Below are 72089 nucleotides of genomic sequence, written 5' to 3'. Positions count from 1 at the left end.
TGAAATTATCGAAGTTTCTTGACATATATTTTTTGTGATAAAGTTGGTGCTATTGCATGTTGCCTAGTGATAGTTCCTAAGGTTATTATATTCGACATTTAATACTTTTACTGGCACCTTCAATTACGTCGCAAAAGCATTGGCTTTAATGGCACTAAATATTGACTTCAAAACATCGCAAAAGATCTTTGTAATGGCCACAGATTAACCTTTAGAAACAACATTATTTGTAACTGTAAAACATCATCTTCAGTGGCAAGTGCACTACGTCACTATAAAAAATAAATAGTGACAAAACATATGTTACTAAAAGTAAGCATTTAATAACATACAAATGTCACTAAAAGTACACCTTTTGCAGCGTGCATTTGTTGCATTGTTGAAACTTTTAGCTACACGGATACTGCAACAGTCCTAGTGACAAATGACACTGTGTCGCTAATACTTTTAGCGATGTTTTTTACGTTTTAGTAACGTTTTTTGTGCCATTAAAAACTCAATTTCTTGTAGTGAATAGAGGAGCTGAAAAAATTTAGAATAAAAATAAAAATAGAAGAAGAAAGAGATCAATAAATTGCAGAGAAGATGAATAAGAAGCAAGAAAAGTGACAAATCCTCTGATTATCAAGGGCAAATCTAAAATTTTATAAAAAATTTGTACCAGTTTCATGGGCTTTTTCATTTTGTTACATAGACCGTAAATATTTTGGTGTTTTGTTATATTTATGTAAATTAACTTAAGAAAAATGTCTTTCAACACATATAGGTATTGGAATATGAGAATTAAGAGGGATATGATGAAATTAAATAATCTTTTACATTTAAAGATCTTGACATCAAAAATAGTATTCAACTGACATAAAATACGTACATGTGACCACCAAATTTGAATCACACACCTTATATTTTGGTCAAGTTAGAAAAAGAAATCTTTTGCTCCAAATTTGTTTATTAAAGTCGGTTTTTTCGTTACAATAGATCCTTTTCATAACTTTCTTGATTCTTTTTTCAAAAAATTTATATAAGATTGGTGATTCTGTATCATTTAAAACTCTTAACATAGTAATTGTTTAAGGCGAATCAATTTAGAACCATAATTTTTTTCATTAATTTTCAATTTAGATTAACTCAAAATTACCTATAGAACATAGTTCAAATCTCAAAATCCTTACCAAGTAGCAAGAAAAAATAATCACTCAATTTTTTCTATATATAAATATTACAAGTAGAGAGAAAAGAAGATAAGAAATCACGCATATTAACAAAAATCAATATGGTTTAAAACGCAAAGTTAGAAACTCATTAATTCTTTTTTTTTTTTTTATGTTGTTTGATTAGAAACTTATGAGATGTAAATCCAACTATCAATATTTAAGATAATAAGAGAGATTATTATTATCATTATTATTTATAATGTGTATGTGAGGTGGAAGAATAAATCTCTGATTTTAAAATTGATAACAATACTTTTTTTAATATAAAAGTGGAGTGAAATCTTAAAATAAGACAAACCAAAGAGAAGTGGACAGTGGAGGATAGTTTTGAAGCTCCAGAGTCAAAAACTAAGGTTGGTAGTACTAACACGTACTATATCACTCTATACCCACTGTGACTTATTAAATTATTTTCTAGACGACTGTGAAGTGTGTAAAAGTGATATTCATATGATATGATATATAATTTGTTTGTGCATTAGTTTAAAACATGGTTGCTTGGCGTATTTGCTAAGTGCTTCTTTGACGTAACGCAATGGCATACAAATAGCCTAAACCTCCACTCCAAGATTTTCCTTTTCTTCCAAAACAAAAATATTTGAGGTAGTTCAAATCCATGCCCCAAAGTAGATTAGAAAAAATAAACGTTCCTGATAAACGTTTTTAGTCTTATTTAGTGCTTACTAAACTGTCATCAATGCTCCCCTTCCTTCATGTTATAATTAGTTGTATAAAAAAAAAGTAGTATATAAAGAAAAAAATAGCATAATTACTTGATTTTCTTTAATTAGTTTCTTTTTTGTCTGAGGTACTTTAATTAGTTTTAAATAGGTGTTGAATTACTCAATATAATTATCCTCTATCTTCCAATTTTTGTGTGTTTTATTTATATAATTATGGTTATCACTAGTAAAAAATTTCATCTGATGCACGAGTTTATAATTTTATTATAAATGTAGAAAATTCAATTTGTTTTTTTACTTCGCGGTTCATGCTAGTTTATTTTATCAAAGTTTTTTTTATTAACCACAAATTTAACTAAAGCAAACCAATTTTTATATTTATTTAGTTGAAAAGATATAATTATCGGAGAAATTATCATAGATAAAAAAATTGAAAATATTTACTAAGTGAGATAAAGTTTTAGATTTTGTTATATTTTATAAATAATTTTAATATTTTATTATTTTTTAAAACGTCTCTTTATTATTTTTAAACCATATATTTTTGTATTATTTGTCACTAATAATGAAACATTAATTATAAAATAACATGATAGTTTGTTCATGAATAAAAAAAAGTCTTTTAAGAAATTTTAAAATCCAATGATATCAATTACTCTAACCTTGCTATTTACGATATACAATAAACTCTATCAATTTCTCTATAGTTAATGTATATTTTCTATCTCTATTTTGTTTTTGTCAACCAAGAGAATTCTTCTATTTGTTTTTACAAATTTTTCTCAATAAATTTTTGTAGGTCCGTTAAAATCACACCTAAAAAATATTTTTTTTAAATACTTGTAATTATAAAAAATAAAAATTAAACAACTTTGATATTATTATATATATTTAAATCGTAAAATATAAGGAAGTTAAAATATTTAGAATAAAACATCAAACATATTTTTCATTTCAAAAACATTCCATAATTAATTTAATTATGTATATCTCCCTAATGTTCTAACTAATTCTAATTTTCTCTTGTTAGATGTATCAATTAAATGAATTTTATTAGAGTGGATCACCATAACTAAATATATTGCAATTGAATAAAAAATAATTAAAAGAATATACATTCATTATAGTTAATTAGATACAAATAGATTAAAATAAGGGGTTTTCTTTTTTAAAAAATAAAATAAAATGTGAAAATATTTACATCGTATAGAACAATTTTTGAAAAAAGAAAAAGCTCACATGCCCACACCATAAAATAACAAAAATATCACCGATTAATTGGTCACACGAGTGTGAAAAACAATTTTATACCTAGTTTAAACGATCTTGTACTTAGTCTAAGCGATCTTGTACCTTTATACCAAGTCCAAACGATCTTATACCCTTTTACTTAGTCTAAATGATATTGTACCAAGTCTACACAATCTTGTACCACTGTACCAAGTCTAAACGATATAGTACCCTTGTACCTAGTCTAAACGAACTTGTACCAAATCTAAACAATCTACCAAATCTAAACAATCTACCAAATCTAAATGATGTTGTACTAAATCTAAACGATCTATTAGTGATAATGGTCTATCTCTATCTATTTGGGATAGATAACTGATCATTTAGATATTGGTACACAATCGTTTAGATCATGTACCAATATCATTTAGATCTTGTACCAAGCAGAAAAAAAAAAAGAAGATGATAGATGAAGAGGATGGAATAAATTTTGAAAGGAGAAATGAAGAAATCACGAACAAGAAGAAGTGAGAATATGAAAAAAAAAAGTAGTAATATGAAGAAATTAATAAATAATATGAAAATAAGAAGAATAAATCACAAAAAAGAAGAAAAAGAAGTGAAGTGAAGAATGGTCCCGCTGTTGGGTTTTAGGTCCTAAAACTCATAAATAATAAATGTAATCGGTTGACCATTATTAATAAACTGTTATTGTTATAATTTCAATAAGTGTTATTGATTATATTTTAGTTTTATCTTAGGGGCCTTTTCAAAAATACACTGTATAGAACAATTCTGAAAATGGAAAAAGCCTAGAGGCCCAACGTATAAATACCAAAAATGCCCCGTCAACAACGTAATATATTTGGTAACGCGATTTGGTACACGTCGTTTGGATTTGACTAATTTGTTACACGATCGTTTAATTAATTAAGTTACACGATCGTTTAGATTTGGTTGCACGATCGTTTAGATTTGGCGATTTGGCTAACCCAAATCTAAACCTTTTTTTTTTCAAAATTTGGTATACAATCGTTTAGATTTGGCTATACGTTCATTTAGATTTACGGTTCCAAATCTAAATAATTTTGTTTTTTAAAATTTGGTATAGGATCGTTTAGATTTGACTACACGATCTTTTAGATTTGGGGTTTCAAATCTAAACGATTTTTTTTTCTTCAAAATTTGGTATACAATCATTTAGAGCTAGCTATACGATTGTATAGATTTGGCTACACGATCGTTTAGATTTGGCTACATGATCGTTATAGATTTGTGGTTCCAAATCTAAACGATTTTTTTTTCAAAATTTGGTATACGATCGTTTAGATTTGACTACACGATCGTTTAGATTTGACTACACGATCGTTTAGATTTGGACTCCAAATCTAAACGATATTTTTTTCAAAATTTGGTATACGATCGTTTAGATTTGGCTACCTCAAATCTAAATGGTTTTTTTTTTTTTTAATTTTGTATACGATCGTTTAGATTTGTCTACATGATCGTCCCAAATCTAAACGATTTTTTTTTCAAAATTTGGTATAAACGATTTTTTTTAATATTCTTTATACACAATCTTTTAGTTTTGGTTACCCTAATTTAAATGCCTAACCAATTTTTTCAAGATTCTTGTACACCATTAGATTTGGTTACCTGATCTAAACGTAAAAGAAAAGAAAAGAAGAAAGACGATACAATGCATGTAGTGAATGAAAAAAAAAGGAAAAAGAAGAAAAAGGAAGAAAGACATGCATGCATCTAGAAAAAAGAGAAAAACAAGAAAGAAATATATTTGGTTACCCAAATCTAAAAACAAAAAAAAGGGAAGAAATCGAAGCTAAAAAAGAAGAGTACAAGACGATTAGTACGGAGGAAGACGATTAAAAAATTGCAAGGAGGAGAAAAAGATGGAAGGGCAAACCGGAATATTTAAAAAATGACTAATTTTATAGGCTTTGTTACACGGGCCGTAAATATTTCAATAGTTTGTTATATTTAGGAAAGTTTCCCTTTATCTTAATAACCTAAATCTAATAAACTAACATCTTAAGCTGTTTAATGAGTTTTGAACAGTATGTAGAGACTTCCCGAAATTAATGTTCAAAATATAACTTAAAGGGTCTACAGTATAAGAATAAGGCTGGTACCTTATTCTGGTAATACACTATGGATATGGCTCACTTTGTATTTGATTCAAACGCAACGATCCAAGACGTTCATATAGGTGACATGCAAGTGAAGGTATCATATGCAATTAGTTTGCATAAGCTTGGACCACGAAATAGTAACCACTAAATGTAACTCTATTAACTAGTTAGGTTTTTATTTAATTAGAAAGATCTAAGTAATTTAGTCTTAATCATAAGTGTATTATGAATTCCTATTCGCAAGGAATTATCCTTTGATTTGTATTGGTGAGAATGGCCAGATTGCAGACCCAACATACTTATCGTTTTGAGGACAAGACCGAATGAGAAGTTGGGAACATGATCAGATAAGATAGAATTCACTCATTCCCGACTTTAGGGCAAGTATATGAGTGTTCCCTTAAATGGTGTCTCTGAGACTTGAACAAAAGGCCCTACCCTCTTTATGGCACGAGAAGGGTTTCTATTTAGTGGTTGGACCATAAACAGATTGTTCATTAGAGGAGCATTGGTATTTAAGGACTAGAAGTAACCTAGAGGTAAAACGGTAATTTGACCCAGTTGGTGTCACAAACACTTGCGAAAGACTAACTTACTGTTATTGGTCTATATCCATGGACACAAAAATATATCTACAATGAGAAGAGTTCAACAATGAGACTTTAGTGGAGAGTACACATAGTTAACAACTATTGATTAATGTGGTTAATGCGTTTCTCCAATTAATCTTATATCATTGTAGCTTTTGATTTGTAGGCCCATTAAGTTCGCTTCCTAGCTCGTAAAGGGTAATGAGATTTATTTGTATTTTTTGTTTTCAAATGTTCAAATTTACTTTGGGAATTAATATAATGTATGGTGATACATTAAGTTTATATTTAAATTAAACTTTATTCTATTTTATTTTGGTTATGATTCAAAATTAATTTATGAGAGAATGAAATATTTGAATGAGTTCAAATATTAATTTAATGTGAATTAGATTCATATTAAAATCATAGATTAAAGATTAATGTGTATATGATTGGTGGGATTGAAACTTAATATTTAGTGTTTGTGTGTCTATATCTTATTCAATGCGATGAGGTATGGTCATTGTATGCTATATGCTCTCTATGTCTCTCGTTCTCGCATAGTTACTAAGTTCTCGTTGAGTACAAGTTTTTCTACTGCTTGTCCAAGTATAAGCGAAACAATATATATTTTCTAGGTAATCCAAGATCAAACACAGGGAATTGATATCAAAGCTTAGTTCTAGTGATTACTCTTTATTCAAATGGTATAAAAGAATCATTTATACGGTATGAAGAAGTGTAAGTTTAAACTATATCTACTTGCCTACACTAAAGAATCTGTAAAGGGAGAATAAGAATGGAGGCGAGATGCAAATGCAAACTAACATGCGACAACCTTGATGCGATGTATCTTAGATAACTAGCTTATGATTAAGGCGCACCTCTAGGTGTCTTAAAGGCCAAACTTGCTTTACCTCTCAGGATGCAAATGACTAAACTTGGTTAAGTGAGATATATCTAGAAGATCGCATTTACAAGACTTATAAAGCTTCTCTTTTAAGGGTGACAACCTCTTGGCGCCAAATACCCACACTTGTTTTCCTTTCGGGATACAAATAATGGAAGTTATCTCGCCAAGGTGGAGTTTGTCTCCAAACTCCTCTTTGCTCGCGTTAGCCTTATCCTTGCTATTTGTCCTCTCGGTAGTTGGCGATAAACATTGGTCAAGTAATGATTAATAGATGAATAGTGAAGATGTAATTGATTGAAAAGGTAGAAGCATGTAATATATTAAAGAATGTAAGCCTTAGGCCACTATACAATATAAACAAATACATTGCAAAGTAATACAAAAATGAAAAGTACAGAAATGAACATTACAAGTTAGGGGAAGTGGAAAATGACATCTTCTCTACTCGAACTCTGAGCCCTCACTTACAGAATGACTGGAGAAGAAGAGAAATACTTTTATAGATGACCGTGAAGGCTACTCCCTTCCGCCACTCTCTAAGGTTTGGCTCATTCAGGCCAGCCATGGCCGGTCCATTCATACATCTGACTTCTCTCGAAGCTGACCACTTTACTTGGTAGGGAAGGAGTCTTTTTATAGACAGTTTTTAGTGGAAACTTCTATTCTTCTAATCATGTCAGCACTGAATACGACCTTGTCAAGTCACATCAACTCCAACTACCATTTTTGTCTTCTAGTGAACCTTCCTCGCTTGATAACTTAGATTCTTACTCAGAACAGATGAGCTCTTCTCGCGTAGCTTTTGCGTGAGGTCCTCTGCGATTCACTAGTTTCTTCTTTTGTTCCTATTTCTGCATTAAGACACTAAAATTAAGGTAAAATAGGTATGAAGACTTCTGTACAATGTAGTTCCAAATACTTATGAATTTACAACAGAAGTTATGACTTTTTTTCTAGACGCTTTGGTTTCATTATTCTATCTAAAAGACTATAATAACTTGTATTTCTATAAGAATCAATGATACACATTAAAACTATAGGTTATGAGAGAAATTTATATTTAAATACGATTCAAATTTAGATTAGATTAAATATTAGATATTTAATTTAGCAATTAACTAATTTAAGAATTAATTGATAGTTTTGTTTAATTTTATTAAATTAAATTAATTAAATTAAAACTATAGGTTATGTGAGAGATATTCATTTAAATATGATTTAAACGAAATATTAATTAAATACGATTCAATTATTTATTTAATTTAATTAACTAATTAATTAATTTAATCTGATAAATTAATCAGGAACATGGGTGGTTCTTCCACATTCTCATATTCTTTCTAATTTCCCTCTTCTTACGTACGACAAAAGATATAGAGTTTTTTTTTTATACTTTGACTCTGCTTTTGCATATTCTCTTAGAAGAAAATTCTCTCTAAAAATTTTCCTTCTAGTTTTTGTCTCCACAAACTAAAATCTCAACTTAGAGAATAGGGAGATATAGAGTCGTTAATGAGAATAAGTACGTTCTATTGTTTGTTTGTTTGTTTTTTTGAAAGCATGCTTAGCATTGAAATTAATTCATGTACTTTTGCCAATGTAATGGTATTTTTAAAATCTCAATTAAGTTTGAGTTAAGTTCTATTTAAATATTCTGCTGCATAGGGCTTTCATCCCTTCAACTAATATCAGAGCCATCTCAATTTTTAATTAAAAATTTTAAAAATTTGCATTAGTTTGGTGGAATCTGTACATTGTGAATGTGATTTTGTAATTGGTGATTGGTAGATATAGAATCATCAACGAGAGTAAGTACGTTTTATTGTTTGTTTGTTTTTTTTTTTAAAAAAGCATTCTTAGCATAGAAATTAGTTTATGTACTTTTGCCGATGTAATGATATTTTTAAATTCTCAATTAAATTTGAGTTAAGTTCTATTTAATTCTTCCACTACGTAGAGCTCTCATCCCTTCAATTGGTATCAGAGTCATCTCCATTTTTAATTTGAAGTTTTAAAAATTTGCATTGGTTTGGTGGGATATGTATATTGTGAATGTGGTTTTGCAATTGGATGTTTACTGTAATGTAACATCCCAAAATAAGATAATTTTAATTTTAATTATTTTAAGTTTAATTTTGGCCATGTTGAAATTTTTAGATGTTACTTAAATTAATCGTTGAAATTATTTGATTTTGTAGAAATTAAAATTAATTAAATATTCTGGAAAAATATTTAATTAATTAGTTGAAATTTGAAACTCTTGGTGGATTTATATTTGGTGAAGTTTAATGAATTATAATTAATTAATTAATTAAATTGTGAAAAAGATAAGAATAATTATATTATTGGAATAATATGATTATTTGAGAAAAGATATAATTATTTTAGGAAGAAGAGAATAAAAGAAGATAAAGGTTATGATTTGATGGGAAAAGTTATTGAAGAGAGAATATTTGAGTTTAAAAAGGAGATTTGGTTGGTTTTAAATGAAGAGAGAGAAGAAGTTGGTTTATTTGGAAAAGGAAAAGGAAAAGGAAAAAGAAAGGAAAATAATAATAATAATAATTATTATTATTATGCTTTAAATAGGCCTCGAGAAGCGTGTATATTAATTCATCTTCTTCCTCACACAACAAAATTCTAGTAGCCTCCCTCTTTTCCGTCAACCCATCTCCATCGCGTCTGTGTTTCCGCCACCATCTTTACGCCATCGGTCTTCTCCGCTAGTCTTTCTGCCATGTAGCAACGCCGTCAGTCGAACCGGTTCTTCGTCTTGCAACCAAACGCCGCGTCGATCTGTGCATCTATCGCGTTAGCCGCCGTTCGCAAACCACTACGAGCGTCACCTCCTTGCAAGCCTCAAGCAGCGCCTTGGAGCTTCGTGTTTCGTCAGCCATCATCGATCAGCCGCATCTTCGCGTGAGTCGTTAACTGAGCCTAACTCGAGCCCCACGCGACTTCTTTAAAGTTGCGCGTTCGCGTACGCCGAGCCGTAGCACGAGCTGACCCTCTACTCGAGTCGAATCCCTCCTTCAGTCGAGCCACACGCATCTGCCTTCCCTCTAGCCAAACCGTTAAACCGCCAAGATTATTTTTGGGTCTTTTTCGCCTATTTTTGGTAAGTTTGATTGGGTTTGGTTAATGCCCAACAAAGATTAATTTTGGACCCTAGTTATTTAATGTTGGATTAATTTAGTTAGATTTAACTAGAAGCTTTGAGTTGTGGAATTTTTCCTAAATTAAGGTTGAATTAGAGTACAACATTAACTTTGGGTAAGTTGAACTAAATGATTTTTGGGCCTTCAAGCAACTGTTAATTAAGTTATTGAACTTAGTATTTTCCCTTACTGTTTAGGACTTGATTGATTGGGAAAGCTTGACTATTGTTGTTAGAACTTGGTTAAGCTAATTTCCAAGTAAGAGATTTTCCTACTAGACCTTCGTACTGAAGTAAGGGTTTGCATGTGATATTATGCATTGACTTAGCTAAAATGCATGATGAATGGTTAATGATGATGATTGATAGTTATATCTAAGTTTATGTTGATGATGATAACTGATAGTTATGACTGAGTTATGTTGATGATGATTGATGATGTTAATATTAATGCATGAAATATTAATCTCATGATTAAAAATACTATGATTAATATTCATGTCATGCTTATGATGTTATGTTATGCTACATGCTATGGATAGGGTGTTCAGTTAACTTTATCTATTAGAGTCGTACCCACATGGGTGTCCCTCGGGATCACCACCTTTTTATGATTGTGTAGTTCGACGGGATCACCAGTCCAGTATGAGATGATATGTATAGGAATGACTCGACGAAGTTACTCGCAGCTCGATTGTCTTAGTGTTTCCTTCGACTTCACCAAAGACCAGTTTGTCTTAGGTGTTCATTTATGTTCACCGAAAACCAGTTTTATCCTAGGTGTTCTTTTGGGATTACCGAAGACCAGAGATGTTCCTATGAGATCACAGTTTGTACGTATTCGAGAACGTGCCAATTAGGGGTACTACTTTATAAGACTCTAATAGGAAGTTAACAGACACCTAGCGAGACTAGTAGTAGGTCCTTTATTGAGTATATTTTTATACTCACACTTTAATGTTTAATTTTTTTCAAGCAAAGGTAGAGGTAGAAGAAAGTTGGCGAATGACAAAAAGTGACCGTGGCATGCCATAGGAAAACTTTTTGCTTCCGCCGTTATGTTATCAGTTTGATTTTAGTATTTTTCAGTATATTTTTTATTATTACTCTTTTAAAATTATATAAGGCCCGAGCAAAGATTTCTTTTTTTAGAGATTTATTTCTACATACATTAGTTATTTACAATTTTAATGAGTATTTGAGGTTTTAATTATGAAAATTAGTTATTTTCCATTTTGATTTAAGAAAGTTTTATTATCCTTTAAGTGGTAATGAACTTAGCTCAGTATAAAGAGTTGGTCGTTACATGTAATTTGGCAATTACTACTTTTGATATGATCAATTGGAAAGACCCCTACATATTTTGGCATTTATTGTTGTACATATTGTAATTTATAGTCGAAAATTGGTTTTTGGGTGTTTTTTTATAAAATCAACACCAAATTCGCTCACAACGGACCACCAAAAGGCCTCCAATGGTGTGTTTTTCGCCACTGTATAGAAATTGAGACTAGAAAAAAATACTTCGGGTAACGTCTAGAGGTTGAAGAAGGGCTGACATCAGGATGCACTTAGGAAGGAGCGGCTTAGTGCGACGCAACTTCTATTATGGCTTGCGTGGATAGTTGGCAGGCGGCTTGGTTCAACGTGGTCAGCTTCGGTTGGCTTGATTCAATGTCTAGGAGGCGCAGTTCAGCTCTAATGGGCCGATCCGACTTGGTTTTGGGTTGGTTCAAGCTTTTTTTTATCGGTTCAAGGTTTTTGGGTCTGGTTTAAAGCTTTTTGAAGGTTTTGAGACTGATTTTGGAGCTTTAGAAGCTGTTTTAGGATATTTGTAAAGCTTAATTATTGTAATTTTTTCTTTATTTTATCTTAGGGGCCAATTCTACATGTTCAATTGTTATTTAAATGCTTTATACATGTCATTTAGATAAACTCAGCTTAGATTAAGCATGTTCATGCATTTTTATATATTATAAGTGTTATAATGTATGATATTAATGCATGATTATCAATTTCATGAGTAATTTAAAGTATGTTGATATTTTAAATATATGAAATTGGATAAGCATGATGCATGACATTACTTAGTTAAATATAATTTGTTATATTTAAATTAAAGTCTTGTGTATGCTTGGTTGATTTTCATGAAATATTTTTAATATAAGTGTTATATTAATTAAGATGAAAATCAATTTGCATTTGACATATATATTACATCCATAGTTTAATATAATTTTTATATTAATGTAATGTTTTGCATGATTATAGGTCTAATTAACTAGTTTTATAATAGTTATAAAATTTGATAATTAGATACCGTCAACCTATAATAAAGAAGGATCTTAGGATAAATTTGATTTAAATTAAAATTGTTTAAAATTAAATAGTCTTAAGATCACATTAATTCTAATAGGATCAGAATAAAGTTTTATTTTAGTTTAATGAAACTAAGTAGGACAAATAGAATTTAAGATTATAAGGGAACTCCATTAGTAAAGTTCTATCTAAGGCTGAGGGTACTTAAGTTGGCGATTTACGGAACACCTCCTACCTAGGAACTGATCCAGAACCGACGTTGAATTAACTTTATTCCTATTAGCATAAGATGTCACTACACTACTACAAAACTGGGTTTACTTGACACTTTTTACCTGTCAAGTATTAGTTTACTTGACGCTTTTCAATGTGTCAAGTAATCCAGTGTCAAGAATAAGAGAAATCTCAGTTTTTAAGCGTCAAGTATAATTATACTTGACAAGTAAAGCATCAAATATATAATTATACTTGACAGTTTTTATGTGTCAAGTAATTCGATGTCAAGAATAAGGGGGTTTTATTTTTGACAGTTTTTACGCGTCAAGTGAAACTATGCTTGACAATTTATGGGTATCAAGTATATAAAGGTTTGTTGACATTTTCTACATATCAAGAATTTGTTTACTCTTGACACGCTTTGCATGTTAGGTTTTATTTTTATTTCAAATGAAAAATTATATATTTTTAAATATCCATATAATTTACCTATTTTGAAGCCCAACAACATTAAAATACACATTAATTGAACAATTGAAATCGACTCAAACTTTCATCAAAGAAATTGCATATATATAATATCAATAAACCATACATATATAAGTTGGTCATTACATACTTAATTACAACATATATATGTGCAGCCTAAACTTTTAACAATAACCTAAACTTTGTAGCCTAAAGGTGTACCATATCAAAACCTGTCTTTCACTTATATCCACTATCGACAAAATATCAACAAAACTAGTTCACATATATCCAATATCAACAAAATGTGTCTATCTAATCCAACAGAACTTAGCTACCACTATAAACACATATGGTCACCTAAAAAATCGACAAGCTTCATTCGCACTTCATCCAACTCGAGTTAACTGTATGAGGTCCTTGTATCAATCTGATATGAAACCCAAAATATTAAAGTTAATACTTTGATTACTTGATTTATATAAAATAATTCAAACAATCATTTAAACACAACATACTGAATTTGTGACTACTATGCTTCCGTTGGTGATTATATCTCTCATGTATCTCATCATATAGTACCTATCTTTAACTACTCCAACTTGCAAAGGACACGGTAAATACATAGTACCCAATATAATGCATATTGCCAAGAAACAATCATATAGTACCCAATATAATGCATATTGCCAAGCAACAACCACATAGTTCTCAATATGATGCATATTGCCGAGAAATAATCACATAGTACCCAATATAATGCATATTACCAAGAAACAACCACATAGTACCCAATACAATGCATATTGCCAAAAAAACAATCACATAGTATGCAATATAATGCATATTGCCAAGAAACAACCACATAGTACTCAATATAATACATATTGCCAAGAAACAATCACATAGTATTCAATATAATGCATATTACCAAGAAACAATCACATAGGACCCAATATAATGCATATTGCCAAAAAACAATTACACATTAATGAATAAATATGTGTACACTTACCTTCACTGTTTTCCATATTGATTGTTTACGACTTGTTTGAATATTTTCTAAGATCGAAAGATAGTAATAGTCTTATTGCCAAGAAACAATTACACGTTATAATGAAGTGAACTTTAAGATGGAAAACATCATATATGAAAGAAGCTTACTTATGTTTCAGTTACATATCTAATATCTACTCTTGATGTTGTTCGAAGTGAGTCAAGATAATGACTGTCTCATCATATGTGTTAATAGCCATAAGTGCCCAATGACCACTACATAGAAAGAATGCAGGTAGATTGTTTTCATATAACTTAATTTCATAAAACTTGTTTCTCTACCTAAATAGCCCAAATAACCAATATGCCTACAAACCAGATTCTGAAAATGTTTTAAGCTCCTTTTCACAATTAAATGACTTCTTTTGACGTCAGTATGGATGGTTGAGTGCTAGAAATCTTCGATGTCCAAGGTATGCCATTTGCTTTCCATATTTTAGTCTTATAGAGGATGTATTATCTCCACAAATTGGCATGCCTTATACCCTTTCACACTAAATCCACTAAGATTTCCATATGCAGGAAAATCATTTATTATCCATAACAAAGCAACCCATAAATTGAATATTTCTTCTTGATTAGCATCATAACATTCAACACCACTTTCCTATAAGAGTTTTAAATCCTTAATGAGTAGTGCTAAGTACGTGCCAGTGTCATTCCTTGGTTGCCTTGGACCCGATATCAATATTGATAACATCATGAACTTTCTTTTCATGTACAACCATGGTGGAAGATTGTAAATAACTATCACCACGGGTCAACAACTATATTTATAACTCATTTCAATGTGTGGGTTGACTCCATCCGCTGACAATGCTAAACGAATATTCTTAGGTTCAAAACCAAAGTTTGGCAACTTCAAATCTACTAATTTTCCAGCTGGAGAGTCTGTAGGATGTCCTGATTTTCCATTAACTACTTGTCATTAGCATGCCAAATCAAATTTTTAGCATTGTCAATGCTTCAAAACAATCTTTTGAAACATGAAATCAGCGGAAAATACCATACAACTTTTCTATGAATCTATTTTTTCCTTTGTTTGCATTATTAGCATACTTTCACCTTGATTCACCATATTCAGGACACTCACTTGCGTTAGCGTATTTTTTTTTTATACAAACAACAATCATTACGACATGCATGAATATTTTAATAATTCATTCCTAATGCACCTAAAGTTTTCTTCTCTTCATACATGGATGTTGGGATTTCATTGGTAGTAGGTAAAACTTCCTTTAAAGTTTTCAGTAGTTCTGAAAAGCTAATATCACTCTATCCATACGTAACTTTTAAATTATACACAACTGGACTAATATAGACAACTTGGTGAATTTTTTGCATCCTTCATATAGTGATTTTTCGGCATAATTAAGCAATTTTTCAAACTCATTTGGATCTTTTGAATACTCCTCACGAGCAATTTCAGTCATTTCATTTATACTTCTAACATCATTCTCTTCATATATATGGGTGTCAAACTTAGAAGATTCTCCGTATAAGGATGACTTAGGTAGTTGTTCACCATGCCAAAACTAAATTTTATAACTTTCATCAATTCTATTGACATATGAGTGATCTCTAATAGTAGTGCGACTTTGTTTTTTACAATTCCCATATTTCAAACAAGGACAACAAATAGAGGTATCTTTTGTATTAGAAAATCCAAAACTGATGAAGTTTTCTACACCCAATTCATAATCTTTGGATAACCTACTCTTGTGCATCCATGATCTATCCATAGGTGTAAATCCTAAGAGAATTTATTGAGTAATGGTTATCAATTTCAATTATATTATAAAAGAATACAAGAAATTCATAATATGAAAGAAGTTCATATGAAAGAATACAAGAAATACAAAATTTTAGCAACTTCTAGGACATTGCACTCTCTTATGAAGAAACATTATAAAATAAAATTGCATGTGGAACTCAAACAACAACTAAATTAAAAGTGACTTTCTTTAGATTAATTTAACAACTAGCTTGCTTAACCAAAACACAAATAGCGGTTTAAATTCTTACGCTATCATTTTTAATTCATCTGAGATCAATCTATTTGAGGACAACCATTTCAAATTTTTATCATTTTCGATTTTTAAGATATATACTTATTGGCATTAAAAATCTTGGGGAAAAATAAATTGACCTTAAAAGGAGAAAGAAAGAGTTGTGTACCAGAATTAAACAATAACTAAAGGGTTTGGTGGGAGGAATTATTACTATAGGCCATAACCAAATTTATAACATCATTGGTACCATTCATTGTATGGGAGGCGTTGTAGAACACTAGTTTGTTGGGAAAAAGTGGGCGAAAGGAAATTGTATAATTCAGGCGACGACGAAAAGCATTAAGGTATTTAGAGAGAATTTGAAAATTGTCTGCGATAAACAAAAGAGTAATGTTGACCATCATCGCAAGCCATTAGAATTTGAAGTTGGAGATAAGGTTTTCATGAAATTATCATTAGAGAAGTGTAATTACATTTGGACGAGTGGGACTAGTGGCTTATAAACTAAGATTGCCCATGAAGTTGTCTAGAATTCATAATGTCTTTCATGTTTCTATGTTAAGAAAGTATGTTCAAGATTCCTCACATATACTTCAAGAGCTACTTATAGAAATGGAGGAAGACTTTACTTATGAAGAAAAACCCTTGTGTGTGTTAGACAAATAAGAACAAGTGTGAGAACAAAGATTATTTCCATTGTTAAGGTATTATAAAATAATCATGGCATCGAGGAAGCCACCTGGAAAGTGAAGAGCTAATGAAAACTAAGTATCCTCAACTCTTCACATGAACTACTGAATTTCAAGGATAAAATTTCAATAAGGAGGTAGTAGTTGTGAGACCCTGATCGCGTTTTAACCTTAACATTAAGATAGTATGCAACAAAAGCTGGTAACGCATTGAGCTTGTGTGCAATGGAATTGGTGAATGAATAGTTTGCAAGTAATTTGCGTATCGCGTTCTAACTATGTAATGAAAAGGAGTTATGCAGTGAATTAGGAGGAGATGTAAGCTTCCTTCACCTAGAAGTAATTGACATCATAAAGTCGGTAAGTTGATTTGACCTTGTCGCCCAGCAGAGTTTCGGATAAAAGTGGCAGAAGCCACGTGACATTTTGATATTGGACAGTCTTCACCGCCAGACAGAAGCAATCATTCCAACGTAGGAAGCTTCACCGGAGAAGCTTATAAATAGGAGTTTGACAAATTAAGAGCTGTTTTCCCACCTTGTTTATTTAAAAAATAATAAAAGAATTTCAAGGATTTTCAGTAAGCTACCACGAGCTAAAATTTGGCAAGAGTTTGAGAGGAAGCGCCAAAATTTTGGGCTAAGAATTCCACGTGGAGAAGGTTACCAATTGTGAGTGGTTTCTTCATAAAATGTTTTCTAACTAAAAGAATTTTCACTATTTGAATCCTTATATATATTTATCTATTAAATTTTTTATTTCCATGATTTCTCTTATGTTCTCAACTTCTTGCAATGGAATTGATTTACAAATGAATTAAATTTGAAAATAAGTTGGAATATTGTGATGAAGTGATCTTTGCTAGCCTATGCGATGAGATACCTCACACTTGCTCTGTGTTCTTGTGTGAGATGCCTTATTCTTGCTATGTGATTTGGGATAGGATGATCTATTCTTTCTATGTGATCTAGAATAGGATGTCTCATACTTGCTGCGTGATTTAGTATGGGATGTCCTTTGCTTGTGCCTTGTTGTTTGTTCTGGCATTGGAAGACACAATGGAGAAATTGTTGGGTTAAGATTACTCTACACAGCAACAACTTAGCAAAAGAGTGTGGTAAATGCTTAAGTTGAGGAGGGTACAAAGACATAATTAAACTTGCATAATGTTTCTACGACATGATCTATAAAATGCTTATGTGAATTGCTTCCTCATGTGATACAGTTATGTTAAATAAATTGCAAGATAGTGGTTTCTAAATGATTTCTAAATACTTAATCAAGAGATTTGAATGTGCAAATTGCCTAGTAAATCGAAATGATATGATTTGAACTCATAATTTATTGAAACGCTTATGTATTTATTTATGTCGTCTGGTTTTGCAAAAAGAATTGCAACGCGTTATGACAGAAATTTATTTATTAAACGTTTTGGTGAAAAACCCCACTCACTAGACACTTTTTATGTTTTGTTTTATTCTCCCCTTGGATAACGAAGGACATCGACTGTTTTGCCAAAGTGAACGTAGTCGTGCCATAATTGCATCGTGTCAACTTGTTAGTATTCCCAGTCAATTTGCTTAACATGAGGAGTCCAAGGTGAGATGATCAAGTTATTGTTTTTGGGATTTATATATTTTTTAGTTTTAAAGAAGCCCTTGTATTGTTTTAAGTTGTACCATGTTATCTTATATCAATGAAGTTTTATTATTTCAAAATGAGTTCTCATCTCGTATTAAATTTGATGTTTGTATTTCGTTTACTAGGTGTTCTGCATGCTATCTCACGGAGAGATTCACGTTAAATGTCTAGACGTTCATGCCTTCACATAGTCGCATAAAGCGATCTTGAGACGGAGTGTGACATGGGTAAATAAAGCAATGTGACATTTCTATAAATAAGTTGATCTTTCTCAACTATATGGCCAAACAAAAGTGAAACACTTTAAGAGATGTTTGGGACAAAAAGTGAGTTATTATAGTCCTAAATTCTTATAGTTGGTTATAATAGTTTGTGTTCAGGGTTTAGATTATTTTAATTTTGGTTATAATAGTATATGTTTGTGATTTATATTTTTATAACAAATATATATTTTTCTTTTTTCAATTTATCCTTTAACAAAAATTCAAAATCTTTTATCATAAATTCAAATATTTTGTATATCATGTGTATATCAAGTGTATCAAATATGTACCAAGTGATTCAAACGTATATCACGTGTGTTAAGATCAAGTATATATCAAGTGTATCAAAGTGGATATCAATAGAGTATCCAATGTATATTAGTAATGTCTCGAGTGTATCTAATGTATTAAATGTATCACATGAATCAAGCTTGTTTGTTGTCATTTTTGCAAAAGTAAATAAGACTATACTATGGATCTAATTTTTTTTTTTTTTAACTTATTTTGGTAGACATGAAAGAATAAAATTAAAATGCAGAAAGTTCATAAAATGAATGTGTAAAAATATTAGTTTAATCAACCTACCATACCACCGCTTTGTGAATGAATGATATTAAAAAATAACAAAAGCAAAATAGAATTGAAATTAAAAGTTCAGGTTATGTAATTCAAAATAGATACAATGTTCAAACTTCAAGAATGAAATTTATGATTTAACCTATTTGTTATATTTGATTACTAAGTTTAAATTTGTAGAAAGATGATGTTTCAGATATGAAATTCAATTCACAATGCGGTAGTGGGCTAGAATGTTATGGATTGAGCCTTTGGAGTGTTTTAGGCCCAGCCCATTTTGTGTCCAGTGCCTCCAACGGGGAACCGCACTAAATACTTAGGGCCGAATTTTGCCAATATAGGCCCTTCAAGCTTTCTCTATTGGGGCATTAAATATACATTTAAAAAAGAAAAGGTTTGAGCTAAAATAAACTAAGTTGCTATATGATATTATAGGACATGGCTTTCTTTCTAATATATTATGTAAAAGTTTTAAATGGGATAACATTTTTTATAAAAGAATGCGCGAATTTACCTTATTATCTAAATTTCATTAATCATGGACAATATTTTCTTTAATTATCAACAACCATACTTATTTTATCAATTGTAACTTCCTTAATTATTAATACATATATATTTGTATTTATTAATGTAATATTTATTAACTTTAGAATCATTTAAATATGGTATAAATTATTATCTTATATGGTAATAATATTTTTAATTATCCTACAAAAATAAATGTTTTCAATTTCATGCCCAACCAAAAGTTAATTTCTTACCATCATCAATTCTGGCGCCGACATTTTTCGATTTCTATTACAAAAACAATTTGTTCTTTCTTCATCCCTTTCAATTTGCTTCTTATGATATAGTTAGTTTTTTTATATATATTATTTATTCTTCAGTTTCATAGCATATACATTTTTTCCTTCAAAAGTTTTTTTATATTCTTCTGTTTCGTAGCATGTATTTTTTGCCTTCAAAAGTTTGTTCTTTCTTCTTCCGTTTCGTAGCATATATTCCGGTAATGTTCCTCATATTTTGATTTTTCATATATGCTACTGAATAATACATTTATGTTTTGTGATTTGTTACTATATACTATTGCATATATTCATTAATATATACATATTTTTCGGTAAATGTATGTTAATTTATCTGTATTATTGTATATATGAAGGAGTATATATACACTAAATAACATAACCGATATATTATATTTTTTTAAAATTGTATGTCAACATATATTTATAAATTGTATATATCAAGTGGTATATATCTAAATGCAATATTACGAAATCGAAGTTTAAAACGTTTTAGGAAATCTATGATGTAATGGAGTAAGGAAAAATATGAGAAATTGAGGAAAACAACTAACCGAAGGTATGAGGATAACAAAAAAGCAAAATAAATCGAAAATCGGTGAAGAACGAAATCGAAACCAGTGATGGAGGAAATAAGATTACGTGAATAAGGAAACTAGATGTACCGGAATTGAAAGAATGTTGCGATTTTTCGGTGACAGAATCGGACTTACTTAAAGAAAACATAAAATGAGGTTGAACGGGACTACAATTGGAAATAACATTTGAAAACAAGTAGCCATGAAATGAGAAAAACTCATCGAGTATAGCATAACCTAACTATCTTCCATTGTTTTTAAAGCTACCAATTTCTCTACATTCTATTCAAAATGATTATAGTCGGTACCTAGCTAACTTAGATCATTAAAGCTTTACGAAGTTATTAGTTTGTTGCATAAGATTCTCAACAAAGATAGTCATTCTTACAAAGGTTTTTTTTCTTTGGAAAAGAAAATCAAACAAATTAAAGCTATATATCAAAAAAATTCGTGCATATAACAAACATAGCTTATCATACAGAGCAAATTTTGGGAAACAAACCAAAAATCAAACAATTCCCATACCTTTCTCCACCGGAAGATTTTGCCATCATCAAACTCGAGTGTGAGAACTCCAAGAGGGTCCAGCTGAATTGAGCTTCCTTAGAATTTGTGTGAGACCCGTACCTAAAATAGAGGGGTCAAAATTTGACTAAGTGTTTAGAGAAGACATTTTGAAAGGAAGGTTGCGATGAGAAGTTGGCATTTGAGTTAGTTCATGATAAAGTAAGATGACATGATAAGACATTCGGCATTTAAGTACCATTAAGTGTTTGGAGTTCTTCGCAAAATAAAGCTAGGTGAAGAAGATGTCTAATATTGATTTGACAGGGGTTATGTGTAAGGTTAAGAGCTAAACATGTTTAAGATAGACATGAAACTTACACGTGTACCACTAAGAGCAAGAGCTGGTGAGTTATAAAGAGATTAAGGATGACTAATTCAATTTGAGATTAGTATAAATAGAGGAAGAACTCAAATGATTAAGGGGTGTTACTCTAGAAATAGAAATATAAAAGAAAAAAAGTCAAGTGTTAAGTTGATCCCAGGTGAGAATAAGAGGTGTACAAGGTGTTTTGTGTGAAGGAAAAATCAAGTTGCTGTGAGTGATTTATTCTTAAAAGAGTTTGTTTATGTTAAAGGGTTTTCTTTAAAGCACTCATTTATTTGAAATGATGTTTTATATATAAATGTAAAACGAAATTATGTTCATACCATTAGTCTTCTTCCTATCAATGAGCTAATTGTTATGTGCGCATAAGGAGTGAAGGCAACCATGTAAAAAAGGATTGCATGGTGGAGAGAAGCTGGCCAATGCATAAAAGATGTGTATTGTGCTTAGCGGCTTAAGCAACAAGGAGTGAATCGGGATATTCCCTAATGTTGTTAATGACATCATAGTAGTCTAAACATGAGATGATGTGTCTTGGCGTAGAGAATGGTTCATGTTCTTAGTGAAAGGATTGTTTGAGACTAATGTGTGTTTATGTGATATGATATGAAATGATGTTGTTTATGGAAGGTATTCCAAGAGTTTTCTTCTTTTTTTTTTGTTTTTTTTAAATTTCCTCACTAAGTCTTTTGACTTACATTTTAAGTTTCACTCCCTAGGTGATCGGGTGTTAAGGCCAAAGTAAGAAAATGATGAAAAGCTGCTAAAAGAGAAGTGGATGTCAAACATTTAGTTTATTTTCTTGTATCATGTAAGGGGTTGTAAAATGCTTGGTTAAAAGTTAATACAAGAAACGGTTTTTTTTTCATTGTGTTAAGTCGTTACTCATCGCCTAAAGTGTAAGTTTAAGTTTGTGAAGTCACCAGGTGATTAAGCAAAGCTTAGGACCTAAGGGAGCGTTTTGGTGTTTCGCCTTAAAAGCATCAGGATTGCTCTAAGTTATGTCGCGTGCCACATTGCAAGTTAGGACATGTACAAGGCGGGGCATGATAATTTAAACTAAAGGTTGCTATCTCCTCAAAACTTCCCCCCGTCCCTTCACAATGGCATGCTATTAGAGTTGAATGGTGGCTTATCTATATATATACACATTTGTTTTCCAATTACTTTTACAATTATCTCATCACATACTCTAGTATAATTTCTCATCCTATTTACTCACCTTCTCAGAGAAGAACCGAATCTCTTTCTTTGGAAAATCGACTTCATAAGTTTCCCCCAACAAGGGATTGAATCGTTTGCAATGCCTGCCTTCAGACAAAGCATACCCTGAAACTGTGAATACTGCAACATTGAGAAGTCGTTTTTCACCTTTTAATGTGTGAGTATTTATTTTGTAACCGCATTTTAACAAGAATTGTCTCATTATCATCATAATGACAAATTTCAACCTTACTAACAACTTCATCATTGACAGAATTTTCAGAGAATCTTGGTGTCTAAAAGAACACTTCGTCTTCACCCAAAACCTCCTCCTCAAACTCTTGTTTCTCAATATCATTTGATTATGTGGTGTTGCATTCTACAAACCATGTGTTGAAATATTTAGAAAAGAGATTAAGAAAAAAATTTCTTGTTGTCCTAAGAATGTTCGTTCAAAAATTTTGAAAGAGGTACATCTTTACCCCAAGAAAGGACCAAAAGTAAGAGAGGGATATTGGGGAGGGTTAAAGAAAAAATAGAAGTTCTTTTATTCTTCTTCAAGATCCTTAACTAGTGCAATCTTACCCGAACAAATCTCAAAGATTGACATATTTGAGCACAAACGGACCTATGAAGATTCGCAGTGATCTGAGTATAACATATCTACAATGAATCTGGTTACGAATGCCACAAATTAGACACGAACACAACAAATTAGGCCACGAGCACAGCAGATCTAGGTACCAAATGAAATTGTGATGACTGGGCACCAAACGAAAACGCGATTGTTGTCCGAATGAAACGATGATTTAGGCGTGACGAACTTCTATTCGAATGATCTAGTCGTGTCCGAACTACTAAGACAATCTGGGCGTGAAGAACTACTGTCCGAACGAAACGACGACGAGATGTTCTTTCACGATGGTGGCGCGATGTGTTTCGATGGTGGTGGTGCGATGTGCTTCAGCAGTGGTAGTACGACTTGCTTCGACAGATCTTCAACGATGGTGGTTTGACAGTAGAAGAGTGAGTGATTGAGAAGAAAGGGTTTGGGGATTTCATGAGAAGAGAGGGACAGTGTGGGAGAGTGAGAGTAAAGTGAGAAAGATAATTAATTTTACAAAAATAAAGGATAACTTTAATATCGATTTTAAACCGACATTAATCCTTCCTTTTTTATGTCGGTTTAAAATCGATATTAAACATCTGTATTTTAAAAATTGACATTAAACATCTTGTTGAATAAGAAATTTTGGAACCAATCACAAATTGCCACGTCATTTACTAAAATAATTGAATTTGAGAATTAATTAAAAATTGACATGTGTCCTAAATTAAAATTAAAGACATAAATTGGCCAATTCTGATGATGCCACATGTCTTTATTATGACGGTTGGATCAAGTCAATTATTTTGGTCAAATTAAATACTATTTACTTATGCTAAAATTCAATTGATCCCAAAAATAGGCTTAATTTAGTCTGAAGGTTAAATATGATCTAAATGCATGTGATTGAGCCCGTGGTTCTAGTCCATGGACTAACTAGGCCAAAGAACATAAAAGCCTACGAGAGAACTCTATAAATAGAGGAGTTCTCTTCATTTGTAAAGGTTGGAATTTTTGAACTTTAGAAGGTCTAGAAAGAATTCTCCCAAGAGCCAGACGACTCCCTAACTTCTGAAGTCGACCGCCATCGAAGATTGAAGTTCCATGGAAGATACAAGCTTTCTTCCAAGACTCCAACTTCAAGAACATCACGTACTCTGCTTCCTCAAATCAAGCTTAAGCATCCAGCAGAGAGAGAATTAGAGGATCAAATTCTAGATATTGAACCACATCACATCAAATCAACACAAGTTCAACTCCACGAACCAAATTTCTCTAAAAATCTCGTGTGAACACATCCGCTTTTATGTTTTCCACCGACATCAAATGTCATATTTCTTCTATTGTATACATTTAAAAGGAAAAACTTGTTGAGTGTTCGTACGAAAAAAATAATATTTATAATTACAAATGATTGAGCAATAGCAGTAGGCAAATTGAGTCAAATCACATGAAAGCACGAATATAGTTTTAAAAAAATTTGGTTTTCTAGCTAAAACACTAAGTGAAGAGTTTTTGGTGGTTTGAAAATTAAAGCATAAAAATAAATATATAAATAAATAAAGTAAGAAATAGTAAAGTGCAATAAAGTATACGTGAAGAGCCGTAACTTAAGAATTATTAGGATCCACCTATGTTTGATTGATCATAGGACTGCCAAAAAATATTTTCTTATTCCTACTCAAGCTTAACTTACTTGTCACATACATTTATTTATTTTAACTGATAAATATTATAACCTATATGTGTGTGTGTGTGTATATATATATATGATGTTTGTTTGAAATTTGTAATAGATATCTTAGATTTTGATATTTATCATTTGAATTTTATGAAATTTTAAGTTATTCATATGTGTTTTAAACAAATTTAAGTATTTAAAGTTAATAAAAAAATTTAATTAAAAGTAATAATAATAACCCAACAATTCAATCCAACCCATGTTTTGGGTTGGGTTGGGTTAGGTTGTAGACCTTCTTCGAGTCATTCGAGTAGTCAACCCAACCAGTCTGATTTTTTAGTTGGTCCAAACAATCCCCCAACTTAACCTAACCCAACCCATGTACATAGATTCAAAGCATATAAATTAAAATACATTAGAAACCACAAACATTGATAATAAAACTAAAATTAAGTAGAGTCATCATAATCCAAACAATGAGTTTTTCCTACTTTTAACCTAGAAAACAAACCTTAACATCTTGTCGAGGCAATATTACCAAAGCCCATCACAATTTGGATTTATTAAAAAAAAAAGAAATATCAAAGAAAAGCTAAATATTAAGTAGATGAATAGAGGACAAAAAAGCAAAGAAAACAAGTGATCTCTTGTTAAAAATGACCACCTAATTCAAACGTCTTAACCTAATTATGAGCTCTTGTATTTATAATCGTGTGATAGCACCACAACCTAGAGAAAAACTTCTTATTATGCCTTCGAACATGGAATCCTAGTGTCCCATATAGTGTCATGACATTGAGCCTTAGAGGTAAATTTGTCCTTTTGCTCCTTTTTTACCTAGTTGCTCAACTACAACTCCAAACTAATTCATTATGGGTTCGTGTTCACCCTAACACTCAACTCTACCCTTTAATTGCTCTATACTTATAAGATAGTCAATTAAACACATTACATATCATAACAATCTTGAGTTAAGTTGAGTGAGATATAAACCCTATTAACCAAAAACTAGTAGGAGGTTCAATAAGAGTCCATGTTTGATTTTGAATGAAAACTTCAATATGGAAACCTTCCTTCATGACACAACAAGGCTAGTATATAGAAGGTGGGTTCAATGGATGTGAGGTAAAATAAAGTTTTTTTCATCCATAATTTAAGTTTGTAAATATCGAGCTTTGAATGCATGAGCATGGAATGAACACTGGAAGGAGAAAACCGACCATGGGATGAGCAGAGGTAGAGGGGATCAATATGATGTGGTGAAGGTGGCTATTGAGGGATGAGTAGGGATAAGAGCAGTGATAAAATTAGTGAAGTTTGAGGTGTTGCTATTTGTAGAATAATGAAAGAATTTATGTTGGAGATCTAGATAAAGATGGAGAAGAAAAGAGAAATTAGAGTTCGTGGTGTGGAGATTTTTGTGTGTCAAAGGTTGGAAAGTGAGATGAAATGCTAACTTAGAAGGTCGAGTTGGTGGGAACGGATGAGATGGGATAATGATTAATGTGATGAGATTAGGTTTAATTTGTATTAGTTGATAAAAGGTAGGTGGGTAAGGGTGGAGGTGACCATGGGTAAGGCTTCAAAATGAAATTTGGTTGAAAAATATGGTATAAATATTGGATTTTAAAGTTGAGGGGTGAGAGACATGATTTTTAAAAGGAAACTTGTTTTCATCGAAAATAATATGACATGAAATATATTGATGGCTAGTGCTCGTCTGGTTTGGAGTCATGTTTCGGACTTAGTTGGGTGTAAACTTTATACTTTTCTCTTCATGATGTGTGATTGATTCAAGATCATTGCATGCAAAATGCTCCTTTTAAATCTCTTCATTACAAACTCATAAGCCCTTTTGTCATATGCAAGTTTTCCTATTGCTTAACCAAGTGTTAGTGAAATAATAGGTTTATCTGAGTGATCCAAAGTCGAAAATAGGAATTGATGTCAAAACGTAGTTCTAAGGTTCACTAGTCGTTTAGGTGGTATAAAAGAATAGCTATACAGTGTAATGAGTGTAAATTTAAACTATATATACTTATCTACACTAGAGATTTTGTAAAAGGGACTAAGATGGATGCGAAATGGGAGAGTGAACTAACTTGCATAAAAGAAGAGGTGAAGGAAATATAAGCATTACCGGGCGATTAAGCAATAAACAACCCATGATGTGAGATAACTTAATTAACGTGCTTATGATAAAAACGCGCTCCTCTCTGAGTCATTAAACTCCATACATGGCCACCTTTCGGGGTCAAAATGACCAGGCCACTTTAAACAAGTTATATCTAGAATGTTGCACTCATACGACTTATAGATCTTTACGTTTAGGGTGGCAACCTCTCGGCACCTAATACCTTCACCTGTTTTCCTTTCGGGATACAAAGGATGGAATTTATCTTGTTAAGGTTCCATACTCCTCTTTGCGCACGTTAGCTATATCCTTGCCACTTGCCCTTTCGAGTAGTTGGCGATAAGCATTGGTCAAGTGATGGAAATAGCTTAGCTAACACGATAAGAAATATAAGCTAACTTTCTTATCGAGAACTTATCATAAGACTTAAACTACAAATAAGACAAAGATGGGTGAACAGTAAAGAGATGAATGGATTGAAGAGGTATAAATATACAATGTGTTAAAGAATATTGTCCTTCGGCCACTGTACAATAATATAAATAAATACAATGGAAAGAAATACAAAAATGGAAAGAATATGGATGCCATTACCAGTTAGGGGGAGATGAGAATGGGATCTTCTACACTCAACCTCAAGCTCTCACTCATAGATTGACCAAAAAAGAGGAAGAAAGATTTTATAGATGGTGGAAAGGTTATTCCTTCCCACCACTCTCTAGGGTTCAATCCCTTTAAACATGGACCGAACTAGACACTTTGCTTGATGGTGATGGAGTTCTTTATACAGGCAAATTTAGGTGGGAAACCTAATCTATTAAACATGTCAGCGCCAAAAGTTGCTTTTATATTAAGTCATATCAACTCCTTCTGCCACTTCGGTCTTCTAGGGAACCTCTTCCAACCTACTGATATGGTCTTCTTGCCTCTACGATTTGCTGACTTCTTCTTTTGTTCATAATCATGCATTTAAACACTAAAAACGGGGTGAAACAAGCATGAAGGCTTATGTAAAGTGTATTTCCAAATATTTATGAATTTACAACATAAGCTACGTGTTTTGACACATTTCTTACTCATTTTAGTCACTTTATTCTACCTAAAAGGCTAAAATAGTTTGTATTTTTACAAGTTATCAACTAGTATGATTAGGCACAAATAGCCTTTGTAGTTTGAGTTGTAGCTAAGAAACACACATTCAATGTAATGTAATCAAAGTTTATGGCGATTGTATGAATGGAGAAAAGGAAAGCAAGCACAACCAAATATCTTTGATAATTTGTAGTTGGGTGAATAATGAAAAAGAGTAAATCATAGAGAACTTTGAAATATGAAACACAATATGATATACCACGTAAGGTGAGATATGGAGAAAATGACCAAAATTCACTAACCCAATCAAATTGAAGAAATTTGATGTCAAGGTTAAATTGGCTTTAAATTGAAGAAACAATGGTAATACTTGATCTTTTGTTTTAAAGAGATAAAAGTCAAGTAATGACTAAAGTCATCAATAAATAACAAAAAAATGTTAAGCTCCATTAACCTAGGGATGGACCCTATTATTCAGAATGAACTAGTTTAAAAGGAAAGGACACATTTTTAAATTAACTGCTAATCTATGACTTATGGCTTTTGGTAAGAAGAACAAATAACAAACTGAATGTTGGATTTATAGCCCAACTTATATAGATCTAAACTTTGAACATAACCCAAAGCCTTGATATGTAGGTCCTTCACAATAAAGAAAGTAGATATAAACACCTAACAGAAGATATGTTATTGTTATAAAGTTTAGAGATGCTTAATGAGAAATCAAAGAACTATAAAGAGCATGGGATGGTCGAATGGGTATATGTGTGGATGAATGAAAAGAAATATAAGGAATATTAATAATGGTTAGGGTCATATTGTTACCATACAGTCACTTGCTCACCACCATTGAAGGGAGTGGGGTTAGACGAAACAATGAGTTATGAAGTTATAACGTGATGAGTGGGACTAGGGTCCATGTACCGTGCATCATTAGGAAAGGAGAAGGGGAGTAAGGTTGTGATGAAAGTTGTACGAAATTGTTTAGTATGTAAGTAGATGACAAAGAAAGCTTGTGGGTTAAAAAGAGGTGAGTATTGAAGATTAATTCGTTTAATAACAAAGTGAGACAATGTGACTAAACTTATTTGCATATTTAACACCGGATATGATTTTGGGGGATGGAGAGGGGAGGGGGGAGTAGAAGGCTTTTTTAGAATACTAGGCTATGTAGGGGCTTGATTTTAGTTGGGCTAAGGTTTAAAAGAATGAAGGTTAACATTTTGTTATTGATTAGGCTGGGAGATTTAATACCTACAAAGTTAGTTTGCACATTGTTAAGTTGATCCACTAAGTTTTGACACTTAAGACGATACTCATAACTCAATCGTGTGAACGCCTTCAATTGAAGGAAATTAAACCAAATGTTGGATTAATGTAACAAACATATTCTAATTGGATCTAAGGCCTTCAAGGAATCAAGAATATAGGAGTTGTGGTCTTTCAATAACGAGATCTGTTCACCATTAGAAGACAATTTGTCAACCACCTCCTTAATTTCTACAAATATCATGTTATAGAGTCCACCTTTCTTGATTCTTTGAATCTAAGATTTGAGGATGAGGGCATAAATTAATGATGTGGATTCATATGTCATGAGTAGTGGAGAAGGATATGATTGCACCTAGTTTTTCTTCTGTATCTATGACATAAAATCAAGGCATAAGAGTATAGTTGTATCATTCCTAAAAATATAACTCAAGATTTAGTTGATAAGAAGTTTATCAAGATATTGAGGTGGAGAAGGTGGGGCCCTATTTATAAAACCTTCAAATGCATAAGCATAAGCTAATCCTTCGATGAAAGACCCCAAGGTCGGTTGAACAGGGAATATGAGGCTACACCATTACTGAAGAGAAGAAAGTCTCATGCTCTAGTACCATAAAGAGTGATAAGAAAATTCCAAAAGAGAGAATCACACAAAGTGGATTGAAAATATATTTTTCCATATACCAAATATACTAAAGAGAAAGCTATCTTAATCACTTTACAAAGGATAAATGTCATGAAAAGAGATAAGGATAGGAAAACAAAGATTGATAAACAATACAAACATAAGTCACAAAGCAACAAAGCAAAACAATAATTAACATAAATTGGATTGCTCAACAAGAAGCAAAACTTTTCACCTTACACATCATATATTAAAAGATGGATTGTTGTCTTATAGAAATTTTGGAAAAAAACATTACAAATTTGTTGTTCAAATATAATAAAATATTGCTTAAACTACGAGTTCAAATAAGTTTCCGAACTTAAAGTTTTTTACATTTACAAAAGCTTCTAATTGTCTATGATCCCATCTTTGTGAATTTTGATTAAACATTCTTTTATATTTACAAACGCACAAATTTGATAATTCATAGATTTATTAAACACTTTGAAACAAATATACAAATTAGAGATTAAACTTGTAATTAATTTAAAATATCATAAAATATTTTTTTAATTAAAGTTCATAATATGGGATTTTGTGAGGCTGATCTGATTCGGAGAAAGGAAGCCCCCTTGAAGAAGAGCCCTGTTGAAAAGTCATTTTAGCTAAATATAAATAAGAGGCATTCTGCAAGGAAGAATGTGATTAAGGAAGATGACACGATGAGAAAATGCTTCCGTTAAGAGCTGAATGTGTCGAAGCAAGGCGACACGATCGGATTAGCTGGTGAAGAAGAAGCATGTAGTTGATCATGCTAAGAACTAGGCATTTGAGAAGTAACGCAAAGAGAAGTACCTACACCTGAGTGTGGTTCCGACGAGATAGACGTATAAGGTAATTAGATAACTCATCGAGGAAAAGTAAATGTTATGTTGTTCCCGAGGAGAGAGTTAAGTGATAAAGAGTTAAGCATTCCAAGGAGATAAGGTTAGCGTTTCAAGGGAAATTGTCTAATCGTGAGTGACAGCTGGCAACGTGTTGAACTTAGATTGGGTGCATGACCTGATGAAGGATAGCTTGACACGTATAAAGCATGGAGATAACCCACCAATGTGAAAGGTCACTATAAATAGGACCAACAAGGTCGAAAGAAAAAGTAGAGGATATGTTAAACATTCTGATGCTTTATTAAGAGAAAGTGTCGAGAGTTGAAAGGTCGATTGAGGGAATCACTAAGCAAGAAGGAAAAACTGAAAGAAAAAAGAGGAAGAGTTTAGGAGTATTTTTGTGAGTGATCATTTATAAATGAAAGAATGTTTTGTTTGTATTAAAAGTATTTCTTGAAATCTTATGTTCGATGCTTATTCTATGAGATTGTTACTAATGTGAGGTTATGTATTGAACGTAAAGCTTTTGAACTAAGACTTCTTATTCGTTGATTGCGATGAAAGTGTGATTTGCAGTGTTGTTTGATCTATGGCTAGACTCTAGTGGAAATCTCAAGTCTAACGTAAGACGCTGGTGGAAGTGAATCCTAAGTCTAGATGGGTAAATGCATGTGAAGTGAATCCTAGGTCGGAGAAGAGAAATGTGTTCTTGATAGCTAGATGCTGATGGAAGTGAATCTCAAATTTATGCGAGATCGAGTATAGTGAGACGCTGGTGAAAGTGAATCTCAAGTTTATCACGAGACGCTGGTGGAAGTGAATCTCAAGTTTATCGCGAGATGCTGGTGGAAGTGAATCTCAAGTTTATCGCGAGACGCTGGTGGAAGTGAATCCCAGGTTTAAGCGATAAGACACCGGTGAAAGCGAATCCCAAGTCTAAGAAAATAATGAATACTACGAGACGCTGGTAAAAATCCCAAGTCTATCGCGAGATGCTAGTGAAGTGAATCCCTGACCTAAGTAAATAGATGTGGATGTGAGAATCCCAGGTCTCGAAGATGAGTGGTGAAAGTCTTGACGAATTGAATTGCGTGGAATTTATTGTGATCTTTGTGGTTTGTAATTTGATACGACGAGAACTTATGATCGTAAAAATAAGATTCCTAGTATGGTTGAAACTGTTGTATTCCCCAAAAAGGTATTTCATAAACTCATCACTCACTAAGTCTTTGACTTACGTTTTAAGTTTCCCCTTCTCAAGTTGTCAGGTATTAAAACTAAGTAAAGAATGAATATCAGACGTAGAAGCCAAGTAAAGGAGGGAAAGATGAGTTTTTATGTAAACTTGTGCAGCGGGCAAGTCGTGTCATCCTATTTCGCGTTTGAGGAGTTTGTAGGCAATTCTTATACTTCTAAACGTCAAGGGTTGCAGCTCAATTTTGAAGAGAGGCCGAGCACTGCATCATAGTTTTATAAGGCCGAAGACAATGAGTGGAAGAGCTAAGCCAGACATGAAGAGCCTAAAAGCTTACGTTTTAAGTCTTGTTGTAGTCATAAAGTTTGCATTCCATTGTACTTGAATGTAAAGTGTTAAGTAATAAAGAGAAGAAGTTACACTTTTTTTGTTCTGTTGCATCACTATTTGTGTTTATCGCCTAGTAGTTGAAAAGTTAATTTGAACTAAGTATTGAGGACTATGCGACGAAGCTATGTCTGAAGTTGTCTTTCCACTGCTGTAAATGTCTTTAAAGTCCAAAGTAAAAGCTTTGTGATGAGACAAGTTTAAGAAGTTGTTCCACTTACTAAGCATTCAATGCGTCATCTCGCGGAGAGATATGTGATGGGTGTCTAGACGGCACGTCCCCATCTAATTGCAGGAAGTGGCAATTGAGGTGGGACATGACAAATTTTGATTCCATCAATAACAATAATTCAAACTATATATTTATACATAGAAAAAAAATTCATCATAAGACTTTAAACATGAGTCTAACTCAACTTACATAAAATTATACAATGAAAAACGATCTTATATATAAATTGTTAGAATTGGAAAACATGAAGCAAAGTCAAATTAGGTACTTGAATTTCAATTTTTACCATTGAGCTAAGTTTGTTTGGTTTTTTTTATATAATTTATTTTTAGTATAATGAAGGATAATGAAATTGAAATAATTAGTTATGATGACTTCAATTGAGGGATAGAGGATTATACCCAAAATCAATGAAAAATATGCCAATTATGGTTGAGCTATGGTAATTTGGTATTGCTTTAATATTTTTGACCATTTTTTCTTATAATTATTCATCTGAATTTTTTTAAAAATATATTATTATTTTGGATAAAAAAAGAATTAAAATTAATTAGGGCATCATAGGTGTAAGCAGCGATTTGTAGTTGCGGGTGTAAATAAAACTCTTGGAAAAAGAGAGAAAATTAAAAAATTAAAAGAAAATAAAAAAAAGAAAAGGAAGATATATTGTCCTCTTTTTTTTTTTTTTTTTGATTTTCGTGGGAGGTGTTGTCTTCGATCTCTGTTTCGTTTCTTCTTCCTCTTCCTCTTCCTCTTGTTCTTGTTCTTCTTCTTCTTTTAGGTTTTCTTCTTCTTCTTGCAGGAGATCTTTCTACCCAATTTCAACCTCCTCCTCACCTCACCTGAATTTCACCATCTTCTCCGGCGATCGTTACTTCTAAATTAATACAGCACCATCCCCTTTCCCCATTTCACTTTGTTTTCGGATTAATTCCCTCCTAATTTCTCCTTTTCCGATCCAAATGCCGCACAATTTCGGAGCATGACGTTTTCTCTTGTAAATGATGAGAGCTTCATTTGGGGCTTTTGACGAATCAAATTCTCCTTCTACATCAACCCCACCTCTCCCTCCTCACGTTTCTCACCCTCCTCTGCCCTACCCCACCAACAGGCAAAGGTGATGATGGGACTCAACCATTTTTTTTCATGCGATTTTTCTATTTCCACTATCTGGGTGATTGCCCTCTTTCTTGTGACGTGCGAAGATCTAAATTTTGCTTAAATCGTGGGTCTTGATTTCCGAGATTTTAATGCGTTTCTCCCTGTCCGATAGTTAACATTGAAAATGTTCGTCGAGCGTAAGAAGTTTGGATAAATGTGAACTTCTTCATTTCTCTTTTCTTTCCAAGTGCTGTTTTAGTTTCTTCTTTTACTGTACTGGTATTTTGGCTTGGAATTGTTGCCATTGCATTTGGGGGTGGGAGGGAGCAATCAGGGAATTGCTTAAACTGTTACTGTGGTTAATTGAATGCCCTAATTGGACATGGCGTGTGCATTTAGATGAAAGAGAGAACCTTTTGATTATTATGTAGATAATTCCTCATCTCCAATGATAGAAAATTGAGAGTACGATTGGAAGTTTTACAAATTTCTGCTTTGTCTTTCGTTATTGTGAGGATGGTTAGTGTTACCTATTATCATTATTGTGATATGGAGCATAAATACTTGTTCTGGCTAACGGGATTTTACTCTACCAGTACTGATGTGATATAGATTCAGATAACTCATTTAATATTTAGAGTTCTTGGTTCTTGTAAATCTGTTTCTTCCTACGAACTAAATTTTATCTCATTTTTTCAGAGTCAGTAATGTTTTTCAACTTTTAGCCCAGAGGGAGGTTTCACCCCAAACGAAGCGTGCATCAAGGAGGTTTTGGGGAGATTCTCATGACCGCCAATGTGATTCGGTTGGGCCAAGATGTGAAGCAGCTAGAGATGCTAAACGGGGTCTTATCTCGTGGTAGTGCTTTTGTTCTTATAATGCATCTGAATGTTTAATGCAATAAATGAAACAATGAAGATGTTTTGCCTATTTGTTTATCCTATCGTATGATGTTGTGATGTTTCCTCTCTGTTACTTTGCCCCTCACTTGGGATATGTTATTAAAATTGGAATCTTGCCAGGGTTGAGGCTGAATCACTACGGCATCTTTCAGCTAAATATTGTCCTCTTTTGCCTCCTCCAAGGTCGACGATTGCAGCAGCATTCAGCCCTGATGGGAGAACGCTTGCTTCTACGCAGTGAGTTGCTGATTAATGGATTCTTTTGCTACAATGATGTAATGAAGTTTCATATTCAATTTAAAGTTGTTTATGTACTCTTTTTGTTTTCATGTTCCCTGCAGTGGAGATCATACTGTAAAAATCATTGATTGCCAAACTGGTACCTGCTTAAAGGTGCTGAGTGGTCATCGTAGAACCCCTTGGGTGGTAAGTGAAAGCATTTTTTTCAGCTTATCATATTGGTGATAAACCATATGATACTCATCAATGTTACTATAAAATATACAGATATAAAAAATAGTTTGGTCAATTGCTTAGCCCTCTATTTGTTCTGTAAGTCAATTTCATTGGCTATATTTATTTCTTAACAACATATATTGAAACTGTGGCTTAATTACACTTCTGTCAAGGCTTCATTGATTATTAGTTATCTGTGTGACTCAAGTTTGCTCCAATCTACTGGGTGCATCTTCTTGTAATCTTTCAGGTCAGATTCCATCCACTGTACCCTGAAATTCTTGCTAGTGGCAGCTTGGATTATGATGTTCGACTATGGGATGCAAACACTGCAGAATGCATTGGCTCGCGTGATTTCTGTAATATCTTACTCCAACTTGTTTATATAGTCTTTTGAAGAGGGCTGGATAGTTTAAAATTTTGTATGGTTTGTATGAGCCATTGCTCAACCTTGTTCTCCTTTTATGCAGATCGTCCCATTGCGTCCATAGCTTTCCATGCCCAAGGAGAACTTCTTGCTGTGGCATCAGGTCATAAGGTGAGATTTTTAAATGGAGAATTAGATACATAAATCTGTCAGTGCATTCTTTATTATTATCATTATCATTATTTCTAATATAAAAACAACAAACTAAAGAATACAAGATAAAAAAAAAAGCCCTCAAATAGAGCCCATCTAAAGGGAGGACTTGGAGATCCAATCAAGTAAAATGAAACCTTACAAGTAGTTACTAAAAACTCTAACATTCAAGAAAAACTTTGACCCTAACAAGGGATCGTCTTTATATCACTTTCCAACCATCTAAAAGTTCAGCTATTTCTTCTTCCTACAAACCCCGTAACAACCTCGAATCCCTGATGCCTTGGCTGCCACCAAAACCCCCATCTTGTGAAAAAGCGGATGGAAAAGCAACTCTTCAATCATCTTCTTGAGCCCTCATGTGTCTGATAAGCTGAAAGCCAAATATGTTGAAAAACCTGAGCAAGTGAATTCTAATATACAGCTTTGACCTGCAGCTTTACATTTGGCACTACAATAAAAGAGGGGAGACACCCTCACCAACCATTGTTTTAAGGACACGGCGGTCATTGCGTGCTGTGCATTTTCATCCTCATGCAGCCCAATTCCTTTTAACTGCCGAGGTGAGTTATTTTTATTTCCAACAAAATTGCCTTCTTCTAATCACTTATCCTAATTTTTCTACTTAACATGTTCTGAAGGTCAATGATCTCGATACATCAGAATCTGCCATAACATTAGCAACATCTCCTGGTTATGTGCAATATCCACCTCCTACCGTATATTTTGCTGATGCACATTCTTCTGATCGTTCTAGTTTGATGGATGGCCTGCCTTTGATGTCCTTTCCTCTGTTGATATGGCCTTCATTTTCTAAAGAAAATAGGAGAATGTCCATGCAGCGAACGGAAGGAGATCATGGTGCAGGGAGATTACAAAGAGTTGATCCTTCTGCCTCAGTGCGGCTTTTAACATATTCAACACCATCAGGACAGTATGAACTTGTGTTGTCACCCATTGAACCTAATAGCTCATCACCAGTTCCAGAAGAAACTGGAACCAATCATTATTCAAGTGAAATGGAAACAGAAGTTTCAGAAACTGCTGGGGAAGCTTCAGAGAATATGGAAGTGCAGACCGAAGTGAGGAATAATCAAAATTTTCCTTTTAATGACCCTTGGGAACTACCTTTCTTGCAAGGGTGGTTAATTGGCCAAAGTCAAGCTAGTCAGCATGCTCTTCGGCCACACAGTGATGATGTCCGTGAAAATTCCTCTGCACCTTCTGATATAGGTGGAATTCATGCTTCACTTACTTCGTTAATTCCTACCAGTGCTAGCCAAAGCAGAGTTGGTAGGAGATCTAGTTCAAGACACCGTTCTATGCGTTCTCGTGTGCCTGTGCCTGTGAGTGGTTCAGATGAAGGTGGTAGTATGAGTAACTCAATTCCTGATGAAAGTGATCCACAGCCTATTGTCAGTAGAATTCAATCTGAGCTTGCTGCCTCTTTGGCAGCTGTAGCAGCTGCTGAGTTGCCTTGTACTGTGAAACTCAGGATATGGTCACATGATGTTAAAAATCCTTGTGCTCCACTGGATGATGAAAGATGTCGGTTAATAATTCCGCATGCTGTTCTTTGTAGGTATGTTCTGTTGCAGTCATGCAATATCATTCCGCTTCTTAACTCGATTATACACTCCCATACCTGTAACGTTGGAACCCAACCATTTGATGATTGTGTCTTTCCACTAGTTATAATACATATATACCTGGCCTTAGCCTTATATGGGAAATTTACAATATGCGATGGTTGCAGAGCATTTATTTTGGTCGACTCTTGGATTCTAGTCTCACTAACCATAGTTTTTCTACAAATTATGTTGTTGCAGTGAAATGGGTGCCCACTTTTCACCTTGTGGGAGATTTTTGGCAGCATGTGTGGCATGCATGTTGCCACATATGGAAGCTGATCCGGGATTCCAAAGCCATGCTAATAGTGATGCAACTGGTGCTGCAACATCACCTACACGACACCCAATTTCTGCTCAGCAAGTCATGTATGAGCTTCGGATATACTCTTTGGAGGAGGCAACGTAATATTTCTTTACAATTCACAATATTGTAGATAGCGATTAATATTTTTTCCTTTTTATAACCTAAATTTATCTCTCATCGTTCTTTTTTTTTTTTTTTTTTTAATTTAGGTTCGGCGTGGTACTAGCATCTCGAGCCATAAGAGCTGCCCATTGTCTAACATCTATACAGGTTTGTTAATGACAATGACTGTTATGTTCCTTTGAGTACCTTAAACGAGCATCAGTTTGTTTTTCTACACATAAATTCTCCAAGACCTTTTTCTAATTATGAAAAACATTTTCTACTACGCCTTTTGTTTGCAAATTCTATGTAGTGAAGTACAAGCTGTGCAAGATAATGTTTACTGTGAGAAGTTCTACTTTTGCACTTAATGTGGCTCAGAGAATGGAAGAATTGAGTTCAATGTTTAGTTAAGGTTTGAAAAATTCAGGTGTATTTTTCATGCATGGGTCAATCTCTATACTTTTACCAATTAATCAAATCCTTTTCATAAAAGGGACATCTATATAATTCTGGGCTTGGCAAGTTGCTTCATTTGGCAATACTTTGATAATGGTTAAATCAGAAACAAATAGGGGAATCTGGAAAGAGAGGTTGAGAGGTTTGCCTTCTTATAGGAGTTTGGCCAAATAAATTTTTAATTATCCTTTGTCAATTTATCTTATTCTCAACCATTGGAGTCTTTTCCTGTTTTGTGGTTGGCTGATTGTTCTCTGATTACACCGTGAATTCTTCTATTCATCTCACTGAAGGTTAAGCTTCTTATAAAAAAAAAAAGAAAAGAAAAAGAACTTACAAGGAAACTAGTTGTGCCAACAGATTGGCCTCTTTTTTTTTTTAAATTTATTTTCTCTGTTTTTGTTTCCTTTTCTAATCTTCATATTGGGTGGGCCTTGTTGCTTAGTGGCCTTTTTTTATTCTTTCATTCATTTCATCTTTGCTACAATTTTTTTTCATTATGAAAAGCCGAAATAAGTCATAGTGCCAGAGTTTTACAGAAGTTTCTTTTTGTAATAATTGCAGTTCTCTCCCACATCAGAACATCTATTACTTGCTTACGGCCGCCGACATAGTTCACTTCTTAAGAGTGTTGTTGTAGATGGAGAGACAACTGTGCCCATATACACTATACTTGAGGTAAATATTCTTACGTAAAAAAACACTATACTTGAGGCAATTATCATTTTTTTTTGTTAATTGTGGTAACCATGACCAAGAGGTTAGAAAGGTTTGAATTCTCTCACCCACATGTTTTTAAGTTAAGAAGATGTATATTTTTTAATCGTGTGTACTAAATGGAAAGATGTATTATATCTCTTCAGCTATGATGAAATGATGCACTGTTCCAAAGGGCATTTCCACCCTTTTCCATTGATTATAACTATTTGAAGTTTCTTATAAAAAAAAAGAAAAAACAATTTCAAGTTGTTTTGGAATACGAGATTATTTCGAGGGATTAATCTTTTAACAGCTATATTAATTGATTTATATGGCATATAGTGTACGCATGATTTTTTGGTGCATTATTTACAATTAGCTCTTATACGCATAATATAATTTTCTTTTTGTCGTGTAGAGACCCTTTGTTTGCAAAGTAATGCATTAAGTTTTAATTAATGAATATGCAGCCTTTACTGTGACGTTTGCTAGTTAAAGGGAAAAATTATCTTGTATTTCTTCTTTTGAAGGCAATACAAGTGTGAATTTTGATTGTTGGATATCACTTCTTTTAGCAACCTTTTATTTGTTGAAAAGGAAACAATTATTCTCTTTTTCTAGGATAATACATGGCTGATGGTCTTTTTTTGCAGTTTGAATGCTATTAAGTCCTAGCCATTTCTCTTTTTAAATAGACCTAATTCATTGGATTTTGTACTTCTTGGATATATAATTTCTTGAAGAATATGCGACATATCAATAATCCTGACACAGTCAAGAAAGTTTTTATTTGGTGTTTTATCTTGGAGACCTCATGGTGTTTGTACTTAAATGAGCATTGTTTCCTTAGTTTCCAATTACGTGTCAATCATAAATCACAACATTATATTTATGATGGCACTGTAGTTACCTTCGTGTTTGCCTCAGTCTGCTGCTGTTTATTTATGATAATGTTCAATTACTATCAATCTATATAACCTTATAATGTTCCTTAATTGACTGAAGCTTGCTTTGACAACTTAGGTTTACAGAGTTTCTAACATGGAACTTGTGAGGGTTCTTCCAAGTGCCGAGGATGAGGTAAATGTGGCATGCTTTCATCCCTCCGTGGGAGGTGGTGTAGTCTACGGGACTAAGGTTAGCTTCTAAATATTTTTTTCAATAGAGATTTTTTTTCATCTTAATACAATTATTTTGCCTGTTATATTTCAGTATTAATGCAACTTTGATGTCTCTTTTGCCTGTCCGTACAGGAGGGGAAGTTGAGAATCCTCCAATACGACAGTTCCCAAGCCATTAATCATTCAACGTATGGTTTTCTCGATGAAAATATGCTTGAGGTAGGAAACAGTCTTGGAATGCTTTCTTCTTCCTAACTCTTCTTACGTTCATATCATATTATGTAGATGGTACCAGGTTACCAGCATAGCTTTTCTGCATGAAATTTCACCTTTCTAGTGATGTGTTAAGTAGCAGACCACTATATAGGAACACGACCAACCAACCAACCTATTGGTAAACTGTAGGATGGCTAGAAATAAAGTAGGGGTACAAAGCACGAAATACGCCTAGTGGATAACTTTTTTGTTATAGGATGGCATGCTGGGTTGTTCTTGAGTTAGCTCTATTGTTGGAAACTTGGAATAGTTAGCAATGGTTAGACTTTAGTTATATTTATACATACACATATTGTCTATTTTTTGTTCTTTCATTATCAGGGTAGAAATGAGTGGCGTGTCTGTCAATCTGATTTGATATTCTTACTTTATCAAACCAAAATATTCTGATATTGCTTAGTCCATATTTCTCATATATAATTGGTTGCCATTGACTTGAATGTTGGAACCAATTTTGAATTTTCAGTCATGAGGAGAATCAGATTATCATTTGGCAATGTGTATGCAATTATTAAGTGGAATTTTTCTATTCATGCTCTTTTAACGAGGAAACAAAACTTTTTACATTGATATAATATAAAGTTACAACAAAATCCCAAATCGAAAATACAAAAACATCCAAAGCCCAAACCAAATGACCATAGCAATACAATCTAAAGAAACCCTTGCAACAAAACAAATTCTACTACTGCGGCTAGTGTTATTCTGCATACTTCTCTTAATTTTAGAGATTGGCAAGAATACAAGTGCAGTCTCTCACGCCTCAAATTTTTGTTGCTTAAACCAATTATCTTCATTTTTCTTTGTTTTTTTTTCTTCTCATGAGGATTTTGGACACGGTGACTTTGTTATGCCATATGGATTGCAATGTCTTATGTATTAGATGTTAACCTAAGTGCTCATTTTATTATATATTAATTATATTGAAAGAGAAGATATCATGTCTATTCTGCACGATATGCCATTGAATGTTCTGATCTATTTCATAAGTTCTCTTTGTAATAATTTTAAATGGCTTGTAAATTGTAGGCTGTTTTGTTTCTACTTTTCTAATTTTTTTTTTAAATTGTAGGTTCCAACGTATGCCCTAGAATGCTAGTAATTGTCGATCATAACATGAGATTCGGCGCAGCTTGACTGGTTTGTCTCTTTTCACATCCTCAAGTTTTTTTTTTTCGTCACTGTACTTTTCATGTTTGCTTTGATTACTCCCATTTCTTTCTTCTATTGTCACGTTGGATAAATCAATCTTGTATAAGGATCGTGCATGATAACAACATATCAACATAACAAAACCTTCATAGATGAGATGAGACTTATAGGTTATGCCATCAGGTATCTCCCAAACTAGAGAAAAGGATTTCACGTGAAATATTCCAATTGTGGCTATTAAAAAATTTTCATAAAAAGAAGAAGAAGTCGTAGTTAGGGAAGACTTTGGAATTGTTTGCTTGAGTGAACCCAAAAGTCTGTTTCTTCTAAATTTCCTCTAAATCCCTGGACAATCCTAATAAATTGGTCCCTGTAATCTGGTGATAGCATATTAGAAGTCCCTCAAATTCTCCCATAAAACCTTGCCAACTCTTCCTTTACTTTCTCTGAACCAACTATGAACTTCTTGTATACAATGTTGGCCGTTTATTAACACAGGCTAATTTATAAACAGTTATTAACTGTTTCTTTTTCCTGTCCTATCGTAGGTCAAACACCTAAAGTAGAATCTGGAAACAATTGAAGCTCCATTTACATTTCATATAAATGTCAATAAAATGTGAATAGTCTTGATTCTCAGCTATACGAAACAGAATGTGAATTATCTCTGTCTCCCATTTTCTGTTAAACTTCAATTATTTTCTGCTTTGGGTTGAGAAAAATTAGCTCGAAACTTGGTAATTTCTAAAGTGAAGTAGTATGATTCAGGGTGGATGTGCTTGCGTGTGCTTTTCAATTAGGCTCAGAGCAAAGCTGAACAGATCGATCCATCATTTACTCAGTATTACTGCAAATCTACCAGAGGCATGTCAAAATTCAGTTTGGCGCACCATTGTTGTACAAGCTTGTATTTTTCTGTTTGTAATTTAAAAACTGTTATGGTGCTTACTCAATTTGATCTTTACCTGGAATTACATATACAGATATTAAAAAAAAAAAAAAAAAAAAAAAGCAAATTTCAAGGTCGTGATTATTGTATGTGCTTTGTTTTGCCTTTAATTCCAGACTTTTGATTTAAATTTGATGGACATGAAGTGTAATTTTTTCATTTTCTTTTTTGGTCATGATCTTCCATTGAAGAATTCAGGATTTAGCTTAGCGACGCCAAGAATTTCCTTCTAAGTTAAGTTATAAAGAACAGCCTACTTGAAAATTTAACCACCGGATCCAGCAACTACATTTTTTTTTAATTATTATTATTATTATTATTATATTTTTTCGAAAAACTAAGTTGAAGTTTAGATGAGGGGATTGGGAACTGGTAAGCTACAAAGACTAGTAGATGCTTTGTTTATGGGAATAATTATTTTCTGATGTTTGTTCTTGCGATAGAGGCTTTTAAGAAGCGTGCTTTTGGTACGCTTCTCTCCTTTCTTTAAGGATATTTGGGAGTGTTTTTTATTTATGTAATGGTTACTATTTAGTTGGACGGAAAGTAATAAACCTGTTCTTAATATTTGTGATTTGCGTTCGATACAGGGATGCAGCTGTTGCAACTTTTGGTATGACTTTTCCAAGTGTTCTAATTTTTTTCATTTGAACCATATATTCATTTCAGAAAAATTCTAACTCTAGTTATTTTAGAGTTTAACTTTTTAGGTTTTTCAATGTCTACAAGTTGGTTGCAGTGAACTATTGATCTAGTGTTTCGCTCCATTATAAATAGAAAGATTAGGGGAAACAGTCGGCGTATAATTAATATTTCACATAGTATTTTGTTATCAGATGTAAACACTTTTTAGGACACTTTGAATCTTTTGATAGATTGTCTCTCGCCTTTAAATTTTGTAATATTTTAAAATATATAAAAAAAAAAAAAGCATTGTTCTTAGAATATCATTTATTACATTATCTCTTGTCAATAAATCTTTTAAATATTTAATCTTTTTTTATTAACACAATTTTTGAATTTTGACTAAAATACACTAGAAAAATAGAAAATTTACAAGTTTACTTCATAAATGGTGAAATCTATTTTTAGTTGTTAATACGACAAATTCGAAAATAATTGAACAAATACTACAATGAAAATATGTTAAATATTAAAAAAACTTGTTCCAAATATAATCATTCACAATACACAAAATACTTCGTAATTCACAACCCAAATCATTTCAACTTTTTCCTTTATTTTTTTTCCTACTAAAATGCTCAAACACCTCAAATCTCTTTAATCCTTAATTTTTCTTCTAAACTCCTTAGTCTTCTTCATCTTCATTGAAGCTCATCTTGAACCTTCCATCTCGGTAATGTAAAGCTCTAGAGATTGGAATCCTTGCAAGACTAGCGACCCACGACGTCGTTCACAAAACATTCACCAACACAATAGTATTTACCTAAAATACGTGAACATCATCTCACTTGAGAGGTGGCGCCCACCTTTAGTTCCTACAAAAACAAGTTTTGTCTCCTTCTTTCTTCTTCATTCGTTCACAAATTATTAATGGACTTATGTACTGTCTACAATTAACAAAAATAAGGCAACCAATTACCTTGACGACCTCTCTAATTCTTGTTGATTGTGACATGCAAAGGTGACAAAATAGTCTAATGACCTCCATCTTCACAACTACTTCATAGGTCAGAGAAATACAAAATGTCATGGAGTATATGATCTAAATCGTTTATTATCTTTTTTAATGATTAATATATATAGAGGGTACACTTTCAAATTAGTTATTTATTTAAAATAAATTTAATAATATTAAAAGATCTTCCCTACAAACTGTCACAGAAATTCCTTGAATATTTATAAGTGTTTACTTAATTAATAAATTGAAGCAAATATTAGTAGTATGAGAAAAGAGAAGAGTGAAGGAGTGAAGAGGAAGAAGTGTTAGTAAAAGATTAAAGGCGGCTAGAATAATTAGTTCGAAGAAACCAACAACAAAACCAATAATTCTGAAAAGTGAGGACGAGGTATGCATGTAATTACTTTTTTCAACATGACAAAATCACTAATATGTTGTATGCTAATACTCCTTTTAAAATAACAAAGATAAATAGTAAGAACAAAATAGATAAATAATTAAGCAGATTAGAAGGTATCACTAATAGTGCAAAGAATATTAGAATATGCATAAGATCAAAAAATAATTCTATAACAGAAGAAATCTAGAAAGACTTGTTTGCAACATCCAAACAACTTTTGATTAATGTTTTATATTAATATGCATATCAGCATATCTACAATAGAAAACAGAAGATTCAATGGTTTGACGATCCAGAGGCAAGTGTGGCAAAGAATAGAATGATCCTACAAAAGAAGAAAATGTGGTGCAAATAAAAAATGCAGGATCAAAAGTTTGGTACTCTGTCTTTATTGCCTTGATTTTTTAAGTAATACAACCTAATTGTAAACCACAAGGAAAATGTATAGGCTACCAAAAGGAAATTCGTCTAACAAATGTAGGAAGAGCAAGAGGTAGAAACCCAAAGAGACAAGAAGATATAATATCAACATTCTAATACTTCATTTAATAAAGTATATTGTATTTGGTATATTAAGAATACATATTAACCAATGAATCTTAATGGACAGAAGAGTAATGAACGTAAAGACGATTAAAGAGAACAAGAAGACCAAACTAAAGAAAAGATGAAACAGAGGACAATGAAGCCCATACGTCAAAAACACAAGAAGACGCAACGACGACAGCAGAATAATCTTTAGATGACAGTATAGGAACAAAGGATACAAACAAGAGGAAGAAGGTAACCATTTATAACTTGTAATACATATAAAGGTTTCATATATATATATATATATATATATATATATATATATATATATATATATATATATATATATATATATATCAATAAATCACAGTACATAACAAATCATAGGTAAAAAGCGACAAGAAAAAGGAAAAGGGAAAAGAATCCAACAGGCACAAGGGGAAGCCCTTATGACGCAAGAAAAAATTGAGGTATGGTTGATCAACTACATTGTATTTTGGTCTGAATTCTTTGAAGTGCATTGTATTTATGTGTTTTGCCTCTGTATCACTCAATTTTCACTCATACCTGGCATTAATTTGTTTGTTGCATTTGTAGATTAAAGATATTTTAAGGTGAAATCAATAATATATATTTGAAGTACATTAGATTTGTACTGTTTGTTGCATTGATAGTTTGCCTATATATTGCTTGATTTCAACTTATATCTGCCATTGATCTGTTTTGGAGAATTGATCTGTCTAGGGTGTTATATGTGACTCAACATTATATAAGTTCAATTTTTATATGAATTCAATTATGATTACACATACATATTAGAACTCTGTATACCTCATGTGTTCTACAAGGCGCAACGAACCCCTTAGAATAAAATTGTAAACAAAAAGCACCGTAGTAAAAAAGGTCAAGGAAAACCTAGGAGAAACATTGACTAATGGGTTCAAAGAAGGGATATTTGGACATTTAATGGATTTCTCCATTACAAACCAGTCATCACAACTCCTACTTCACCTTATTCAAAGAATGTGAAACCTAAGTCAACAACTTAACTAAATTTCCTGATAGGGGTGGGTGTTGAAATTTGGTTTGAGGGAATTCACATTAATATCAGGCTTCAATTGTGGAGAAATACCAAAGGTGAAAAAGGAAGACATTAAGGGAGGAGGGGCTTTAAAGAAAATGTATTTTGATAGTTTGAAATATGTTACAAGGCAATATTTAAACAAGCACCGCTAGAACTGACGATGACCATCTTAAAATGGCGAAACTATATTTTCTTGAAAGCTTTTTGATACCGAAACAAGGAAACCTACATGTAGGGACCATATCCTTATGGTGGATGACGAAAAATTGTTTGACAGCTACCCATAGGGTAGGGTGGCATTTAATCTGCTGGTTAAATTTATGAATTGAGTTATATATAGTAAAGGGCGGACGAAAATATCAATGGGAGGGTTCATATTTTCCTAATCCTAGCTTTGGCATACAAGGTAATACTGACCTTGAGTTTTCCACCCAACTTCTTTGCAAGGATAATATTAAATAATCAATTGGGCTGTAAAATACACAGCTTAAGTGAAAAGACTTGAAGCAGAAAGTGTTTGATTCTTCGATGGTATGGAATTCTTGTATCAATAGCAAAAAACCTCTCATTATACATTGTTTTGCTAACTTACTAAATGTTTTTTATTCGTGGTAACAACTTGAAATATGCCCACTGCTGGCAATACCTGATGAAGCCACAATGCCATAATTTGCACTATTCCTTGAGGATGAAAAAAGAATTGTAAAAGAGGCAGAAGATAAAATCAGGAGTCAACATAATGGAAAGAGTGGCTCAAATGTCATTGAATAGAGACATGTCATTTATGTCTCAAAAAGTCGAGAGATTGAACAAATTATTAAAACAAATTGAAAGAAGCAAAGAAACAAAATGGAAGACATGTTTAATTCCCTGAAGTCTATCAGAAAAACATGAATAAAAAGGTTGAAGACTTGGGCCACACGTTGAATAACATTATTGAACACATGAAAAATCAACAAGCTAGTTGTTCAAATGCATCGGCAACTAACTAGTATATGTTGTTAATGTAAAATACATTGTACTTGTATATGATTGAGAATGCATGTAGTTAACATAATTGTAAAATATACTGTAATCTTCTACCCAGACACTAAAAGACTTTGAGCAACATCTACACAGGGTTGAGAAGGAACAAGAAGAAAAGGAAGAAGAGAAAGAATTGGATCTGAAATTAGATGCCCATGTTGGAATTTATGTCCTAAAACTTTATTTTGTTATTTGATTCAATAAAGTTTATTATTAAATGCTATAATCTTAAAACTAAGTATTAAGGTCCCAAGGCTACTTTAATAAGTTTGTCCATATACTTGAACTTTACGTAGAGACATAAGATGGATTAAGTTCGAGTTAATAGCCCAAATAGTTTATAGTGTATGAATAAGGTGAAGGGATGAAAACCAATTACATAAACTCAATTTTAATTGGAACCTTAAAATTACCAATACATTAACAAAAATTACAGAAACAATTTTGATAGTTAAACATGCTTTGAAGAAAAATACAGAGAAGAAAACGTATGCTTGTTGACGACTCTGAATCTACCGATCACCAATTTGGGCACCACCACTTGGAAACCTTCCTATTCTCTGATTATATGGTTTGTGGGAACCAAAATTGGAATCAGGAAATTTTGAGAAATTTTTCAGAGAGAATGGAGTTTCTTCTTATTTGCAGAACACCTCTTTGATTGTTACGCAAATTCCACAGACGGAAGAAGTGGAAAGTTGGAGATAATAAATGGGAACATGGGAAAAGCACCCACTTTCCCTATTAACTTAATAATAATTATTAAATTAATATATATTAAACAAATTAATTAATTTAATTAAATAATTAATTAATTAAATTAAATAAATAATTAATTAAATCATATTTAATTAATATTTTCATTTAAATCATATTTAAATGAATAACTCTCGCATAACCGATAGTTTTAATTTAATTAATTTAATTAAATCAAATTAAACTAAACTATTAATTAATTCTCCAATTAATTAATTTCTAAATTAAATATCTTATATTTAATTTAATCCATAATTTGAATCATATTCAAATATAAATTTCTCTCATGACCTATAGTTTTAATATGTATCATATACACATTAAATTTTAACTTATAGTTTTAATATGAATCTAATTCAAATTAAACTAATATTTGAACTTATTCAAATATTTTATTCTCTCGTAATTTAATTTTGAATCATATCCAAAATTAAATTTATGTAATAAAGTCTAATTAAAATATAAACTTTTTATATTATAATGTATCAATATACATTATATTAATTCCCAAAGTAAATTTCAACATTTCAAATTACAACCAATATAAATAAATCTCATTACTCTTTATGAGCTACGAATGGGACCTAATGGATCTACAGATCATAAGCTACAATGATATTAGATTAATTAGCTAAACTCATCAACTACATTAATCAATATTTGTTAACTGTGTGTACACTCCACTAAAAACTCACAGCTGAACTCTTCTTACTGTAGATATATTTTTGTGTCCACAGATATAAACCAATACCAGTAAGTTAGTCCTTCACAAGTGTTCGTAACACCAGCTGGGTCAAATTACCGTTTTACCCCTGGGTTACCTCTAGTCCTTAAATACCAGTGCTCCTCTAATGAACAACCTGTTTATGGTCCAACCACTAAACAGAAACCCCTCTTGTGCCATAGAGAGGGTAGGGCCCTTTGTTCAAGTCCCGGAGACACCATTTAATGGAACACTTATCTACTTACCTAAAGGTGGGAAGGAGTGAATTCCATCTTGTGTGATTATGTTCCCAGCTTCCCACTTTGTCTTGTCCCCAAAATGATAAACATATTGAGTCGGCAATTTGGCCACTCTCACCCATACAAATCAAAGGACAATCCCTCGCAAACAAGAGGTCATAATACACTCAGGATTAAGACTCAGTCACCTAGGTCATCCTAATGAAATAGAAATTCAACTAGTTAACAGAGTTACATCTAGTGATTACTATTTCGTGGTCCAGTCTTATGCAAACTCATTGCATAGGATACCCTCACTCGCATGTCGCATACATGAACACATTGGATCGATGTGTTTGTATCAAATACAAAGTGAGTCGTATCCATAGTGTTAACAGGATAAAGTACCCAACTTTAACCCTATACTATAGACCCTTTAAGCTAATCTTGAACATTGATCCCTGTATGTCTCTACATACTGTTCAAGACTCATCAACACAACTTAGGATGTTAGTTTATTGGATTTAGGTTATTAAGACAAAACTAATAATATAATCAATAACACTTATTGAAATTATAATAATAAAACACTTTATTAATGGCAGTCAATTGATTATATTTACTATCTATGAGTTTTAGGACATAAAACCCAACATAAGGTTGGGCGCCTTATTTTGAAAAAAACACTATGGATGTGGCCCGCTCCGTAATTAGTACAAACGACGTAATTCTGAATCGTTCATGTAAAGATATGGGAGTGAAGGCATCCTATGTAAATGGTTTGCATAAGACTGGAACCACGAAATAGTCACTTTTAGTTATAACACTGTAAACTATAAATTGAATATTTCAATTATGATGACTTAGGTAACTTGATCTTAATCTTGAGCTAACTATGAACTTTTGTTCATTCGGTAGTATCCTTATATCTGCATAGGTGAGGGCAGTTTTTTGTCGCTGTCCCAATAAGCCTCTCATTTTAGGGATAAGACCGAGTGGATAGCTAGGGACATAGGGTGCAAGACGTAATTCACTCCTACCCACTTTTGGGATAGTAGATAGGTTGTTCCCTTAAGGACTGAATCCAAACCTTGAACAAGGGGCCCCACCTTCTCATTGGCCCAAGAAGGATTCAGGTTTATAGGTTGGACCTTAAACCAATTGTTCAATAGTGGATCAGTGGGTCTTAAGGAGCAAGATGTAATCTCGGGGGTAAAACGGTATTTTGACCCAGCCAAGATTATGAACAACCTGTGAATGATCGACTTACTCATCATGGTTATATCAGGTGGACAGAAATATATCTATAATGAAGGGAGTGCAACTATGAGTCTTTAGTGGAATGACTCATTAGTTAACGAATGTTGATTAAGCTTGGTTTAAAAGAGTTTAACCAGTTAATCTCGAATCGTTGGAGTCCATGATCTATAGGTTCATTAGGTTCCCCTACTAGCTCATATGGATTTATCTAAGAACAATACATTGGAATAATTAGAACAATACATTGGAATAATTCAAATTGTTCGAATTAGGAAAAGAGAGAGAAACTGACAAGTATATAAGATATAAGTCGGTAGATATAAACTTTAAGCTTTGTGTTTAAATATGATTTAAATAAATATGAATGTAGATTCATATTTAAAAGTTTGGAAAGTTTTGAAACGGTTAAAGTTGTAAAAGTCAACATGTTAATTTTTGACTTTGAAAAACAAAACTTTGATCGAATTTATATTCAAATATGATTTAAATTTTAGAAAAATGAATGCGGATTCATACTCGGGAATTGGTCAAAATGACCAAATTGCCCTTTGACTAAATATATTTTCTACTAAATGTTAGTGGGAAATGTGGCAGATTGTAATGCAATTAGAAGTCACTAATTCCATTAATAGTTAATGGATTAATTAGGTGTTGAGTTTATATGAAATAAATTGCATGTATTTTTTCTATTTAAACTTCTCATTTCAGAATGAGAAATGACGATGATTCTCATAAAAAAAAACTCTAAACGATTCACCTACAATCTTCCTTCTCTCTAAACGATTTCCTTCACAAAAACGAGTCCCACAATTGGGTTCTTGGTCCTGAGATTAGTAGGTCAACTTAGTGGTTGTCCGTTGCTCGTGATCTTTAGGCAGAGAAGTTTTTTTAATGTTTTAGCTATACGAAATTTTGAAAGGAATACACATGATGTTTTCAATATTATAAGCATCTCCTATGATATAAAAAGGTATAGTATTACAACATAATTAATTAAGGCACTAAACCTATATATCATAATTAAAAGGGATTACCCCCGATATCAGTAAATCCTCAAGAGCTCAACTCAAATTATTAATCAAATCTTCAAAGTTTCATAATAAATCTAACAATACCAAAGCTCAAAAGTTAAGCAACAACCAAATAAAATTATTATGGCAATTAAGCAATTGGTTGTCCATTTTTTTCTCAATATTATTAAGTATTGAGTGAGTAAAAATTCCCAATTCTTAAGCAGAAATTCTCTCTTTCGTCCTCCACATATCAGTCTAACAAATCGAACTCTTAACCTATATAAACTGCCCTAAATAATGTTCAAAAATCAAAAAAACCAAAAAGAAAAAAACACAAAAACAAAATACAAAATACAAAAAGTCACCTTAATTAGTTTTACAGCTTCCAATTCAAGTTTCTTATTTTCCAAACCAAAGAAAGGGAAAAAGAAAAAGAAATATATGTCTAACATGCAGCAAAGTTTGAATGCTGGCCAAACCAAAGGCCAGACCCAGGTCGTTCCAACTCTCTATTACTTTCTTTTGCTTTTTACTTGAAATAAGTTTCGGTAACTCTCTCCAAAAATTAAATCTTATTTTAGTTAGTAGTCTCTATACTAAAGTTTTATATTTACTTAATGGCTAGATATGGTCATTTTAGTTTTCGTACTTTTATAGTTTACTTATTGGTTAGACATGACCATTTTTTTGAATTGGAATCTTCCCTTAAATCTTTCTTTGTCAAGTTAAATAAAACTGTTTAAAACCACTCGTTTAACCTTACTCGTTTCTGTCCAATTTTTACTTTTTTGTTTTAAGTAGGGTTCAAAATACAATTTTGAAATGTTTTTCAAATATAACATTGAAATTCTAAAATCTTAACTTTTTTTCGGATAATGAGGGGCAGGCAAGAACAGAAGAATGGATGGAAGCCACCAAATTAGGTCCAACAAGTGAACCAAGAGATATGTCTAGTAATTCAGCTCAAGCTCAACTTTGTGCTAATTCTGCTCAACACTCTACTCATCAACGTGATCAAGAACCCACTAGTTTTCTCCAACAGGTAATACTTCTAAATTGCATTTAATCATTCCAAACAAATTCTAATTCTACGAAAAGTGTGTTTTGGATGTTTGATATTGAAATTTGGTATCAACAGTAAATTTGTAATCTTCGGAAGAGAATCAAACAAATGCCTACTAACTAGAAAAACTTGCACACTGTGTGATGCTTGACCATCAACACTCCAACACGATCAGGTCTCTCTAACTGTTTAGAGAAAGTTACAAAGTATAGCAGTTTGGATGTATTTCAGTGCCCATCAAATGACTTGTCATTGCCCTCTTGATTTAATAAGAAATAAGTTTCGTACCGGTATTTACTAATTAACTCCTTGGGCAATTAATTAAGTTGTTGTTACCTAGTGACACAAGCATGCGCAAAAGTGAAACACTTAACCCTAATCTTTGGTATCATAGGTTTGACCCCTATACTTAGATATTATGGCTTGACAGTTGATTCTATATATGAGTCGATCTTCTAAACTTCTATACTCTTTACCTCTCTCTGAACCGTTATTAACTTGATCGTCAGATAGTTGGTGGCCAAGCAACATATTGGTATAAGTTTTTCTATTTTGCATTACGTTTGTTTGATTTTCTTCCTAAGATTACAAATTTATCGTTCGATATCAAATTTCAATATCAACAAAAGAAAAATATAAATTGAACATTGATTTTACATAATTTGGTTTGTAATGTTATAATTTTGTTGCAGACTGGAGAGAAGATGGTTCACATGGCTCAGGGTGCTGTGGACACAGTGAAGGAAACGCTTGGAATGGGTGACAAGAAATGAAGAACGAGATTTTTAAAATAATTAAAGAATTAAGCAACTCTTATTAATTATAATTTTATTACTAATACCTATTTATTTATTTTTTATAAATTTGTGTCCTATATCTTCATTAGGGCATAGGAAGAACAATTCCTTTGTTTGGAATTTGGATATCAATGTAATATAATAAGGCGTAGCAGATATTGCAAATGCATAAATGAAGACTCTATAAGGGTTCATTTTCCCTCCTACTTTCTTTTCTCATATGACAATTTTCTAAGTAAATGACCATATATTGACATGAATGTTGATAACAATAATACAGTTATGAATTAAATAACAAACTCAGTTGCAGTTGTTAGTATTTGGGATTAACTATTGACTCCCATAATCTAATTTTTGTGCAGGTTCAAGTTTATTCATGTATTCCTCTAGTTATGTATCACATGCTCATCGGCTATTTGGTTTAGGATTTAAAATATGTTTTACTTTCTGAGATAATATGTGTTTGCTGATTGTGACTTAAAAGGATTGAGTAAAATGTTACTAACATTACTTCTCCAAACCTTTCACCATAAATCTTCCTCCCTATTTGATTTTACAACATTTGACTATTACTCGAATTTTTATATGTAAGTTTCACTTTTCATTCTTCATCTGCCACCTCCAAAGCTAAAATCCTATACATTAAAATTAAATCAAATATCTACAAAAAGATGTAAGCCGTGGTGACATTTTTTTTTTCTCTAGATAATTTGTTGATTTTACAAATTTTTACAAATTAATTATTTGATTCATTTGTAAGTCTTCTAGCCACAAATTTTTCTCTCTAGATAATTTGTTGATTTTACAAATTATTTGAGCCTTGAAGTCACTGTCAAGTAGGAAAGAGAAAAGTCAAAAAATCAAGCTCATGTCAACATAAACTTGACATAGTTACATCATTTCCATCTTTAACATAATCTCTGTGGACTGTCGTTAGAGGTTCAATACCCACATCATAGTTGGTGCACTTTAATAAGAATAACTATTCTAATCCTATTCTAGTCTTAGAATGAAGGAGAGGCAATTTGGTTCAGATTATCGAAATAGAATTGAATGTGTGGATCAAGTGACTTGAAAAGAAAAAGTCACCTGCTGTCTTTTTTTTTTATTTGGAATGAATTGATGAACTGAATATTACATAAAAAAAATCATCGATGTCTTTATTAGATTTGGAATGATCTGAAATCATAATAATGGATTAGACTTTTAAGAAGTTACACATAGCTTATGTTTGTAAGGGTGTAAAAGGGGTAAAACATTATTTTCGTAATCCAAACAGAATAAAAGAATAATCATATCTATAATTGACTAATCTACCATAAAATATACAATTTGATCCTTCTAGTCATTCAATACTAATTTGTTGAAACCAACTAAAGCATCATGCTAAACATTATACTAAGCCAAATATTATATTATTTCTTTTTTGTATTAGAATATGGAGAATATATCTGTTGCACAATAATAACCCATGCCAAACCTAAGAGTATAATAAAACTTGAGGTTATTGAAAATAATGTAACAAATTTCATAATTGGGCTTCGACTCAATCCCTTCAAGGTTCTCATGATGGTTACAAAAACAATGTAAGGTAGAGTAGTGAAGTACCGAACAAACGGCCCAAAAAACAAAAAGAAAAAAGAAAAAATACGAATGAAAAGCCTGTTAATACTAATTACTTTTTTCATGTCTAAGTATAAGTATCAAAGTAACACTCCAACCAAAATTTTGTGAAGTGAAGGCAAAGGTGAAGCAAATGTAGGAAGTAGATGCTTTCACTTTCTTTTTCTTTTTCCCATCTTCCCTGAAGAAATTAAAATTTGGATTCCCTAAGGCTATCAAAGGCCTTCCAAAGGTCAATGTTTAGCCTGCTTCTTTGATATAAAAAAAAGAATAATGAACCAGGCATTCCGACTCGAAATGTACAACTTATGATCTCCAATGTATTACCTAGAAAGTAGCAACTTGAAGAAAAGAACAATGGAAGCTTCTTCAAGCATTGGCCTTCCACTGTCAATTAGACCACCCCACATCTCAAAGAAGCTTGCTGGTCCTTCGGCGTGACGGGCCACTGGGGAAGAGCTTCATAATCCATCCCAAGACTCTTTCCACCACCTAAAAACAACAAATATTTATATGTTTGACTGAACTAATTCTATTGCAGAACTAAGAGATAAGTCGCCACATGGCAACCATTTTGTTTTTTGTTTTTTAAAATTACACCTATACACACTGACTCTACCTTCAAATTTCTTACTTTGTGATCTACTTTTACCCATGTTTTCAAAAACCAAGTCAAGTTTGAAAACTAAAAAATGTACTTTTTAAAAACTCATTTTTGTTTTTGAAATTTGACGAAGATTTCAACTTTATACTTATGAAAGATACAAACAATTGTAAGAAAATGAGAAAAAAATAAGTTTAATTTTCAAAAAATCAAAAATAAAAAACAAAATAGTTACTGATCGAGCCCTAAATGATCAAACCATGGTCTAAACATGTGCAACTGCACACAGGACAAATGGCAGACCAAGAGAGAAATAGAATAAATGAAAGACGATAATACCTCATCGCCCTCATCTGCAAGTACAATATCTTCATCACGTGTTGCGCGAGAATCAGGTAGTCTCGCAGGAACAATCTCTCCAGCCATACTTTGAGCAGTCAAAAGCTCTAATCTTTGAGTTTGTGCTTCTAGTTTCCTAGACAACTCTTTGTTCATCTCCTTCATAAAGAAAAACAGATGTATAAAAATAAGACTGATAAATTTTTCTGGAGGGTCAATAATGAGCTAAAGTGGAAATATTCTACTAACGAGTAACAAGTCAGTTATGTAAGCATAAATCTCCAGCCCATTGTATTTTTATAGGTAGGGTAACAGCTCTCGAGGTGAGCAAGTATATAGTGTAGCGAAACCACAGATACAATCCAAGTAGAAAAGTTCAACACAAATGGGGATCTAAAAGAAAAGTTGGTTCGCTATGTTACAAATAAAAGAACTGATAAGTGTACAATATTCAGATTGAAGAAGTTACCTTCAACTTAGAACTACTAGCTAACTCAGATGCCAAAGCTTTTGTTAACTCCTCTTTCTCTATAGCTAACTGCAAATCAACAAAACCCATCATCACAGGTCAATATTATTGGATATAACAAATAACTTATTCGTTTTTTACTTTTTTCTTTTGATAGGAAAAAAATCGTCAAATCATTAAGTGAAGACTGAAGAGATATCAAAAGGAGGAAGATTACATTTCCCATGAGGGCAAAGACGCTAACAAGTCTCTTTCTCCTATAAGGCTCAGCCTAAGTAGGAGTGAGCAATAGCACTGGCTGAACAGTCTAGCCGCCCTTAAGTAGTATTACCAGTCCTTTATCTATCTGATATTTCATCCATTTAAGTAAAGTTTCTAACTATTAATTCTATAATGACTATTTCCAACAGATGTGGACCTGGAATGACCGTGCATATATGACCCCTTGGCCCTCTTTGTGAGGATGCTTGATAGGCCAAAAGATATTTTCTTTGTGAAAATATCTAAGAAAATATCTAACTGCTTTCTTTTGGGCTTGTAATGTTCACAATTTCTTTTGGAATATTGGGTTGGAGTGTAATGACTGCATAAGAATCGAAGAATCGCAGTAAACTTCTTTTGTATTTCATTTCATATTATTAATAAATGGTCATTGTGTCCTATAAATTTTGTTTTTTTATAGAAACAACAGAACACTCCATCTAAAAGAAGTGGGACCCAACTACGTAAAATGTTACTGATAGAATAGTTTAATTGAAACTTAAACAAAACTACAATGGAGAACAAGACCTAAAAACAATTGAAACAATAACCGCATATCTTGGGAAATAAAAAAATGATAGGAACCCCAGGATCAGAATTACAACTTATATCGCGAACTATTAAATCTGGAAACTAGACAATCAATATTGTCTTTTCTTGTTTAAAAATAGCTTAAAATATATTAATTTACGGATGTGTACCTCGGCTATTAGAGCATTGATGTTTTCAATCATCCTCATATGGTCGGAAGGGATAATGACGGACGAAACTTCAGTAGTGGCATTTTGAAGCAGCATGGGAGCTCGAGAGTCATCATCTTCGGTAAGAGATTCTTCATGGTTAAAAGTACTAGGAGAAGTATCTACAACTACTGCATGAATTGAATACAAAAGTGAACAAAAAATTACTCATAATCATAATCTTATCTTGAGAGAAAAAATGGGTGAAGCAAACTCATGCAAAGGAGATGAAAAAGGGTGCTCTCTTCACCTAAATCTTCCGTAGATGTCGCCATGTCTTTTTTATTAGAAGGATTGCTAATATCGATAGACTTTCCACTTGCTGAAGCTTTCCGTAGCTTAGACTGCAACAGCTTCTTCTCTGTTAAAAAGAAATGGATGAAATGATAAATAACCATGAAGTTATTTAAGCGATGGAAGCCAAACGGTGTAAAAGAAATGTCCCAAAAAAAATCAATTCAGAGAGTTCAAGATAGGAGGAAAAATGCTAAAATATAATATGGAAACAGCAAACAAAAACAGCGGTTGATTTAGTTTATCATTTCTAAAAAATATATGGATAAAAAACAGGGAACTATTTTCAAGAACCACTATGGTTGATTCATTGAAAGAAATGTACAGGGGAAGGGGGGAATACAGCAAGTGCAATAACCTCATCCGCGCAGAAAAATTCAGCGGATTGAGAGAACTGAGTACTGAGATTTTTGGATGTTTTCTTCTGTCGTGAGTACTCACTACTGTACAGATTGCAACGTTGTAACCCAAGAAATATCTGACTAACATTCTCAAAGAACAACCTTTTCTTCAGCACTACACTACTGCAGGATGGAACTTATTTTGCAATTCTAATAGCTAAGACACGATATTTTTATTTGTTTAGTTTATGTTGACAAAAATCTAAGAACCATAACCTTTTTATACCATGAATAAAAACACCAGACCAATAATTACCATTACCACTGACCACCAACATTAAAGGATGAGAAAAATTCATATTATATGACTAATTTATATTCAATACCAGTTATGCTTACCTTCCTGAAGAGCCTCAATAGTCGATTGAAAATCATGACGTTCTTTCTCCATGCTAGACATTTTTTTCCTGCAGATTTCAATAAAGGTATTATTTAAACTCCAGTTAGTACAAACAGCTAGAGGCAAGAAGGTGCAAAATTAGATGAGATACTATATTATAGATGACTTTTAATTGATTAAAATAATAAAAAAATTCATTAAATGATCAGTACAAAAGATATTAGAATTGCTCCAAAGTAGTGTTATAAATTACAGGTGAAGATTAATTAAAAAGCCCAAGGGAAAGAAGAAAAATACACCAAAGCTGGAGTGAAAATTTATGCAAAACCCTTTTTCCTCCCACTACTATTATAATTATTATTATTACTATTAAATCAATAAATAAAATGATTATTTCATTCCAACCACAACCCTCAAAGTAAAGCTTTGAAAAAAAAGTTCTCTAGCTTTAAACTGAAACCATGACCACCGCAAGAGCTCTAAATTCTCCTTTACATTTCTATGAAGCATTCCTTTTTCTTTTTGTTGGTGGCCACATTTGGTTGGTGAGGTTTTTTCTTCTCTTTTTTCCGTATAGCCTATTCTTGTGTTCTCTCTCTCTTTCTCTCCCCTTAATGAAGTGGTCTTCTTTTTGTCCTAAAATAGGAAAAATATAACAACATATTTTAAACAGAAGCAAGGCCTGGCCCAGCCATTTCAGAACACTTTGAGTTCCACGAATAGCCAGCCAATCATGTAACTTTAACAAACTAAGACAAAACCATGTAGAAGGAGACAAGAGATTTAAAGCAATGATCCGTTTAAGAACTATAGGTTATTGTTATAATAGATGACATACTTGTATGAAGAGATCTCAGCTTCCAAGTTCTCCAACTGCCTCTCCAGCTTTAACTCATTAGACCTTAGTCTTAAGGCCTATATAAATAAATAAGCATATTAGACACAACAAATCGTCCAAACAAGATGCAAGTAGTTCTCCAACTCCAATCCCCATAAAGAAGGGTTCATGTCATCTTTTCCACCTTTTTTGGAAAAGAACATAACAATAATATGTTAAATTCCTCAGCTAGTTCCAAACAAAATACATATATGTAGTCAACTGGAGATCAAATATAGAACCAAAAATTTGCTTTTATCAACGTCAAAATATGACCCAAATCAACATACAAAATTTGTCTATGATGCAGTATTGGATCAATAAACCATAAAGAATGCTAATGTTATAGATCCGAGAACGTTTTCAAACGACAACAGTTATATGTACAATTTAACTTGATAAGCATTCCAATCTTAGAACTCAGGACACAAATATACAACATATAGAGCAGATTTTGTTCATATAAGGTCGTGATATACATTCCAATCTGAATGGACAGTAATACTCCATAACCTTCAAATTATAAATATCATTATCCACTTGGAAGTTTATAATTTTGAAAGGTCTTCATTAGATGATAAGGCTTTAACTGGTCTTTGGTTTTCAAGGGCCTTTTTAATTCTTCTAAATGACTAAGGAAGGTTTCTTTTTCGACAATCCAATCAGTTGGGCACATCAAAGTTCCATTCATTAGTTCAGTTGTGGAGTTTTCCTAAGGTATTTTCTGCAGGTTTTGTATATTCTTGAAGGAGTTTTGAGGAGAAAATTTTCTTTAGGTACAAAATGAACTACCAGTTTCGACCTTCAAAGTTTTCAACAGGTTTCATGGAAACTCTTTCAGAATAGAACCGTATGTAGGTTTATTGAAAATGTCAAGGACTGGATGGATCAAATAAATCTGGATATATCAATGAAAAAGTCTAGTTTCCGTTTTAAAAGTAATAATAATAAATCTGGAACCGGAAAAGCTTCACAAAGAAATGACTCTTTGTTCGAAAGCTCAGTCTAGAAGGAAGCAAAAGCTACAAGTTGATTACCAATACAAGGAGATCGCAGATGTGTATGCTAAAATTCTCAAGAAATACAAAGTCATGCTACTGGCTTCTTTGAAGGATCCTTGAAGTTTCCATTGGGAACCTTAGAGGAGGTGTTCGGCTGGAAGGGGTCAAGGTTGGGTATATTGAAACCTCCTCTATTATTTTAAGCCTTCAGTTCTTGTTTTGATTGGGATGATGATCCCTCTATGGATTTCTATTTTCTATTTTCAGTTTCTTTTCCTCTTGTTGTTGCTCACTCCCTTCAAATTTGTATTCTTTGAACCTTTTTGTTCCTTTTATTCACGGATGAGAAGTTCTTATCTCCTTTGAAGAAAAAAAAAATCAATTCAGTTTGCATTGGGAAAAAGAAACTAAGCATCGAAATTTTTACATGATAACCATTTTATTTCAATATGAAGAGAGGGATTTAAAAAAAACAAAAGGACAAGGAGATGCGAAACTTTCTATTAGATACTTAAGCACCTCGGAGAACCACACCCCAAAAACCAGATATTGGAACAGGAGAGTCAAGTCACTTAAGTACCACATTGGTGGTCTCATTTAACCAATGTGGGACAAAGGCATCCCCTACTACCTTAGTTCCTTCAATACCCCATCCTCGGAAAGCCAACATCCGGCAGCTACTTCGGCGATACTTCACTCGACCAAACCAGGTCAGAACCCTCCATTGGTTCCACTCCGAAACATCAACTGGCTCCAATATCATTGTCAGGTACTTAAGCACCCTCGAGAACCATACTCCAAAAGAATAAATACTTGAGCATCACATACAGTAGTCACCTCGACAACCGGTTCCTAACAATTTCGAACAGTCCCTCTAGTCATCATGATCAAAACTACAGAGGAAAGCCAGAACCTACCACCCTAGATACAAGACAAGATAGGCTGCCCGAAAGAATAGCTAGAAAAGCACCATACTGAATCGAAGGCCTTTAGAGAACAATTTATTACCTTCTCTTCAAGACCAATTACTTCAGAAGCTATCAACTTGGCACGTTCATCGGCTGCATTACACTCTAGTTGTGCATTTGCATACTCAAGTTTGATAGACTCCAGTTCAACCTGGGGAATCAAAGGAGTCACATATATAAAATATTTTTAAATCATCTGCTCATAGGAAATTGTAACATCAAAAAGTACTTAGAATGTGAAATATACAAGTCCTCAAATTAATGTAAATATCCAGGTGCGAGAATGGCATATATATAACACAAACTATAACAGTAGGCTTATCAAACCTCCCATTTAATATAAGTAGGGAAAGGTAAAAGGGATACTATTTCAGTATGAAAACTCAAAAAGGAAATCACAAGGTCTCAAGACAACACTGTAACAGTTACTCGAATTTATCAGGTACAATAAATAGAAATTAGTTTAATCCCAATGTATCTTTAAAACTTATATCTAGAAGACCAAACATGATCAAGTCAATTAAGAAGATGGCACTCAACAGCTTTCGGACTGAATATCTCACTCTTAAAACAAACTTCCCAAGGGCACACACTTCATTGTCCATAAAAAACGAAAACCCGACGGACAAAGAAACTGAGAAAGACTATCAAAGTAACATCCAATGCAGAGGCTAATAACACTATTTCAATTTGGTGACTTGATCTTTGGTGAAAAAACTAACAAAAAGGAAGAAATTTACTGAGACATATGAAAAAGTATAACCATTTGAATCTTCATCTCCTCTTGTAACATCTCCATATCTGATTTTAGTTGGTCAACAACGCTTCTCTGAAGGATTACCAGAAGAAAAAGAAAACAAAAATACAGAGTCAGTCATATCCATATTTCAACAGGAATTGATCTTACATTTAATTATTCCGTAGACTAAGACACAACAAAAATGGAGATATTTAAAGGGTTCCTACTTCCCACTTACATTTCACTGAACAAATGAAAGGCACAGGAAGGGGAACAAAAATACCCTATTTATCTTACTCAGAAATTTATATATAAATATGTGTATATTAAAAGGGCACCTAAAAATCAATAATTATGTCATCTTCTTCACGCAGCCCATAAGACATTAGATACTTCAACTTGTAGGAAAATAATATCTGATCATTAATATAAAAGGTTCAAATTTGGAATCAACTCTATGATTTGTAACATGAATAGGAATGCTCAAATGAGAAGGTGATTATTTCTTAGAATTTACTACACTATTGTTTGCAAAGTCACGTCAGCTGGAGGCAAGAAAATTTTAAAAAGTAACAAAAAAAAAAAAAAAAAGCAAATTGCAAAAACCACTCCTGACTTACGATGGTTGTTGAAATTAAACCCTAAGACTTTCCAGCTATCAAACTTATACAAGTGGTAAAAGACACTTAAACTTACAATGGTCGTAGAAATTGGACCTTCAAATGATAAAGATTGAGACCTCAAACTTCTACATTTTTTACAATTTCTTTAATTATGTAAGTTTGAGGGCTCAATTTTTTCATTTGAAAGTTTGAGGATATAATTGTAACTACCATAATACTTTAAGGGTGGTTTTTGTGATTTGCAAAAAAAAATAATAATAATAATGAGTTGCATACAGAGAATACATGTTAGCAAAACAGTCACATTTAATGAAACTATAATGTCTTAGGGTGCGTTTGGGGGAGGGAAAGAGTTATGGGGGAAAAGAGGATTATCATAATCCTAGTGTTATGATGATATGTGTTTGGAGGAAAGAATATAAAAGATAGTATTATAATAGTATGTGTTCGAGGGAGAGATTATGATAGTAGTGTAATAATAATATGTGTTTGGGAGAAGGATTATGATTGTAGTAATTTAAAAAATAATAATAGAATTTAGATTGAGTTATTTGGGTAGGGTAATGTAGGGTTGTAAGAAAGTAAATAGAGGATAAGATAGGGTTATTTAGGGATTAGGATCATTTATCATATTCCTTGGAGGCCAAACACAGTTTGGCCCAATTTCCTAATTGTTTTCCCCCTAAAGCCCCACCCCAAACACACCCTTAGTGATAAAAACCATATACTTTTTGTCATGTTTAAAACCAGGAAAATACAGAACAGTACGCCATGGACAAAAAATGCTTAATCATCAGAAAGGTGATAACATTATATAATACCCATGCAGAATCTATAAAGCAACCTGTTTGTTATAACTATCAGTAAGAGATGAATTTTCAGCAGCTAAGGACTCTGCTAAAGTCCTTGAAGCCTCCAGAGCTCTTTGTAACGAGAATTTCTCTTGTGTCAAGTCTTCAATATGCTGAAAAAGAAGAAAACTGAAGACTTCAAAAAAAATGTCAACGGAATATAATCTTCACGATAAGAAAAGAAAAATGCAATCGAAGGAAACATTGTCAGTAAAAATTAGACGATGGGAAAAACATTTCCCCAGAAGCACAAAAAGGTATGCAATTCATCATTCATTCAAACATCAACTCTTGCCAAAATCTTCTTTCTTTATAGATCATGGAGTCAAATAAATTGTAACGATAACATTCACCTTCGGCCATCTATTATGCAATATCTTAAGTAAGAACTCCTCAATAAGCTTCTGGAGATTTCAAATTAATCCTTTTCTCCTTTTTATGTAGGGCTAGGGCTAAACAATGTAAACCACGCTATATATTATACAAAGTCAATGGAAAAACTCAACAACAAAGAATTCTCTTGGAACATAATTTTCACAATCAATCGAACTTCCAGGAGGACAGTAATGACTAGACGTACAAGATGACCCATCCTAGGAGAACATGAAATTAGTGATACAGTCAAGGAAATGAGATTATTTGCTCCTTGAGTGAAGGTACACAATAACTCAAATTTTAAATTCTCAAGTTTATGTAACTTAGAACAAGTTTCACTCCTTTTTGGTCACATCTTTAATGAAGTTGTTTGTAATAATAATAATGGTTTGAGAGAGAGAGTACTCAATTTTACATAAACGTCAAAAGTAATTGGTTCTAACAGGAAAATAATGGGGAAAAACTTAGTACTCTGAGAAGTATAGTGGATTAAATATTTAAATATAAAGTATAACTGCATAATTTTCTCAACTCATCAACTTTTCCAGATGTAAAAGCTGTAGAAAGGGTTCAGACAAAACCCATCTCCATTCAGATTGCAACTACAGGAACACAGTAAATTACCTTTTAGTTTCTTATGAACTGTAAATAAAAATTCGAAATGAGCATTTACATAATCTTTCCTGGCATATAGGTCATTGTGGTGACTTTACATATTAGATGAACAAATTCCGGATTCAATGACCAGACCAAATATAGAAGTACCTGTTCCAGAGCAGCAAAATCTTCATTTTGCTTGGATGAATAAAGCTCATGTTTCCTCTCCATAGTATTATTCTCTATTCCTATAATTGGCTGGTCCTTAACAGGAAAAACTGAAGGAGGAAATGAATTGCTATACGACACGGAAGTGTTTTGAGAGGAAAAATGTGAGGGAGTTCCCAATGTTTTCACATCCTTTAATGGCTTCCGTGAAGTTAATGACTCTGAGCCATCACGTTCATCTGTTCTAAATCCATCAGATTTTATAGAGTTCTGAAAGGAGAAGGATGCTGGGCCATCTTTGTTAAATTCAAACCCACCAGATATTCTAGATTCCTTATCACGTTCAGCATGTCCAAGAAAACTTCCTGAAGGAGCCTTAGGTACAGAAAGAGAATCAAGAAATGATGGGCGAGATCTCCTAAAACTATTTTCAGATGATGCAGTGTATGGGGGTTCATAGTTGGAGGGGAGTCTAATATCAGCATCCAAGCCAGCAGATTCAGATGACTGCACAGATGCAGGCTTGATTCTAGTAAAATCAGTCACATCAATGGGGTTTCCCTGTTCAAGATCAAACGGCTGATTGTTGACGAATTCGAAACTTCTGTGCATGCTTTCCCCAACTTCAGGGGAATTATATCCTTTTCTAGTCGAATTATTAAATAAGCCTACCAAAAAAATAAAACAGACTGTTAGCATCAATCTTCCCTGGTATAGAACATGAAAAAGACTAGAAAATTAATCATACATGACAAGATATATGGAAACCAAAATCCATATAATATTACCATCATAAGATGACTGGAAAGAATGTCCACTAGCCAAATTATTGTTACTACTGGAATCAGTATCTTGAAAATTGGCAACAGTACTCTGTGGAGAAATATTTGCAGAAAACAAAGAACCAGAAGTTTTAAGCATAGAATTCTCTTGACTGTCTCTCCTAAAGGGTAGTCCATCCACCCCATGGCGAGCAGATTGACTAATAATGCTATCGGTCCCTTCAGTTGCTTGAGGGTTAATGCCAAATGCACTCTGAAACGAAATTCTAGCCTCGGGTCCATTGATTACTTTGCTGTCTTTATTTATCTCTAATATCTCATTTCTACGATTAACATCTGAGGTTCCAAAAAGCCTCGAACCATTGAATCTATTAATTTCTTGACCATTTGATGGTTGCTTCACTGGATCAGTGGAGAAGACTCCATCGGTATTTCTTGAAAAAGGATAGCTAGCATGTTTTTCATTCAACGCATTTTGATCAATGTTTTGAGAAAAGTCATCTGCATGTCTATCATCTTTGACCGGAGCAGAAGATGATTCAATAGCAGATCTGCCTGCTCCGTTTGTTGTTGTGGCTCCATCAGAATCAGTAATCCTTTGAGCATGTTCAGATTCTAAAGGCTTCTTCTCCTCGGAGCCAGCATCTGAAACGTGATTTTGGCTGGGTAGCGCAGCTTTCTTTACTCGCTCTGCTGCTTTTTTCTTTCTGAACTCCTCTAACTGTAAGGAAAAGAAAGTACTCAATTTCTTTTTCAAAAACAGAAGCAATGGAAGAAGCGATTAAGAAAATGACATGGGGGAGAACATCCAATAATCAATGATGTGCATTTTTTTAAAAGGAAAAAAGGGTTTCAATGATAAAGCCTTGAGCAGACAAAAGGAAGAACCAATTTAATGAGAGAAAATGACCGTCAATAAAAAAAATTAATAAAATTAACTCAACTATCTAAATGCATCTAAAAGTATGAGCAATGAGCATCATAAAGTTTACTATAGAAGCACGAGCCACATGTAACCAACTGTCCAAGAAAAAGGTTCATCAAAACCATATCAAAGTTTGAAAATATGCTGACTAAACCTTCATATAACTGCACGACTTCACAACTTTACTGATATGAGCTCTTTACTGTAGTCTCCTTTAGTTAAAGACCTTTCTGCCTGCTTATAGATGCAACTCTTTTCATTCCCTCGCTGAAAAGTCTTATCTTTATTCCTAAACAAAACTAGTAGATAAAAATGCTATGGAATGTGCTTAAAGCTATCAAACAGGCGCCAGAAGGTAGGTCAATTCCCTATCATAGGTCCAATTAATATCGACCCCACAGCCTAAAACATTCGGAAAAGAGTACAAGCATTGAGAAAACAAGTTATCGTCAGATAGTTGGAAGAGGAAAACATAGGGAATTACGTTTCTCCCCTTCCTCTCGAAAAACCTCATCCTCCGCTCTAAGAACTATGTGCAGGTTGATAAATCCAATGTCCAATCTTTCGTTCAAAGCTCAAGTCCAAAATTATAAACAATATATATGGCTCGAAAAACTACTGCCATCCTCAAGGCAATGGCTCGTCATAGACCCATAAGTTAGCTCATCAACCTCCATAAAATCAGCCATCTAAAGCATTGAGTATAGAATTCGGAAAATGTGAAAAATTAAAAACAAACACTTTCTAAGGCAAATAACATATTTTAGTTCCTTCAATGTGAAAATTCAAATCAAAGATTGCTCAAGCAGCTCGATCGTTGTCAATTAATCCCCACTCAACCATCCTATTGCTTACAGAATCTCGCTCTTTAATAACCAATGCATTCAAATAAAAACGTAGACAAAGACATATCCCAGAAAACATCCAACCCAAACTGAAGATTTGAATTACATTCAGATGAAAGCAAAAACATGAACAAGTAAAAAGGGAAGAAAAATCGGTACCCGACGCTTCCCTGCTTCCAAATGCTCTAATTTTCGAGTCGAAGCCATCGAATTGGGCAAAACCTGAGCCGAAGCCATCAAAACAACCCCCAGCTGAAGAAAACAAACACAAACAAGCCCAAAATCCTCATGGTGACACCATTTGCGGGTATAAAAACACAACCTCACAAACCAAACCAAACCAATCAACCCCCGGGGCAAATACAATGAATCTAAACCAAACAGTGGGAGAGTAAAATTAGCAGAAAAGGAAAACGAAATTGATAAGAAAAAAAAGGGGTGGGGAAAATGACGGGGAAACCAAAAAAGGGAAAATTGGGAATTGGGGTAGGGGGAAAATGTTGTTAGAAAAAAAATCCCAGGATATAAAAGAGGCAGATTCCGATCGGATCGGACACGAGGAGATCTGTGGGGGTACAACGAACAGCAATCTGGCAGATCTCCTCTGCTAGCTTCGTTCTTGTGTGCGTGCGTTGGTAGATTGTTCTAACAGAGAAAAAAATTGCGGATTTTGCTCTTGGAATTTCGGTGGTGTGTCAAAAAATTTCCCTCAACCTTCTGTAAGCCTTTGAATGGTGGCTTTAAAAAAACAATTATAAACAAAAACAATGTTATGAGAATAACGGAAGCGTCAAGCATGTGTTTCATTCTTAATGGGTAGTTCGCGGCGGGCAAATATTTGGATTAATTAATTAGTAAATTATTAAAAATTAAAAATAAAGGTTCAATTTAGGTTAATTTTACAAACACAAATATTTTTACTCTCCCTCTAACCAAAAGAAAAAATTCATAAAGCCCATATAATATTTTCGTAAATTTCAGCAAATATTGTAGACAATTCCTTACCTCTCCTTCTTTTTCTTTGTAATCTATTTATTTTCTCTTTCACATTTCTACATCTCCTTTTCTATGTTTTTTTTTTTTTTATTATTTTTAAACGATTCATTCTTCTATTTAAATCTCATATTTCATCCATGCTATTTTCGATAAGATTTCTTAAAATTACTTCATCTTTCTCATATTCAATAATTTCAAGATCGTCGAAATATCATTTTGACATAATCTAAATATCATTTTTTACATAATTTAAACGATCGTTTATCATTGTCAACATGATCGTTTACCATGGTCAACAGGATCATTTAAATTTAAAGTCTTTTTTCTCATCATTTAAAATGACATAAATGATTGTGTTGACATGATCTAAACAATCACTTATCATAGTTAACATAATCGTTTAGCATGATCAACACGGTCGTTAGATTTAAAGTTTTTAACAAATCATTTACATTTTGGACTACACAATCGCTTATCATAGTTAACATAATCGTTTTTCATGATCAACACGATCGTTCAAATTTGAATCATTTCTCCTCATCATTAAAAAAAATTACACGATCGCATATCATGACCTATATCATTTAGACTATAATATACAATGTTTAGAATAGGATTATTCGTGTTCACGTGTTGATTGAGACTTTTTTTTTTGTATTTTTCATTGTGGGTCTGTGAGGTTTTTTTGTTTTTAGAATTGTTATCTATGCAGTGTAGCTTTGTTATATTTTTAAAAAAAACCTTAAATTTATTCATTTAAGCTTAAATTTTCTAAATCATTTTCAAATTTTTTATGGTGTTTTGTTTCACAAGCATTCTAAAGTTTTGTACGGTGAATATATAGAGATGTCCATAGGGTAGGATTGGGGATGTCATTCCCCTATTTCCATGCCCACTCCCTATATCATTCTCCATGGGATCCGGGTGGAATTCCCGAGAATTCACAAGGATCGGGTTCCCACGGTAATATTTTCTCATTATTTTAAAAATCAACAATTAATTGAAATCATTAATGTAAAAAATTTCTAATTAACTAATTAAATACATCTCTAAATTGTTTATTGTCGTTAGTTTTATATAAACGATTGAATTTAAAAATAAATTAGTCAAATGTTTGCCTAAAAACTAATCAATTTCTTTCTAGGAAAAAGAAAACATAGATCGAATTATTCATATTTATAATCTAGATTTTAATATCGAATTTAAAGATGTTCATTATCTTGGTCCATAAATAATCAAACTTAAAGTTCAAATGTACTATTTTTATAATAATAATAGCACATCTTTAAATAACTATTATTAAATAAATAAAGTATAATTTAGGCGAGGACGGGTCAAGATTGAGGAATGCATTCCCCATCTCCATTCCCTCACTCCCCGCCTAATTGGGGAATCCCACCCCATTCGAGACGGATCCTTGTGGGAAAATTGAACATCTCTACTACCGTGTTTCCGACATTTGGACATAACGTCCAAACGAAGAACATTTAGAGAGTTTTGAATGCTCTCTTAAAACATAGGTTTTCAAATTCCCACCGCATGTTATATTTTTGTTATTTATTTTGTGTATTTGTATTAATCTCCAATTGCATTACATATATGTGTGTGTTTTGTTATATCATAATTCTTATTATTTTTAAAAGAAATTCAAAATTAAATCCACATTTATATAATAAAAAATTTTAAATTATAATATATTGTTTTGTTGAGAAAGATAACATATAAAAATAAATGAATTTTCCATGAATAGCAAAAAATTGAAATTATTTTCACATATATAAAAAGGTTTACATAACCTATAGGGTGTGTTTTTGGGTCAAAAGAGTTTGTAAAGTAAGGATTTGTGAACTTCCACCCCTTGTTTGGTTGAAGGAGTTTGTAAGTCTCGCTATTAGAAAACATTAATTTTATATCTTATCAACTTCAAAGAGGGACTCCAAGACCTAAACTCCTTAGACTTTAAAAATCCTTACAAACTGTTTAACTTCTCATCTCAAACACTCTGTAAAGAATTTGATAGATTGTGCTATATTATGTAAATAGTTTCAATTTTCTATTATAGTTAAAAATGTGATAAAAAATAATATAAATTGTATTTAATTTTTTTAAAAAATCTAAATTGATAAAAAAAAAAGTTATATAAGTTCATATTATATCAAATTAATTATAAGTCATAAGAGCATTATTAAAACACAGTGTAAATTTAAGACATTCTCAAAAAGGGCAGGTTGGGCAAACTCAGGAGCGTCAAAAGTTGATGTCCTTTTGGGAGTCCGTCCGAGATCTCTTTCTTTTTCTTTTCTTTGCTTGAGCTTTCTTCTCCTCCGTTCATTTGTGACTTTAACTGTGGCATAGAACTATATTTCATTTTTCTTCTAATAATTTGCCATTCTTTGTGCAATTCAAGGTTAGGTTAGTCTTTAGGCCTTGGGAATGGTCAAAAGAACAAGTTAGAAGCAACGGCTACGTGGGCAGTGGCAACTTCCTGATCAACCGACCTAAAAAGAGCATAGCAACATCCATATGACCAACAATCACCAAAACACACAACCAAAAATAACCAAAACAACTCAAACCACCCAAAACAAGAAATCATAGATTCAAAAATTCAGAAATCCAAAAATAAAGTTGGGTTGGAAAAGTTGTGAAAGTTGAGTTGGTCATATGGATGAATCCTACGAAACAAACACAACAATCAAAATATTTTCAAATCTATACTATACATAAAAGCTCTTAGATGGAGAATTTTTTTTAGTCCATTTTACCCTTTTAATTATAAATATTCTTGCCGTTCATTTGATGACAATTTTGTCATTCAACTTCAAAGATGGATAGATGGATAGTGGGTGAACCTTAACAATTTCTCTCCATTTCTTTAACCATTTCGATATTTAAGTGAAAAATATTTATGACCCTAATTAACTTCATGGTAGTAGAAGAATTTGTATAAACATGATAATAAATTCAAAAAAACCTCCTAGAATTCTCTAACCCACACTTTCACCAATTTATTCAATATAGATATATGGTATCCCTTGCTTATAGCAACAAAAGTGAAGAGGGAAGTGCAATGAGACAAGAAATATAAGAAGATAAGATAAATAGTTAATCTAGAAAATCGCAGCATCAATTAGGAGCAAATGAAATGCAAGAAGACAATTTTTATTTCTTCGGTGTTGGAGATCTATACGAGTATTTCATTTCATTTCTTTGTAAATATTATCTTCTTTTTTATTTATTTTTTGTCATCCTTTAGTTATATAGATGAGTAAATGAAAAATTTTCTTCCATATTATTTTTTATTTTATTTTTCCTTTTATTTTCTTTAGCTAGAATGAGAAAGTAAAATGACATAAGAACTTGTATTCTAAATGAACATTCTAAAATTTCTGTTTTTTTTTTTGGAGAATGTGTTTTTAAATTTAAAAATTAGTATTATTATATTACTTAACTCTTTTTTTCTTCTTTTTGTTTTATAGCTTCTACTTTTTCAATAATCTTCAATAATATAAAGGTAAATTAAATATTATCACATTTTAATTCATAACTAAACTTGAAATAAAGAGACTAAAAAAAGTTTGCATTCACTATTTAATAGAAATTAATTTTGAAACATCTCTATCATTAATTATAATTATCAATAAAATATTAATTCTAAATAGAAGTAAAAAATGATGAGATGTAATTCTAAAATAGATAATTTTTTTATAAAAATATGAAAATATAATTATTAGTCAAATATTATTATAACTTATATTATTAATTTTATATTTTAAAATATACATACATACACATACAACGTACGTGTAAAAAATTAGTATATACAAAAGTACTTATACAAAACAAATACGGTAATCTAAAGAGACCGAACACGTATAATTCTATCTATTATTTTGGGGCATCTAAGATTATGGTTATTTTCATTTCAAAAAACAAAACGGTCTTTTAAAAGCGTCTGGTAGATTCTTAAATGATTATTCAGATGCATGGTACGTAGTGTTTTCTCATTTAAAATTAAAATTCATAATAAAATTTTAAATTATATATGATTAATAATTATTATTAGCAGGAAAATAAATTCTTGTTCGGTAACTTATCGTTAACAAAATTTTGTATATATTTGGGAGACAAAGGTGATGTTTAATGAAATTCCTTTTTTTAAAAAATACATTAAAATAGTTTCATAGAAAGGAAAATGTTTGCGGTAATGAAACATTAATTAACATAATGAAATTTTGATAAGATATAATATAATAATATGTATTTCAGTTTCCAGAACTCCCCATCTTCACC

General features: G+C 32.4%; 3 protein-coding genes across 10 annotated transcripts; 2 read left to right on the top strand and 1 right to left on the bottom strand.

The window, feature by feature from the left end:
- Positions 1 to 33413: 33413 nt before the first annotated feature.
- Positions 33414 to 42603, top strand: LOC103499474 (uncharacterized). Of its 7 annotated transcripts, none has more exons than XR_539820.3 (16): positions 33414 to 33849; positions 34533 to 34691; positions 34856 to 34972; positions 35077 to 35161; positions 35442 to 35550; positions 35662 to 35729; positions 36209 to 36334; positions 36413 to 37353; positions 37601 to 37804; positions 37916 to 37976; positions 38832 to 38945; positions 39990 to 40103; positions 40220 to 40306; positions 41436 to 41503; positions 42064 to 42134; positions 42284 to 42603. XR_539820.3 is itself a non-coding variant. In XM_008462487.3 (15 exons), the coding sequence occupies exons 1-14, from the start codon at positions 33734 to 33736 to the stop codon at positions 41460 to 41462; spliced, it is 2328 nt and encodes a 775-aa protein (XP_008460709.1). In that variant the 5' UTR covers positions 33414 to 33733; the 3' UTR covers positions 41463 to 41503; positions 42274 to 42603. The 7 variants fall into 7 exon arrangements, 3 of the variants coding, with proteins under 3 accessions (XP_008460709.1, XP_050941394.1, XP_008460708.1); XR_539822.3 differs by having other exon boundaries at positions 42274 to 42603; XR_539819.3 differs by having other exon boundaries at positions 42064 to 42171.
- Positions 42604 to 51435: 8832 nt separating this feature from the next.
- Positions 51436 to 53184, top strand: LOC103499473 (late embryogenesis abundant protein 1). The gene is made up of 3 exons (XM_008462485.3): positions 51436 to 51613; positions 52005 to 52160; positions 52874 to 53184. Exons 1-3 carry the CDS (start codon positions 51560 to 51562, stop codon positions 52952 to 52954), a joined length of 291 nt encoding a protein of 96 aa, XP_008460707.3. The 5' UTR covers positions 51436 to 51559; the 3' UTR covers positions 52955 to 53184.
- Positions 53185 to 54482: 1298 nt separating this feature from the next.
- LOC103499472 (protein BLISTER) lies at positions 54483 to 67591 on the bottom strand. 2 transcript variants are annotated; one of them, XM_008462482.3, is made up of 13 exons: positions 66960 to 67591; positions 65037 to 65751; positions 64249 to 64916; positions 63102 to 63221; positions 61659 to 61724; positions 60936 to 61046; positions 58888 to 58964; positions 58049 to 58116; positions 57265 to 57375; positions 56976 to 57145; positions 56014 to 56082; positions 55545 to 55703; positions 54483 to 55093 (listed from the first exon to the last, which is right to left on the bottom strand). In XM_008462482.3, the coding sequence occupies exons 1-13, from the start codon at positions 67035 to 67037 to the stop codon at positions 55013 to 55015; spliced, it is 2493 nt and encodes an 830-aa protein (XP_008460704.1). In that variant the 5' UTR covers positions 67038 to 67591; the 3' UTR covers positions 54483 to 55012. The 2 variants fall into 2 exon arrangements, with proteins under 2 accessions (XP_008460704.1, XP_008460705.1); XM_008462483.3 differs by having other exon boundaries at positions 56976 to 57142; positions 66960 to 67573.
- Between the last annotated feature and the right edge of the window lie 4498 nt (positions 67592 to 72089).

The sequence above is a fragment of the Cucumis melo genome, chromosome 5 (assembly GCF_025177605.1).
Source record: "Cucumis melo cultivar AY chromosome 5, USDA_Cmelo_AY_1.0, whole genome shotgun sequence".
Lineage (NCBI taxonomy): Eukaryota > Viridiplantae > Streptophyta > Magnoliopsida > Cucurbitales > Cucurbitaceae > Cucumis > Cucumis melo.
Note: the sequence above shows the minus strand (reverse complement) of the source record. Positions and strands in the feature narration are given on the sequence as shown.

Bases quoted from the DNA above. Each gene is read 5' to 3' on its own strand.
- LOC103499472 (XM_008462482.3), bottom strand. From the start codon at position 67,037: ATGGCTTCGGCTCAGGTTTTGCCCAATTCGATGGCTTCGACTCGAAAA. The intron at 61,725-63,101 runs GTTGCTTTATAG...GTAATCCTTCAG, and splicing joins CTGATAGTTATAACAAACAG to AGAAGCGTTGTTGACCAACT. The intron at 58,117-58,887 runs GTATGTCATCTA...TGAAATCTGCAG, and splicing joins GCTGAGATCTCTTCATACAA to GAAAAAAATGTCTAGCATGG.
- LOC103499473 (XM_008462485.3), top strand. From the start codon at position 51,560: ATGTCTAACATGCAGCAAAGTTTGAATGCTGGCCAAACCAAAGGCCAG. The intron at 51,614-52,004 runs GTCGTTCCAACT...AATGAGGGGCAG, and splicing joins AAACCAAAGGCCAGACCCAG to GCAAGAACAGAAGAATGGAT. The intron at 52,161-52,873 runs GTAATACTTCTA...ATTTTGTTGCAG, and splicing joins CCACTAGTTTTCTCCAACAG to ACTGGAGAGAAGATGGTTCA.
- LOC103499474 (XM_008462487.3), top strand. From the start codon at position 33,734: ATGATGAGAGCTTCATTTGGGGCTTTTGACGAATCAAATTCTCCTTCT. The intron at 36,335-36,412 runs GTGAGTTATTTT...CATGTTCTGAAG, and splicing joins AATTCCTTTTAACTGCCGAG to GTCAATGATCTCGATACATC. The intron at 37,805-37,915 runs GTAATATTTCTT...TTTTTAATTTAG, and splicing joins TACTCTTTGGAGGAGGCAAC to GTTCGGCGTGGTACTAGCAT.